A 72,089-nucleotide genomic window follows, 5' to 3' on the forward strand; every position below is an offset into this window, starting at 1 on the left:
CCACAGGCCCGGTGGTGGTGAGAGGGGCCTCGGGTTTCGACCCCTGCCCACTTTGTTCCCTGAACCCCATCGGTCCACTATTCCGTAAAAAAACGGTTAACGCGAATGCTCACGTAAATCAGAAAATTCGGGTTCGACTCCCTCGCTGTTGGTTTCGCTCAATGCCCAAGTGCATCAAATGCTGAATATTTCTTTCGTCACGTATTCCACACAGCTGCTGATCGAATCAGTTGTGTCTGTTCTTTCGGACATGCATCACTCGCATTGATTGTGCTTTAGTTTTCGCACTAATATGCCCTTGCTTCAAGACTGCGTAGATGATATTTTTCAGAAAATCTGGTCATGTGTCTCCAGATTCGTAGATATTACACACCAACTTAAAACAGTCGTTTGCTCCGCAACAATGATTTAAGAAAATTCGAAAGATACTTATCTGGTCCTTCTGCCTTATCATATCGCAAGTTTTCCAAAGCTTAATTAGTTTTACAAAGCTTAATTACATTGTGAGGCTTATAGTGAGTCCCCTCTGTCTTCCATATCGAATCCAATTGTTTCCTTAGTCACTTAATCAGGTGATTCCTCCCCCCACAGAGGCGTTCAGTGTACTCTTATCACTTATCCACATCTATTACTATGTTATTCACAATAAAGTGCCTGGCAGAGGGTTCTCTCCTCTGCACTTAACAGTGGAATTCCCATTGCACACTTAATGCTTGCTTTTAATTTCACCAAAAGTTAATTTGATTTTCCTACATGCTGTATCAGGTCTTTCAGAAGACCAATTCTGTTTCGATTTCTTCACATTTTTCCTGCAGCTATTTCTCCTTGGCTTCACTGAACTTTCCCTTTGTTATATTTCTAAGTGACTCACATTTCCGTATTCCAGCATTTCCCTAAATATTTATGTAATGTTTTTTCGTCGATCAGTTAAAGTACCCAAGGTTTCTCTGCAGTTATCTTCCTTGTACGGAGCTCTGTATGTCCAGCTTCTGTGATCGCTCTTTTTATATATGTCTATTCCTCAATAATTGAACTACCAACGGTAGTATGCGTTATCGCAGTATCTATAGGTTCATCATTCCACAGTACTGCAATGTCCCAAATCTTTCCACAATGGTTCTTCTGCACGAGCCTCTTGAGCTTTAGCCTACATTTTTTCATTCTGGATTGACGTCTGCGTGTATATTTACTCCTGGCAACACATTAAAAACCAATATCTGATTTCAGAATCTCTGTCGTACCATCATAAAACCCAGCTGAAAGTGTCCTGTACCTTCAAATCTTTACCAAGTATACCTCCTACTCATATGACTTTTTAACAATGTATTCGTTATTGTTTGCTGAAATTTATTGCAGAAATAAATTCGCTTTACTCTTCTCTCACTCCTGTTACTGAGTCCAGAATCTTCCATAACTCTTTCTTCTGATCTTTCCCCTACTACCGCGTCCCTATTGCCCACGATTATTAGATTATCATCAGTCTGAGCAAAACTGTTTAATACTCCGATACAAATAAGTAAGCTTGTACACCCATTGTCAAATGGTTCAAATGGCTCTGAGCATTATGGGAACATCTGAGGTCATCAGTCCCCTAGACTTAGAACTACTTAAACCTAACTAACCTAAGGACATCACACACATCCACGCCCGAGGCAGGATTCGAACCTTCGACCGTAGCAGCAGCGCTGTTCTAGACTGAAGCACCTAGAACCGATCGGCCACAGCGGCCGGCACACCCATTGTCAGTACCATGAAAATCCATTTGGGTGCTTTGCTGTATCATTTTAATAAACTGCGCGTAGGAATGTGCCGCACTTTTCGAGTGTTTGTGGTTCGATAACCATGAGAGCATGTCGCATTGTTTAGAAGTGCCTTTGTCTACAAAGAAAGTACAAGATTATCTCCATGGTATGAAGGACAGGAAGAGTTAACTTCAATATGTTGTGTGTGTTGATGCAAGAGTGGCAACTGAATCTGAAATGCCAGCCGGGGTGGCCGAGCGGTTCTAGACGCTACAGTCCGGAACCGCGCGACCACTACGGTCGCAGGTTCAAATCCTGCTTCGGGCATTGACGTGTGTGACGTCCTTAGGTTAGTTAGGTTTAAGTAGTTCTAAGTTCTAGAGGACTGATGACCTCAGCGGTTAAGTCCCACAGTGCTCAGAGCCATTTTCTTGAATCTGAAATAAACAAATAAACCAATATCCATGATGACGTTCAAAATGATTAGTTTCTTTCCAAGGAGGATTATGTGGTGGAATTGCCATTCAGAGCTAACATAGATGTAGAATTCATTGTGTCAGGCAGACCTGTTATGGAGATGACAAAGAGGTTGACACATTAGACAGATCTTTTTCGGTTCCTAATACTTCAGGAGTCACATTCATGTTATCCAGACTAGTCATCACTAGTACTGCTACTAAAATCGGTGGAGACGTAAAGAATAAAAATAAAGTACTTGTGATTTCGGAACTCAGTTTATTGTAAAAGTAATTTGTACAACATCTGGGTTCGACTGATAGACTAAGACAGTCGCAGGATAGGTCCTTCAGCCGAGCAGGGCAGCTTTGTACTGGAGGTGGGCGATGGCGTCAGCGTGGTGAATGGCGGGGATGCCGGCAGCGTAGACGGCGGCCAGGGGCAGCCCAGACACGGGGTCTGCGGGGGTGGCGGCGGCCAGAGCTGCGGACTGAGCGTGGGCCGCAGCGTGGGCAGCCTTGGCGCTGGCCACCTGCAAAGGGAGGAGCGTCTTGTCAGTAACACCGTCTCACTACATGGTATGTGTACTGTTCAGAAGGGGGTAAAGGAAATGGTGTAGAAGAACGTACCTCAGGAGTGTCCAGGGGAACACCGCCAGGTCCGATGACGATGTTGGCGGGTCCAGCGATGACGGGGGCGGCCACGGCGTAGCGAGCGGCGGCGATGACGGGGGCGGCGGTGATGGCGGGCACGCCCAGGGTGTTGCGGGCGGCCTCGGCAGCCTGGATGTTGAGGTGCGCCGCCTTGGCGACGGCCACGTGGGGCTCGTCGGCGGGCACGACGGAGGCCACGGGCACGCCCAGCGTGTTGCGCGCCGCCTCCGCCGCCTGCGTCGCCAGGTGCGCCGCCTTAGCCACGGCCACGTCGGGGGCGTCGGCGGGCACCGGGATGGCGGCGGGAACCCCCAGACCCAGACCCAGGTAGCCGGGCTTGGCCAGGGCCACAGCCAACACGGAGCTCAGGATCACCTGCAGACAGCGTATGCATTAGACGTCATTGAACTCTTTATAAGCTGGGTACTTATTGTACTGCTGTGTTTATCGTTTCAGAATTTCTTCTAGACTTTTCATTAATTAAAACTGCTTGATAAGGAAAACAAACACTCTAAACCCTAGAGTATTTAAGAAAACCGCCCTATTGAGTAATAAAATATTTAAAACATATCATCAGTTTTGTAAAATTTCGTCTACCCAGAGATTTAAAATGTCCTATGTGTCATCTGTTCCTTAGATCTATGGGCAAGTAAACTGCACGGATGTAACCATATAAATTTTTAGTAGCACAATTGCGGATCTGCCTTTTTGCACTTAATAGTGCCTTCCACCTATACTTGTGACCTTTAATGTGACAGAAATAATTATTTATACAACGTGTGACTCGCGTGATACGTTCAGGATAGTATCCTTCGAAACTGATAGTTATACAGTAATAATAATGAGCGTATGGCATTGGTTGCCGGGAGACTCCTCGTGGGGCTCCACAAGTTCTTTATCGTCACTACGGCGACTTGCGAGTGAATGAGGATGAAATGATGATGAAAGACACACAACACCCAGTCATCTCGAGGCAGAGAAAATCCCTGACCCCATCGGGAATCCAACCCAGGACCCCATGCGCGGGAAGCAAGACCACGAGCCGCGGGCAGTTACACAGTGTTAGTATAACTGTGATAAAATTTTGGGAAGATGTGGTTCATCTGTTAATTAGACCGCTTATGAAACACTAATACGACCTATTCTTGAGTACTGCTCGAGCGTTTGGGAGCCCTATCAGGTCGGATTGAGGGACCACATTGAAGAAATTGAGAGGCGGGCTGCTAGATTTGTTACTGGTAGGTTTGATCATCACGCGAGTGTTACGGAAATGGGAAATGCTTCAGGAACTCGGGTGGGAGTCTCTGGAGTAAAGGAGGCGTTCTTTTCATGAATCGCTACTGAGGAAATTTAGAGAACCAGCATTTGAGGCTGACTGCAGTACAATTTTACTGCCGTCAACTTACATTTCGCGGAAAGACCACAAATATAAGATAAGAGACATTAGGGCTCGTACAGAGGCATATAGGTAGTCATTTTTCCCTCGTTCCGTTTGGGAGTGGAACAGGGAGAGAAGATGCTAGTTGTGGTACGAGGTACCCTCCACCATGCAACGTGTGGTGGATTGCGGAGTATGTATGTAGATGTAGTACACCGTTATGATTACTCCTGTATAGTATCACAGTACAATTCTTCGGCAACAACTTGATTTCGTTTTGTGTAACATAAATTCTTCCTCGCTGACTTGGAACACAGGTCATCGTCATAGTGATAGAAACATGGATCTGAAACGTTGGAGTATTTTACGTTGTGCCGTAATTATATTATTGAAACTGTTTGCGTCAATATGAATTCATAAGACTCAAGCGAGACAAAAAATGAAACATTATTTATTTGTAATTTCTGCTACCAGCCAAAACAGTGACTGGAAGCAGAAATTACAAATAAATAGTTATCCCACACAGTCACGGTTCACAAACGTAGCCATTATGGCTGAAAATAAAAATGAAACATTGTTATTATTAATACATTATGTCTTCCTAATGGTAATGGAATGTTCAAGCCTAATAAAACTCCTCATGAGACTAAAATCACGTCTATTACGTACTATTGTCTGTCCACTGTGATACAAAAGAACCTGTTATTCCAGTTAACAATATAGTAGCAGCGCTGTACGCTACGCAGAGCTAATTAGACACTAGTATTTCGGAATGTAATCTGTTTGTCTCATCAGTGGAGAGGGTACTTCCACTGTTCTCTGTATCTACATCCACGTGTCTACTCCGAAACCCACTGAGAAGTGCATGACGAGGAGCACATATTACCTTTATTGCCTCCCTTCCTTGTTCACCTACGTACTGAGCGAGCCAATAACACCGGTTTGTGTGTCTCCCTGCGCACCCTAATATCTCTTATCTTATTCTCATACTTCGGCGGCACCATGATGGTCGTGTAGTCTGTTTCTAAAACGGAATCTATAAATTTACCCAAGATGGTTTCATGTGAGCGACGTCGACTTCCTCCAAGAATTCTTATTCAGGTTCCCCAAGCATTTCTTTTACACTTTCATATGAACTATACCGGCCTTTTACGGCCCTTGCAGAATGTTTCCGAATGAGTGCGGTGTCAAGTCTATTTGGTAAGGGTTTCAGACACTGGAACAGTACTCTAGAACTGGTCACTTTAGCGTCGTATGTATGCTTTCCTTTACAGACGGAGTGATTATTTCCCCGACAAATCTAAGTACGTCATTCATTTTCCGTAACACTGAATGAACATGTTCGTCCCATTTAGTGATACTCTAAAGTGCTCATAAGATCTGACGTGCTCGAGATATTCATCCTGTTATCAGATAATACCTCTTTGTTATAGGTGTTATATTACGTTCAAAGACAGCTACCATTCATTACACATAGTGGAAATTTTTTCCAAATCGTCCTACAATTCTTATGACCGTCCAACTACGATACTTCCCTGTATTCAACCACATCCTTGCCAAATAATCTTATCGTGCTGCTGATCCTATTTGATAAGCTGTTTATAATTTTGGAAACATAGAGGTCCCTGTGCACTGCCTTGGGAACGGGTAGACAGAATGACACGGCGGTCGATCGGTACCGTTGGGTCTTCCGAGGCCTCTTCTGACGGAGGAGGAGGTGTGCACTGCCTTGGGGCATACACGACGTCGACTATTCCTCAAGCCAGTCACGTACTTGCGAAGAGACTTCATATGATCGAATCTCTGACAGGTGTCACGACCACGTGCGTAGCTTGCTGTCGGCTACTCACCAGGACCTTCATGTCTTCTACGGCTGCTGCTTCGGACTGAACTGTTCCTGCCCAGTGTGTGGCTGGCCGCGGGCTTATATAGCGCGGGCCGGCCTCGTCTTCCCCGCCACATCCTGCCGCCTCGGACCGCTACGAGACCGCGTGGTCTTCGGCGATGGGCGGTGCCCTCTACCGCGGCGGTAAACTCCTCGTCCGGCATCCCCTCTTCAGTCTGCCTGATGCAATACTCGGCAGTGCAACAGCTTCCGCTTCTGCCTTGCCACACGGAGCTTCCATGTTACAGGGATCGTCGGCTTACTAACCCAAGTGCCAGCAGATATTTACCTTCACGGCGTCTGCAATGATGTTACCCTCATACAAGGGCATGATTGTAGTTCGATACTACATTCAGCAGTGCTCCAATCTGGAAACATTCTTTATATGGAACCCTATAATAGCTAACAAAGTAAGTAGTTAAACCCCCATCTTCTTAATTTATTTTCGTTAACATCGGAAGAAAACCACGTCATACCACACTTACTGCTGATATAACTACTATGTAATGTTTCTTACTTAATCAAAGTAAACGAGACCTAATGAATAATAGTCAACAGAGACTATGTGACTCACTAACTAACGTCATTATTCTCTAGCGACAGCCATTATTAAGGTATAAAACATTCTCACTTTTGAAACTTCCTGGCAGATTAAGACTGTGTGCCGGACCGAGACTCGAACTCGGAACCTTTGCCTTCCGCGGGCAAGTGCTCTACGAACTGAGCTACCCAAGCACGACTCACGGCCTGTCCTCACAGCTTTACTTCTGCCAGTACCTCGTTTCCCAGCTTCCAAACTTTACAGAAGCTATCCTGCGAACCTTGCAGAACTTGCTGAAGAAAGGGTATTGCGGAGACATGGCTATGTCACAGCCTGGGGGATGTGCTACAGGAGAGCTTCTGTAAAGTTTGGAAGGTAGGAGACGAGATACTGGCAGAAGTAAAGCTGTGAGGACGTGGCGTAAGTCGTGCTTGTGTAGCCCGGATGGTGTCGATCCGGCGGACTTTTGGACACGCCTCCAAGTACATCACCACATCGACTCTATCGGGCCACTTTCGCGAACTATTTACAGAGTATTCTCACCGACCCGCCTGAAAGCTGGAATCTCAATGAACCGTGCCAGCCAAGACTGGACGATCCCACGTTCCCCTTTAATGGTCAATGATAAAATGCATTTTGTTCTGATGGCGCGCCAAAGTGGAGCATGGCGCGAAAAGTATTCCTATTTTATTTCACTTCTCTTTCCTCCTCCTCTTCTAAGTTTCTTTTTCTTTACACATGTTTATCCTTTTCACTAATAGCTCTCTATCTGCAGCCTATTTGTTTTCGTTCTCCTGTGCTCCTCACCAAAAAAGAAAAAAAAGAGTAACACAATAAAAAAAATTGGGTTGCTGCTGATCGTGAGTCTGTATACTCATTTATGTTAACAAAAAAAAATGCTTTTGCGGAAATATAGCTAGCTTTTATGTTTTTACGTTTTCAAAGGATATTGTGTTATTTTATGAAGAACGTCGTCTTTTATTTTCATACAGAAGAGGTTTTTATTTGTTTTCTCCCTACCTGCAACTTTAACTCATGTTATAGGTGTTTTTTCTCTTCGAAGAAAAAAACAAAATATAAAGAAATAGACAAAAAAGAAAAAAAGGTAAAACAAAAAAAACTAAAAAAAGTGCTCAGCGTGACGGATTGCCGTTCTAAGGGCCCGGGTTCGAATCCCGACTGGGTCGGGGGTTTTCTCCGCTCAGGGATTGTTATATTTACAAAAAAAAAAAAAAAAAAAAAAAGAAGGTAGAGCACTTGCCCGCGAAAGGCAAAGGTCACGAGTTCGAGTCTCGGTCTGGCACACAGTTTTAATTTGCCAGGAAGTTTCATATCAGCGCACACTCCGCTGCGGACTGAAATTCTAATTCTGGATTCTCACTTTTCTTGCCACGTCAAATCAGAGTAAAATGATCAGTTTTCGACGAAATACTCCATGCTCTTCGTCAAGAGCAAGTGACTGTCAGTTGTTCCTGACGATGACGAAAGAGAATTTCGTAGAAAGTTAGAGACTTTGCTCAGATTTTGCTACGTCAAGAAAACCGAGAATGTTTTATGCCAGGATGTCATTGGTTCAAATGGCTCGAAGCACTATGGGACTTAACAAAATGGTTCGAATGGCTCTGAGCACTATGGGACTTAACTGCTGTGGTCATCAGTCCCCTAGAACTTAGAACTACTTAAACCTAACTACCCTAAGGACATCACACACATCCATGCCCGAGGCAGGATTCGAACCTGCGACCGTAGCAGTCACGCGGTTCCATACTGTAGCGCCTAGAAACGCACGGCCACTCCGGCCGGCCAGGATGTCAACAGCAGAAACTTGAATCTCACATCACAGAAGTGACTCAATGTTCAGTTACTGGTTTCGACAAGCTAGTTGTCATTATGTTACTTACGTTGACAGCACAACGGGAACGTTACATTCCGCTTGCTGCATGTTTATTTAGATATGTGATGATAGCTTCTGGCGGGTTTCAGACATAAATAGAGTTTTTAAATAGTATATAATAATAACAATACAAGAAAATGAAAGACGACACAGAAAGCTTGCTTATTTCATAACTTACACGATGGTGTTCATGTTTTAGACAAGACTGATCAAAAGATAACGTGTTTCATGACTACTGAGCAAACTTTCGTTTCGTTCCGGTGTACTAAAATCTTGATTTATTTACCTGAGGCCAGATGAGCTACTACAAAGTATTAATATTTATTTATGTTTAATAGTTGGTAGTACGAGACATATTTAGAACGCACGTAAATCCTTCATTAACTATTCATACGAAAAGTTAAGAGTATGTTGAAACAGTAATCGCGAAAACATGGCTGCCGTCGTGCAGCAGTTAGAAGACTATAATTATATCAGCTATTTGTAACAGTGACTATGTGCAGGAGTTGAACATAAATATGGAAACACCACTGGAAATACCTGCTTGAACATGAAGGCTGATGCCAGCTAAGCCTGCAGGTTGCGCTGTTGCGTCTGACCACTAACGGCACGTGTGGAATAGGTTGCAACTGTCAGTTGTGATCAGATCAAAGTCCTATGTAGTTCTGACTGCTTATGTCGGAGCTGAGTGATTCGAACGCTGGCAAATTATTGGTGTTCGTCTGATGGATGCTTCCGTAACGAAGGAGTGTTTGGTGTTTCAAGAGGTACCAGACAGAAGATTTATACCACTTATAGGGAAAGCGGGAAAACGTCATCCATTGGTTTACAACGCTGATGAAAATGTGTATTGAGTGATTCCTTATGGACGGTCATTGAAGAGGAAAGTAACGAAAAATAAAGGTCCAACAGCTGCAAAATTCATTGCAGAGCTGAATGTCGCACGCGCGAACACAGTTACCCCCAAAATAACACGGAGGGAGCTGTATGAGAGGGGAATTGCAGGGTAAGCTGGAATCCCAAAACCACTTATCAGTGATGAAAACAATAGGAGAATGTAGTACCGACACAATCAAGCCGGGACAATGTTTCAACGTCTAGCCTATCGCTTGAGCCTTATCCCACAGTTACGCAAGGTCAGTCATCGTTAATCGGATTTGGCCAGTTAATGGTTACGGAGTGGCTGGATACCCTTCCTGCCGCCACCCTGTACACCCCAGTACAGAATTAGAGTACTCCAACTGTCTGCGTCGAGTGTAATCCATAGAATAGTGCGAATGTGTTCAGATGTCTGCGCGCCGTGTAACTGAGGCGGAACATGGGGACCAGCCCAGTGTTCACCTAGTGGGATGTGGAAAACCGCCTAAAAACCACATCCACTCTGGCCGGCACATCGGCCCTCGTCGTTAATCCGCCAGGTGGATTCTATCCGGGGCCGGCGCGCCTACCCGAGTTCATGAAGCAGCGCGTTAGCGCTCTCGGCTACCCTGGCAGGTGACAATGTTTCAACTTCTGTCCGAGTTTAATTGCGAAGACTGAAACATGATGGGGTTTCGCTGATGATTTGCGATGCCATATCGTGATATTCCATGGGCCCCATGGTTACCCTGGAAGATCGCATTACTGCCAACTACACTCCTGAAAATTGAAATAAGAACACCGTGAATACATTGTCCCAGGAAGGGGAAACTTTATTGACACATTCCTGGGGTCAGATACATCACATGATCACACTGACAGAACCACAGGCACATAGACACAGGCAACAGAGCATGCACAATGTCGGCACTAGTACAGTGTATATCCACCTTTCGCAGCAATGCAGGCTGCTATTCTCCCATGGAGACGATCGTAGAGATGCTGGATGTAGTCCTGTGGAACGGCTTGCCATGCCATTTCCACCTGGCGCCTCAGTTGGACCAGCGTTCGTGCTGGACGTGCAGACCGCGTGAGACGACGCTTCATCCAGTCCCAAACATGCTCAATGGGGGACAGATCCGGAGATCTTGCTGGCCAGGGTAGTTGACTTACACCTTCTAGAGCACGTTGGGTGGCACGGGATACATGCGGACGTGCATTGTCCTGTTGGAACAGCAAGTTCCCTTGCCGGTCTAGGAATGGTAGAACGTTGGGTTCGATGACGGTTTGGATGTACCATGCACTATTCAGTGTCCCCTCGACGATCACCAGTGGTGTACGGCCAGTGTAGGAGATCGCTCCCCACACCATGATGCCGGGTGTTGGCCCTGTGTGCCTCGGTCGTATGCAGTCCTGATTGTGGCGCTCACCTGCACGACGCCAAACACGCATACGACCATCATTGGCACCAAGGCAGAAGCGACTCTCATCGCTGAAGACGACACGTCTCCATTCGTCCCTCCATTCACGCCTGTCGCGACACCACTGGAGGCGGGCTGCACGATGTTGGGGCGTGAGCTGAAGACGGCCTAACGGTGTGCGGGACCGTAGCCCAGCTTCATGGAGACGGTTGCGAATGGTCCTCGCCGATACCCCAGGAGCAACAGTGTCCCTAATTTGCTGGGAAGTGGCGGTGCGGTCCCCTACGGCATTGCGTAGGATCCTACGGTCTTGGCGTGCATCCGTGCGTCGCTGCGGTCCGGTCCCAGGTCGACGGGCACGTGCACCTTCCGCCGACCACTGGTGACAACATCTATGTACTGTGGAGACCTCACGCCCCACGTGTTGAGCAATTCGGCGGTACGTCCACCCGGCCTCCCGCATGCCCACTATACGCCCTCGCTCAAAGTCCGTCAACTGCACATACGGTTCACGTCCACGCTGTCGCGGCATGCTACCAGTGTTAAAGACTGCGATGGAGCTCCGTATGCCACGGCAAACTGGCTGACACTGACGGCGGCGGTGCACAAATGCTGCGCAGCTAGCGCCATTCGACGGCCAACCCCGCGGTTCCTGGTGTGTCCGCTGTGCCGTGCGTGTGATCATTGCTTGTACAGCCCTCTCGCAGTGTCCGGAGCAAGTATGGTGGGTCTGACACACCGGTGTCAATGTGTTCTTTTTTCCATTTCCAGGAGTGTATTATGTGGCCATTTTGGCTGATCAGGTCCACACCATGGTACAGTGATTGTTCCCAAACGGAGATACTGTGTTTCAAGGCGACAGAACTGTTATCCACACAGCTCGCATGGTCCGTAACTCGTTTAGTGAGCACGAGGTTGAATTGTCGCACCTGCTCTGGCCGCCATAATCACCAGTTGGAGATATTATTGAACCGTTGTGGTATACTATAGAGAGAAGGGTTCGTGATCTCTATCCACCTCCATTATAGTTACCGGAACGTGCCACATTTGGTATGATGAATGCTGCAACATTTCCGTAAAAACCATACGGGACAGCCGACTGGGAGCTGTTTTGAATGCCAACGGGTTTCATATACTGTTTTGGGCACGGTAATGTCCAGCCCCTGTAACTGATGTTTTGGACATAGGAGACGAAAAAGACTACGCTCCCTGTGCCGCGACCAATGAATTTAATTTTACTGCTGACATTAACATGTTTACCAAAGGTTTGTATTATAAAAGTATGCACTTGTTATTCACACTGTCAAAGGCACACCAAGTTGCAGGAATTGTTAGACTCGCTTAGCATTTTATAAACGAATATAGTACTGCCGATGTGACTGGTTACTTTATCTCGGAAAACGGACGACTCGGCAGGAAAAAATTAGCTCACATGCTTCGCAGATTTTGTGGTCTGTGTACCCGTCCCTAGGTTAGATACAGAACGTTACACACACAGACTAGAAGGTAAATGGATTATTAGATTTTATACTACAGCAAATTCGTACAAGTTTGTTGCAACTGAAACTCTGGATTCTGTGCCCACAATATCGCTTCAAGTGCCGCTGCTCGTGGCGAAAGGACTTTCACATATCTGCTGTGTTGGAGCTTCCCTGCTGCTGATGAACGGGAGCAACTTCTTTTAAATAAACTATGTGGAATCGTGCAATTATGTCACTACGTCTTGATGACGTTCCCCTATTTACTGATTTAGTAGCTGTTCTACTCTGCGACCACTTCTAACAATGAGTCACTTTTGGGTCCGTTGGATGCCTGAAACGAGGAACTGTGATACAATACTACTCAGTGAAACAATTTCGAAATACCAGCTTCAGTAATTTGCTTTCTTCCCGTCACGTATCGTTTCGGTATCAGTATGATCAATGAACGACTAACGGAAGATTTTGATTCATTTACTGAACTTCGCTTAACACACGTACCTGCGTCTACTTGTTTCGGTTAGCTTCAGATCCAAAGTAATGCGATTCAAATGAAAACACAAAAAACTGTTATACTGTCGCCCTTATGCATCATCTAGCATTAATATCAAATAAAAGCGGCAAATATTAGTTACATTGTGCTGTACCCCAAAGCAGTGGTGTATAGAATTACACTAGTTACTCTTGGTATGAGGAGCTAACTATCTGTCTCTTAATGTAAAGGAATACGGAAAAATTACCGGAAATGACTTGAAATTTAATGTTCCACTCTGACATTTAAACATAAAAGTAATTAGCATGTCATTAAACTATCTGCAAGGTGAAAATTGTAGAATGTAGCATCATTACCATGGACTAACTCAGACTACATGTTGAAATGTATTTTGCATCTTGATTTCCAGTACGTGTTTATGATGACACTCGTCAAGAGGCGACAGATTCTCCACGCCGTTGAAGGTATTGCAGTAGTCGAAATGTTGCAATAGCTTTCAAATAATGAATAATAAATAAATGAGGTGACTGCTTTTTTTTTAAAAAAAGAATAACGCAAACAGTCTCTGCTGTGTTTGGGCGCTTTTTATAGATGACGTCTGTCGATGGACTATTCTTAGCTGGTTCGTTAAAAAGACTAACCGAAGGCGATTATAATAAATCAGCAAGTGACAGAGGAATGAATCATATAAAAACGTGACTGTGAATAATTTAGAACTTTCGTTCTGAGAGATGGAAATGTGTCTATTGCTTTTCACAGAACTTGACAGTAGCTAACCCTCAGCTAGTCTGCAGCACCCCACAATATATATACTATTCTAATGATAAAGGTTAAACAATTCGACATTTGGACCTGTCTCCTCGCCATAGAAAATCATACGCCATATACTACCCAGAAAGAAAAGTAGTGTTCATTATTTCCTGGCGATTAAAGAAATAGCCAGAAAGAGAAGAAATCGAATGAATATTCTGGTACCATATATAATAATGAAGTTTGTCCTCCAGCCACTAATTCTGTTGTCTCAAACGTGATCTTCATGATGATAAATCGGTCATCCCTTTTACAGAAAACATAGTAATTCGCCACTTGGTACTTTATTTCATGGGAGGGTGGAGAAACGCTCCAAATGAGCAGTATTCTCTGCGATATAATTACGTTTTCTCTGAGACGAAGGGAAATTTAAGAATATATCACACAATGATTTGGTCGTGCTCGTAGCTTTTCATATGGTCAGAAGTTTCCGTACGTTTGGATGTTGCCCTTCAGCTTCCATCATTTTGTCTGTACTTCGTCATTTCTGTAGATCTATTACGAGGGCGTGCTAAAAACTAATTGCTCCGAATTTTTAAGTGAAAGCTCTTCAACAATTTTAAAGTAAGCAAACTTTATTAACCTTCTACATCTTCATTCTTCATGTCTAGGTACTTGTAGCCCTTGCCTCTAGAGGGCTCGGAATTGTAGTCCGTAGCATTGCAGTATGAAACGTAACTATGTCGGTACGTAAGAAGCAGCGCGCTGTAATCGATTTTCGAATTCGAACAGCTCGTCCACGCCAGGACCACCCTCTCCTTTAACATGACAATGCCAGATCACACACGAGCGACATCTGGAACAATTTGACGCAATGAGTTCACTGTCATCGATCATCCTCCGTATAGTCTCGACTTGGCCCCATTAAGGATTCATCTGTTTCCAAAACTTAAAGAACAACTTCGAGGTATTGATGAAGCGGTGACAGCAGAGATGAGGTTGTGGCTCCGTCAACAAATTAAAACATTCTACAGTGACAGTATCAACAAAATGGTCTCTCTTTGGGAGAAATGTGTTCGTCCCCAGGGTGGCGACGTTGAGAAAGAAAGACAAATATGTAGACATGAAGAATAAATATGTAGGATGTTAGTAACGTTTGTTTCATCTAAAAGGCTTTAAGATTTTTCACATTAAAAATTCGGAAGCAATACTTTTCAGCACGTACACTTAAAAACCTTCATCATTCCGATTTACGTATTATATTTACCTGCCAAATGTTTCCTTTACTGCTGTTTCCAGTTCGTAGTTCACGGTTTTTGCATATTTAATCATTGTTTCATTTAATGCCCATTCTCCTGACAAGGATTTTATACTTACTCCGTTAATAATTTATTCTTTCTATTTCATCATTTTGTCCTTTATGTGTCTAGATAGTTTCCAATATTCAGTTCAGGTGGTTACACTTAATTCTGCTTCGTCTTTCTATGACCTACGATATACACTCACGCAACGATATTCACCAGATCTGCAGAAATAAGTTAACATCTTCAACTGTGCAGTAATTGTTCATTTCATGTTTTGAAGGAGAAAAGAAAGGGTACAGATATTGACACGAATTTACGATACTAATTTCGGGAGAACAAAAAAGGCGTTTACATCAAGATGCACCGACAAATTAACTGTCTCAATTCTATGTCAAATGGAAAGGAGCTGTCTTTGGTCAAATGATCGTCACACTTTGTGCGGATATGCTACATTATTGTTATAAACCTTTCTCCTGTCTTATATAAATAGTAATGCAACAAAATGACAGTTCATCTGCCGAATTACAACCCGAACCTCTCGTTTCCCACAGCAACTAATTGAGCGGAATACGCTGTGCGGTGCGACCAGGTTTAGTATTCTTCAGTCACTGTCGCTACAATTAACACTACAAAAAAGCCACTAGACTGCTGGTTTACTGGCCAAAGACACCGACACTATACGCTACAGGTCTGATTAATCGGATATGCAACTGCAAATTAAATAATTTGCACCATAAATGCTGAAAGTAAGAATGTAGATTTCATGTCGTTGAAGAATGCAATCTTCAACTGTGGTATCTACTTCGGGTGACCTTCTTACTTGGGTTCAAATGGTTCAAATGGCTCTGAGCACTATGGGACTTAACTGCTGTGGTCATCAGTCCCCTAGAACTTAGAACTACTTAAACCTAACTAACCTAAGGACATCACACACATCCATGCCCGAGACAGGATTCGAATCTGCGACAGTAGGGTCTTACTTGGGCAAGTCATTTTCTAACACGATAGATTTCTGACACTTTTTTCCAGTAATGGTTCTCCATCACTATCATTGCGCATTTTAAGTCCATTGTTACGGTTTTCACCTTCACTTAACGTTTAAAATCCAGTGACGAAATTCCTTGATATATTCACTGTAAATTCTATTTAGGCATAGAGGTATTTGTTTTAAAAAATCTATTAAGTTTACCAAAAACATTTGCGGCCATTGCTTCTCCTCAGTTATTTTTTTCTTTGCTTGTACACTCATTACCTTCAATTGCCCTATATACATAACTCTTCAACATGTGGAATGGCTTCTTTTTTGATTTGTACTGTTTCTGTTTCCATATGTTGGTTATACTATTTTTAGTCTTTCTTTCCTATTTTGCATCTTCATTTATTACGTTTATCTGCACGACAAGCAAACATTACAAAATAGCCATTAAAGCCAAGATGTTTTGGATACGTTCCATTAACACGTATTCATTTTCGTTTGCCCAGTTTAAGAATTTGAAAACTACCTCTAAGACCACTGAAATTAGTATATATATATATATATAATATATATATATATATATATATATATATATATATATATATATATATATGTGTGTGTGTGTGTGTGTGTGTGTGTGTGTGTGTGTGTGTGTGTGTGTGTGTGTGTAGCTCACTCTGCCTTCACCTACACGAGAGAGAAATGAATACGCTAAAGCAAAATCTCTGAGTCAAAAAGGTGAAGCCACTGTAATGTTTCTATAGATACAGTTGTTATGAAGCTTTAATAAAATTTGAGTGCAAAATCTGCAAATGCTGCAAAAGAAAATGCGGGCTTCTAGAAGCAGAGAAATCGCGCAGGCTGATAGTGGAACCAAGGTTTTTACGACTTCAACCTACGCTAACAACGATTAAAAATCCTGTCGAGTTCACAACATAAAAAAAAACAAAAGAATAATTAACGTCGTAAATAGTTTGTACTTCAAATTTGTAAAGAAAAGCTCTTTTTTTAATCTACAGACAGGAAAATATATAAACGTATTATCTGTACTATATTTACAAAATTTATGACTCTTTGTAAGTGAAAGCGAAATGCGTGCGATGTAAAACTTTCTTAAATTACAGCAGCCTTAATAGTTAAGATACAAATAATAATTGATAAATAACGGCTACTGTGGAGGACGGCCATGCAAGTAAACATTATATTTCATACATGCCTGAAAACAATAAATAATTACTTATGCAGCGCTTCATTCTTGTCTATGAACTCCAACAGATATCAGCGCTATTCGACAGACTGATCCCAATAGTTTTATGCTGTCCGCAAGCATTAAGGTTCCTTCTCCGTCGAAAATATATAAATTAAATGTTATTTTTTCGGTTGCAGATCGCTTTAAACGTGTTACTAAATACGTAGGAGCATTGGTGTTACTGGAACCAGTTACCTCAAGGTAATGCTATTTGCTGTTTGGGAACAGAAAATTTATCTGATGAACTGTACTATACTTTAAAGTCACAAAATTCTAGAGCTGTCATTGAAGCCAGATTCATTATCTAACATAAGAGGCTTTGTATAACAAAGTATTAGTTGGAAGAAAGATAAACATCTACATGTTTACCGTATTACTCACTATGAGCTTCGTTGTCGTACGAAAAATTTGATTGGTATCTTGAAGCAGTGGAGCAACAAGGACAGTAAGGTGTTGCCTGACACTCACTATTCATCATAAACAATTGTGAATATCTCAGTGAAACCCTGTGGCAGTCACTGTTGGAAGCTGAGATACGTATCACATGTTGGGAGGGCGTTGCAGAACATGAGAACAGTGTCGGAGACAACTGACAGTCTTATGCCGATTGATAAATGGCTGTATAACGGTATGACTTCCGGAAATATGAGATTCGAAGGCCGATGTTACTTGACACGTTATTGTTTCCCAAATATTGTGGATTCGGCTATAGTTCTGTGGACAGAGAACTTGCGTGTAGTTTGTATGGAACTCACTGTATCTCGTCTAAATTAAAAGCGTACAAACATAGTAAGAATAAATATTCAGTAATGAAATAATTTGACAGACACTGTGGTAGGGTTTTGACAGACGGCTCAGTGCGTCGGCATCCCTTTTCTCTTCTCGAGTAAAAGAGGTTACGGAAAGCTACAGCCTAGTTATACAAACTGCGTCAAAGACGCAAAAAAAGTTTCTTTTCAAACTGTCTCCAGATCTTCTATCTAAGAGCGGGAAGCTTCGTAACGCGCAGAACATTTCAGACTTGCAAATAAATGTCTGTAAATATTCGGAGCAAAATTAAGGAGAGGGAAGGAAAGGACCTTAGATTAAAGCTAACAATCGATATAGAGGTCACATGAGAAGGAGCGGTAGTTCGTTAGTGTGCTCTTGATATATTTTCAAGTTTTATGCTCTTGTTACTATCATTTAGTTCTTGTGAGTGTTGTAGGTTACTCGCCTATCATTGTGAAACGCGAATTTTTTATTTTCAGCGCCTTTATTTACATCAATATTTTGAGATACACTTTTCGATAGAGGTTATTTTTGCGGCTCTGTTCAAACATCTGGGGTAGTTTGGGATTGCATTTGCATTCGTCTACGTCACATTCATAGCCCAACATGCCCACCAAGTTAATTAGGTTCATCTTAGAGAACGGTCCCAAATGTTAAAATTATTTTATTATTCTTACATACAGCGGATAACTTGGGTGAAAGTGACTTGTTCTGCGATAGGGGTGTGGAGGGGAGGAGGAAGAAAATGACGTTACGGAGGATACGTGACTTTCAAATTCAGTGAATCTGTGTTAGATGTCGCGCACATTAGAATTTTGGGGGAACAGAGTAGAAAATGAGATCGCGCAACGTAGCTTACATTTCGAATAGACCGAGGTTCGATAATCACAATATTAATTTATTAAACATGTTAACATAAAAAGCACTTCTCTCCATATCAGCATCATGTATTTGCAGGGTCAAGAGGTACGGTTGTTGATACACATCTAGACTCTATAATCAATCTTTTCATAAATGGTCCCTTATTAAACACTAGGGTAAGATAAATTGGTGAAAATATCAGTCTGACTTTAGGAAACGGGGAGCTACGTAATGGAGAGAATGGAGAGCACTCGTATCACTTATATATGAATATATGCAGAAGCCTAGTAAAATTTCCACGGTTTACTATTGTTCGAATGACCAGAGAACAATCAAGTACGTCAAGGATGTGCATCTAGCCTAGGAGGTGTCTCCACAGTCAACAGACCCAAAGGATAACGTTAATTAAATCAGCAACCGCAGGCATTTTTGCGCACAAATAGGCAATCATTTTACTCAAGATGATGAGCCTCGTAAAATGATGGGGTCTAGATTTACAAAACAGTAGTTTCAGAATCTGTGGAAGTAGAGGATATTCAATGCACTTCATTGCATTCTATGTTTTATGAACTGGAATTTGAGAAACACAATTCAACCATAGTTGACACACGTGAGTGCCAACAGACGGCACAACAATGAGGCAAACCAGAATATTTGTAAACAATAACGCATTTGGAAGCAGCTGCGTCCCTGATATCACTTGAAGGCCTGTCAAGGCTATAGTCTGTAGTTAACACTTGTCAACATGCCAAAGGGGAAAGGGGGTGGGGGGGGGGAGGCAGGACAAGGCCAAGCGCATGATACGAGTAATACACCTCCGAATGCTGGCCAGTGGATGGAAAGTGATGACCTACATGGTGATACGGAATGTTCCAGAAAGATAATGAAGCCGATCGAGTGCCACCAGATCCTAGTGGGAAAAAAGGCTCTTGAGAAGAGTGTAAAGGGACAGCCATGGGTAATATGAAATCAGTAATGGACTTAGGGAGTAATGAAGTAAGGTAGTAGCAAAGTAGAAGATTACAACAGAGGTCTACGCAACTTGGATGACACTACCTTCTGGTGGAACGGTAGTACTTCATCGACGAGAAGATAGTACTGACCTTGGCATTAAAGCAGCAACTAATAGATGAGTAGTAAACTTAGGAATGTCTGAAGCACGTTTCAATGAATACTGCTGAACAAAGACAATCTCTTTCTCCATTTCAATTAGTAAATAGCAAATTTCATTTGCTAGTAGGAACAAGTAGCTACACAGGGCTTGACTGCCATGAACAACCAGGGGCCAGCAACATAATAATGAGGTCAAGTGGACATTTAGTTAATAGCTAGACGAAGTGGCCATTGATGGATGTCGGGACAAGTAACAACAATTCTCAGAACTCCAGATTGATTGGTTAGAACAAGAAGCCAGGTGGCTCTTGTCTGTAGATAGTGGGAAGCCCAGAAATTACGTGAAAATATGCAAATAACCCAATCTCAAAACACTTACTTGACACTACGACTGAAATAAATGAAATTAACCATAACCTAAAGTTAACTTAAACTAACACCAATATCTTGGTCCATCTACCATTGGATCACTAATATGAGAGTCTGATATTAACAGTGCCCAGCAGAAGAAAGAGAGTGCTCTCTTTTGGACCACCCACCTTGCATTCAGTGAGGACGGATATTACTTGTAGAAGCAACCGAATACTAATTGCATTTCTGTGGTTTACTAGCCTGACAATCATCCTGTAACCGACGAAAAAACTCTCTGGTGGGTCGACAGTTCGAGGACTAGTGGTTGACGTTGCAGCCTCTATATGGAGGGGTCCTGCGCTCTATTCCAGACTGGGTCGGAGATTTTGTTCGCTTGGAGATTGGGTGTTTGTGTTGTCCTCATTACTTCATCTCATTCTTCATCGACACGCAAATCGCCGAAGAGGAGTCATATAGACTAGCACCAGGTGGCTGATGAACCCCCGATCGGGTCTGCCGGTCGGAGTGGCCGAGCGGTTCTAGGCGCTGCAGTCTGGAACCACGCGACCTCTACGGTCGCAGTTTCGAATCCTGCCTCGGGCATGGATGTGTGTGATGTCCTTAGGTTAGTTAGCTTTAAGTAGTTCTAAGTTCTAGGGCATTGATGACCTCAGAAGTTAGGTCCCATAGTGCTCAGAGCCATTTGAACCATTTGGATCACGATCGGGTCTTCTGGTCAACAATGTCCTACGACCTTTTTATTTCAACTCTCTGATTTCTATCTGCTCCATGTACAGAGTTAGGTTGGTAATACAACCCCCATCTCCGTGAGCTATGGCTTTCTTCTTCTTTCTTATTCTTGTGTTTTTATTAAGCGTCGGCACAATTCTATCATGATTATTAATGGATTTGGCATGGTTAACTTACAGGGTGGCTGGATGCCCTCGCTCTCGCCATCGCTTCCCCTCCTTTCCCCTCCCCCCCGCCCCCTCCCGGCATTGAATATGTGCACCCCAACTTTCTCGGAGTAGTGTTGTTCATGTAAAAATGAAAAAACGATACGTAAATGTCTGAAAATCGTGTAACAGAGGATGGACTTGAATACCGACCTGGTGTTCACCTAAAAGGTCGTGGGAAACCTCCTACAAACCACATGCCCGGTGGTTGGCATTTGACCCTCGTCAGTCCGCCGGGCGGATTCGATACAATGCCAGCGTACCTCCACGATAGAGAAACGGAGACATTACACGCGCGGCTATCTGAACAATCATTGTTGGTTTCGCTCTTACTGAAGGGATTATCAAAATACTCCAACACTCCCATTCACTCACATACACATTGACACGGAAGAGTGAGAATAAAGCTGGCCATGTAGATATGAATAAACGAAACAAAGCCGCTCCCCCCTTTCCCAGCGACTATTTTTAGCTGCTTCAAGGTGGAATCATAAATGGACTAAGCACTCCCTGCATGTCAAGTTGCCAGACGACTATTAATTCATGAACCGGATTGAAGTGACACGTTTCTTTTAAAATTTATAATGTATCTGCATATTTCTCTGGATTCCGGAAATCGTTTCCACCTTAGAGACTTTTAGTCTAGTTTCCTTCAGTGAGTTCTTGGTTTGTTTGTTTACTTTTCATGAATCCAAACTGAATTCCGCCCAGTAGCTCTGAAATTTTTCTTTAGTTTGTTCTTACATCACATGTCCGGTTACCTTGTGGTTCTCACACTTGGAAAGAAACGGTTTTCTGAATTTCTACATCTACGTGATTACTCTGCTATTCACAATAAAGGGCCTGGAAGAGGGTTCAATGAACCACCTCCAAGGCGTCTCTCTACCGTTCCACTCTCGAACGGCGCGCGGTAAAAACCAGCACTTAAATTTTTCTGTGTGAGCCCTGATTTTTCTTATTTTATCGTGATAATGATGTCTCCCTATGTAGGTGGGTGCCAACAGAATGTTTTCGCAATCGGGGCAGAAAACTGGTGATTGAAATTTCATGAGAAGATCCTATCGCAACGAAAAAGTCTTTGTTTTAATGATTGCCACTCCAATTCACGTATTATGTCTGTGACACTATCTGCCCTATTTCGCGATAGTACAAAAGGAGCTGCCCTTCTTTGTACTTTTTCCATGTCATCCGTCAGTCCCATCTGATGCGGATCCCGCACCGCACAGCAATACCCCAGAATAGGGCGGACAAGCGTGGTGTAAGCAATCTCTTTAGTAGACGTGTTGCACCTTCTGCGTGTTTTGCCGATGAATCGCAGTCTCTGGTTTGCTCTACCCACAATATTATCTATGTGATCGTTCCAATTTAAGTTATTTGTAATTTTTAGCCCCTAAGTATTTAGTTGAATTTACAGCCTTCAGATTTGTGTGACTTATGACATAATCGAAATTTAACCAATTTCTTTTAGTAGCCATGTGAATAATGTCACACTTTTCTTTATTCAGTGTCAATTTCCACTTTCAGCACCACACAGGTATTTAAATCATTTTGCAATTCGTTTTGGTCATCTGATGACTTTACAAGACGGTAAATATCAGCACATGTGCAAAAAAATCTCAGACGGCTGCTGAGATTGTCTCCTATGTCGTTAATATAGGTCATGAACAATAAAGGGCCTATAACACTTCCTTGGGGAACGCCGGATATTTATTCTGTTTTACTCGATGACTTTCCGTCTATTACTATGAGCTGTGACCTTTCTGACAGGAAATCACGAATTCAGTCGCACAACCGAGGCGATATTCCATAGGCACCCAGTTTGGTTAGAAGACGCTTGTGTGGAACAGTGTCGAAAACCTTCTGGAAATCTAAACATATGGAATCAGTTTGAGATCCCCTTTCGATAGCCCGAGTTTTGCTTCACAGTAACGATGTTTCCCGGACCCGTGCTGACTGTGTGTCAATAAATCGTTTTCTTCGAGGTAAATCACAATGTTCGAACACCGTGTATGTTGCAAAACCCTACTGCAAATCGACATTAGTGATATAGGCCTGTAATTCAGCGGATTACTTCTACTTCCCTTTTTGGGTATTGGTGTGACTTGAACAATTTTCCAGTCTTTAGGTACGGAAATTTCTGTGAGCGAGCAGTTGCATATAATTGCTAAACATGCAGCTATTGTGTCAGCAATTTCTGATGGTAATATTGCAAGTCATACGATGTTTGAACTAAATAAATCTACAACTCTCGAAGATTTAAAGAAGGTTTTCTAAGTAAACCTCAACTGATAGCTGATAAAAATTTGAAGGTGTAATCCAAAGAGATATTTCATAGCCAATATTAAATAGTTATTACTATTAAAGGAACCCATCAATTGATACTGCAATTGGTGATGGATACGTCACGGTAGTTCACAGCCGTTCCAAGACTCGGATCATTATGTGGTTTACGGAAGTTGATTGGTGTCATACTATTTATTTTGTCATCAGTCTTCTGATGGATTTTATGAGGACAGAAATTCCTCTCCTGTTTCAATGTCTTCATCTCAGAGTAGCACTTGAACCCAGTGTCCTCTGTTACACTATTGTTTTGGATATACGTCACTCTACGTCTTCCATTAAAATTTTTAATCTCTGGAGCTCCTTCAACTACCACGAAAGCTGTTACTGTTTCCCATACAGTCTTCTTCTAGTCGGTTCTACAGAGAACATTTCTTATTAGTCAATCCAATTTTCAACGTAGTTCCACAGCACTGCATCCTTTCTTTTCCTAGTGTTCCACTGTTCACTATTCACTTTAATGTAAAGCTGTGCTCAGACCGTACGATCTCAGAAATTTATTCTCCACGGTAACGCCGAATTTTAAAGCTAGTAGCCTTCTTTTGACCTCTTTGCTCGTGCTACTCTGGTTTACAGTGGTCCTCCTTGCGTCATTCTTCGTGTGTCATTTTTACAATTTTGCTTCCAAGGCAGCAGGATTGCTTCACGTCGTCTACTTTGCAGTCACCAATTTCGATGGGAAGTTTATCGCTGATCTCATTTCTACTTCTCCCCATTACCTTCGACTTATTCTGAATCCACAGTGTACGCTCATTAACTGTTCGTCCCTTCTTTTCCCCACTTTCAATGATGGTGCCATTGTCTTCATCGCATCTTAACACGGATATCTTTTAGCATTGAACTTTAATCCTTCTTCAGCTCTTTGTTTCCACCTTTGCTTGTTCGATGTGAGGATTGAAACCGCTGAACTGCTGCCTGAACGTCCTCATCGCTAGAATAGCTGTTCATCGGAGGTGAGTGTATCATCTGGATTGCCCCAGGGAAGTGTGGTAGGTCCGCTGTTGTTTTCTATCTACATAAATGATCTTTTGGATAGGGTGGATAGCAATGTGCGGCTGTTTGCTAATGATGCTGTGGTGTACGGGAAGATATCGTCGTTGAGTGACTGTAAGAGGATACAAGATGACTTGGACAGGATTTGTGATTGGTGTATGGAATGGCAGCTAACTCTAAATATAGATAAATGTAAATTAATGCAGTTGAATAGGAAAAATAATATTGTAATGTTTGAATACTCCTTTAGTAGTGTAGCGCTTGACACAGTCACGTCGATTAAATATTTGGGCGCAACATTGCAGAACGATATGAAGTGGGACAAGCATGTAATGGCAGTTGTGGGGAAGGCGGATAGTCGTCTTCGGTTCATTGGTAGAATTTTGGGAAGATGTGGTTCATCTGTAAAGGAGACCGCTTATAAAACACTAATAGGACCTATTCTTTAGTACGGCTCGAGCGTTTGGGATCCCTATCAGGTCGGATTGAGGGAGGACATAGAAGTAATTCAGAGGCGGGCTGCTAGATTTGTTACTGGTAGGTTTGACCATCACGCGAGTGTTACGGAAATGCTTCAGGAACTCGGGTGGACGTCTCTAGAGGAAAGGAGGCGTTCTTTCCGTGAATCGCTACTGTGGATATTTAGAGAACCAGCATTTGAGGCTGACTGCAGTACAATTTTACTGCCACCAACTAACATTTCTGCGGAAAGACCACAAAGATAAGATAAGAGGGATTAGGGCTCGTACAGAGGCATATAGGCAGTCATTTTTCCCTCGTTCTGTTTGGGAGTGGAAAGGGGAGATAAGATGCTAGTTGTGGTACGAGGTACCCTCCGCCATGCACCGTATGGTGGATTGCGGAGTATGTATGTAGATGTAGATGTATCCCAAGGTCTTCATTCAACTTGTCGAAAAGATGAAAGTAGCATAGTGCTATATCGGCATCACCAGCGTTTTTATGAGTGCTTGGCAGAATCCGCAGCTGTGACACATTATTATGTAAACTGAAGATGGAAGGGAAGAAACGAAAGGAAAGGGAAGGGATGAGTGATGTCAGCTGCATCGGGACATGATGCGGAATCAGCGGCGACGAGTGAAAATTCCGGTCCGGCACACATTTTCACTTGCCGCCTACGATTCTGCGTCGTGTTCCGATGCAGCTGACATCACTCGTCCCTTCCCTCTCGCTTCCTTTGTCCCCCTCCACCTTCAGGTTATATGTGACCTATGTTTTGTAAAGGCTACTGCTGCGGAGGCCGAGTTGCCATTGTTGTTACTGTAGGCCGAGTTTGCGAGTTCGTGAAACGGCTTCTGGTGTGGTACACCGCTAACACAATTTCTCCCTGCCGCTGTTACACACCTGTGCCCCCGGGGCCAGATAACAGGATAGGAGAGTGAAGGTTCTTCAACACTCCAACAAATTAGTAGCAAAGTCACACAAATGAGTTAAAAAGTTTTACTTATCTTTGTGATTTATTGAATGATTAAGGCTGCAACACAGCTTGCAATATAACACAAAAAATGCCCTCATTGGCTACGTGCAAATAATCGTAGGTAAGCTTCACAGTACACAGCAAATACAATTTACAACAACTGTCTGTTCACTTCTAAGAATTCACTAAACGACATTCCCTGTCCAAGTCAGCCCTGGACGATGATCTACAACCAAGTGGGCGAGAGCTGCTCTTCTGTCTACCGGCTAGACTTCTGTCCGTTGTCGTCCGGTCTTTGGCGGATTGTACTCGGCCGGCAATTGGCCGGGACGAAGTCGATATCTTCATTCTCAGCGCCGCCCGTGGCGTTGGTGGAGCTCGAGCAAGTGGCGAGTCTCTATGGCACTGTCACCAGCTCGCATCTTTGCGCCTGTGGTGCCTTTGACCTGATGGTGTCTTGTTCAGATGGCACAGCACTATGTTTTTGCGTCCTTGGTCAAATTGTTAGCACCGTTTCACTACGATCGGACTCGACATTCCATTTGGTCCACATACCGCAAGATTTCGAGTGGATCTGTGTGCAGTTTAGACGTTTTGCCGACAATAATCGTTCTGCACCCATGGTCTTCAACTTTGGACCATGACTGACAGCAGTTGCTGCGCCATTTCACTCGCACCCTCTTATACAATGAACTTGGTCTGCAGGAAACGCGGAACGTGAACTATCTTCTGACTATTCGACAGCCGGCCGGTGCGGCCGAGCGGTTCTAGGTGCTTTAGTCTGGAACAGCGCTGCTGCTACGGTCGCAGGATCGAATCCTGCCTCGGGCATGGATGTATGTGAAGTCCTTAGGTTCGTTAGGTTCAAGTAGTTCTAAGTTCTAGGGGACTGATGACCTCAGCTGTTAAGTCCCATAGTGCTCAGAGCCATTTGAATCATTTGATTATTCGACACTCCTGTTGAACAGTCGTCTTAGCGTGGAACGACTGGTTGTTTACTGGGAAATACAAGATTTGTGTGTCCGTTACAGTGTAACTGCACAGTTCATGAATCAGTGTACGTATATTCACAGTTTTCTTTCGTTCTGCTGTTAACAATGAACGACAAGAGCTTGTCGTAAGTCTTCGTGCCTTCTTCCATCCTCTGATCCTCTGTAACCCTGTATACTAGTTTTCGCGTTTCTACATCTACATCTATACTTCGCAAGCCACTTGACGGTGTATGGATGAGGGTACCTTGAGTACCTCTATCGGTTCTCCCTTCTATTCCAGTCTCGTATTGTTCGTGGAAAGGAAGATTGTCGGCCTGTGTGGGCTCTAATCTCTCTGAATTTATCCTCATGGTCTCTTCGCGAGATATAAGTAATAGGGAGCAATAAACTGTTTGACTCCTGGGTGAAGGTATGTTCTCGAAACTTCACCAAAAGCTCGTACAGAGCTACTGATCGTCTCTCTTGCAGAGTCTTCCACTGGAGTTTATCTATCATCTCCGTAGCGCTTTCGTGATTACTAATGATCCTGTAACGAAGCGCACTGCTCTCCGTTGTATCTTCTTCCATCTCTTCTATCAACACTATCTGGTACGGATCCCACACCGGTGAGCGGTATTCAAGCAGTGGGCGAACAAGTATACTGTAACCTACTTCCTTTGTTCTCGGACTGCACTTCCTTGAGGTTCTTCCAATGAATCTCAGTCTGGCATCTGCTTTACCGACGATTAATTTTATATGGTCATTCCATTTTAAATCACTCGTAATGCCTACTCCCAGATAATTTATGGAATTAACTGCTTCCAGTTGCTGACCTGCTATATTGTAGCTAAATGATAAATGATTTTTCTCTCCATGTATTCTCAGCACATTACACTTGTCTACATTGAGATTCAATTAACGTTCCCTGCACCATGCGTCAATTCGTTGCATATCCTCCTGCATTTGAGTACAATTTTCCATTGTTACAACCTCTCGATATACTACAGTATCATCCGCGAAAAGTCTCAGTAAACTTCCGATGTTATCCTCAAGGTCATTTATGTATATTGTGAATAGCAACGGTCCTACGACACTCCCCTGCGGTACACCTGAAATCACTCTTACTTCGGAAGACTTCTCTCCATTGAGAATGACATACTGCATTCTGTTACCTAGCAACTCTTCAATCCAATCACACAATTGGTCTGATAGTCCATATGCTCTTACTTTGTTCATTAAACGACTGTGGGGAACTGTATGAAATGCCATGCGGAAGTCAAGAAACACAGCATCTACCTGGGAACCCGTGTCTATGGCCCTCTGAGTCTCGTAGACGAATAGCGCGAGCTGGGTATCACACGATCGTCTATTTCGAAACCCATGCTGATTCCTACAGAGTAGATTTCTAGTCTCCAGAAAAGTCACTATACTTGAACATAATACGTGTTCCAAAATTCTACAACTGATCGACGTCCTATAGTTCTACACATCTGTTCGACGTCCTTTCATGAAAACGGGGTTGACCTGTGCCATTTTCCAATCCTTTGCAACGCTACGCTCTTCTAGAGGCGTTATGGATTTTCCATTCCTAAAATGGAAGGAATAAAATTCAAATACTGGCAAATACTGAAACGATATCACAGTAATGTTCTTCGGTGTCATTCCGTTATGTGTAACGAAGACTGACGCCGACCGTGTAAATTAATTATTGGCTGGCAAAGGCGAAAAGCTAGGCTGATCCGCAACTGGGGGGGACAACTTTCACCAGAGAGGCTGCCGTCCTCTTGTCGGTGGCCTCTGGAAAGTTGGCAGGACGTCCGAAATGCGGAGCCCGCAACGTTGGCCTCGGCCGCTGCTACCGCTGTCTTCGCTTTCATGGCTATCCACTGCCTAATCAAGTCCGCCCCAAAATCAACCACGTTAGTGGGTTGCATTTTAATGTACCTCGCTGGCCGCGTTCTTTAAGGCTTCGGGAGCTATAATTCATTCTGCCACTTTAGGAAGGATTTAAAATGTCCTTCCTGCTACGCAACATCGATAAGCGTTGCGTATCCACGGCATTTTTATTTCTCTTTACGCCTTGTGCTGGAGAAAACCGTTACTAGCAGATCGTTATTGGCTGGATCAAACAATCATATCCGTGTCACAGACGCCAAGGACAATCGCGGATAGTTTCTCACAGAAGGCTGCATAAAAGTAAAGATATTTTGCATAAATAAATATAGCAGAAGCATTGACGTCCGTGCAACACGTTTAATTTATGGAGTATCGTGTCTCGTTTGTACTCTCCTTTGCTGCTCTGTCAGTTTGTGGTGCTAGTGGGACACTGTCAACTGACTAACCGAGGGATGGTTGCATTGGGACTTCCGCACAGCAACAGATAGTGAGCGGCTGTTAGTGCGCCCTGAATGAAGAAAGTCCAACAAAACGGAGGAGGTCCAACAATACGAGATCCTCACATTTCACCCCTATATCTACATCTACATCCATACTCCGCAAGCCACCTGACGGTGTGTGGCGGAGGGTACTTTGAGTACCTCTACCGGTTCTCCCTTCTATTCCGGTCTCTTATTGTTCGTCGAAAGAAAGAGTGTCGGTATGCCTCTGTGTGGGCTCTAATCTCTCTGATTTTATCCTCATGGTCTCTTCGCGAGATATACGTAGGAGGGAGCAATATACTGCTTGACTCCTCGGTGAGGGTAAGTGCTAGAAACTTCGACAAAAGCTCGTACCGAGCTACTGAGCGTCTCTCCTGCAGAGTCTTCCACTGGAGTTTATCTATCATCTCCGTAACGCTTTCGCGATTACTAAATGATCCTGTAACGAAGCGCGCTGCTCTCCGTTGGGTCTTCTCTATCTCCTCTATCAACCCTAACTGGTGCGGATCCTACACTGGTGAGCAGTATTCAAGTAGTGGGTCAACAAGTGTACTGTAACCTACTTCCTTTGTTTTTGGACTGCATTTCCTTAGGATTCTTCCAATGAATCTCAGTCTGGCATCTGCTTTAACGACGATTAATTTTATATGATCATTCCATTTTAAATCACTCCTAATGCCTACTCCAAGATAATTTATGGAATTAACTACTTCCATTTGCTAACCTGCTATATCGTAGCTAAATGATAAAGGATCTTTCCTTCTATGTATTCGCAGCACATTACACTTACTACATTGAGATTCAATTGCCATTACCTATACCAAGCGTCAGTTCATTGTAGATCCTCCTGAATTTCAGTACAGTTTTCCATTATTTCAACCTCTCGATATAATACAGCATCATCCGCAAAAAGCCTCAGTGAACTTTCACTGAAGTCACTACCTTCGGTGGATCCATCCACTGAGGGTAACGTTTTCTGCTTTTTAACCCGTCACTTCACTTAGAAATTAGCTTCATCCGTAAACAGAACACTACAAGGGTAACAAAGGTTTTCGTACAGTTTACTTGTGATCTATTCTGCTAACTTAACTGGAAGATCTGGATCGTCGTCGGTCAGATGTAACATTACAGTTTGTTCCAATGGTTGAAGTGGCTCTGAGCACTATGGGACTTAACATCTGAGGTCATCTGTCCCCTAGACTTAGAACTATGGAAACCCAACTTACCTAAGGACAACACACACATCCATGCCCGAGGCATGATTCTAACCTGCGACCGTAGCAGCCACGTGGTTCCCGACTGAAGCGCCTAGAACCGCTCGTCCACAGCGGCCGGCTTTGCAGTTTGTAATGATGGGATTTATGTGTGGTGAATATGCTCATTGTGGATGTATGTTCGACCCCAGTTTACTGCGAGATGTTGAGGGTAGTGCACAGTGGTGTCTTACTGAACGATGCCCTAACATTGGTCGGTGTTGCTTGGTGTTGTTTTTTTCGTAGCGTTTTCAGTCTCCAGCTTTCGGTTTATCAGAAATAAAGCAAGTTTCACCGGACTTCGGTGGATGTTTCACCAACACTCACTTGGTGGTTTGTGGTCTGTCTGTGTGGCGTTGTTCGAAATTCTTTGCGGTAATATACGTTTCCTCTCTCCCGATATCAGAATGATCTTAGGGCCTTAGGTTTGTGCTAACGCCACTGCTCCGTTTCGAAGTAGTAACCGTCGTCTGGGCGCCGGTGTGAGTGGATGTTGGTAAGATGGCGACTTCCGATACGGCCCCTGTGTTGGTAACATAGCCACATTGATTTTCCCTCTCTGCCACCTCACACTACTTGCCTTTACACTCCTGTTCATCCATCTCTCTTTTTTTGCTTCAGCAGGGAAGTCTCCAGTGAATTCGAAAGTAAAATTCTATATACCGACTTGAAAGATAATTCTGAGAACATCTGATGATACGTTAAATCAGTAAACGGGTCGAAGCCATTTATCTGGACACTCTACGACCATACTGGCCTAGAAACAGAGGGTGACATAGAAAAGATCGAAATATCAAACGTCTGTTTCCAGCATAGTTTCACAAAGGAAGATCGCACTGTAGTTCCTTCTATAAATCGTCGCACGAACGACAAAATGACAGATATCGAAGCAAGTTACTAAGGAATAGAAAAGCAACTGAAATCACTCGACAGAGAAAATTCAACGGGATCCGAAGGGATACCAACTCGATTATACAAGGAATGCGTGAAAGAAGTTGACGCTTTTCTAGCAGTCGTGTAACGCAGGTCTGTAGAGGACCAAAGCACAAATAATTCCCGTTTTTTAAAAGGCTCAGCGAATAGACGCATAAAACTATAGGCTTATATACCTGACGTCGGTCTGTTGCAGAATTTTGGAACATAATTTATGCTCAGGTATTATGATATTTATGGTAGATACCCCTGTGAGAATCAAAGTGAGTTCCGAAGTAACGATCGTTGAAACTGAGCGCGCTCTGTTCGTCCACTAGACCTAGACAGCAGTAGATACAGGCGCCCAGGTAGATACCGTGTTCCTTGACTTCCGGAAGACGTTCGATACAGTTCCACATTGCAAGTTTGATGAAGAAAATACGAACGTACGGAATATCAGATCAGCTTTGGACTGAAGTGTTTCTAGCAAAGAGAACACTGTATGTCATTTTGAACCGAAAGGAGTGCTCGGTAGTGCCCCAAGGAAGTCTTCTAGGGCCATTGTTTTTCACTGCTGTGTACAGATAGGTCGCAACGCTGGAAAATTCTAGTGAAATGCAGGAAGACATGCAGAAGATCGACGCGTCTTGCAGGGAGTGGCAAATGACCCTCAACATAATGTAACATTAACTACAGAAAAATCACTGGCAGTAGTAGTATGCGTACGTAGTGATTTAAAATGGAACGACACATAAAATTCATCGCGGTTAAGACAGCTGCCAGACTGAGTTTCATTTGGAGAATGTACTACTTCACCAAAAGAATACTCTTACAAAACATCCGTTATACTGACACTTGAATAGCTCGCCAATGTGCAATCCGCACCAGGTAAGAATGATAAATAGAAAAGATCCAGAGGAGAGCAGCACCTTTCGTTACAGGTTCATTTAGTAAGGGCAAAAGCGTCACGGAGATGGTCAGTCAACTGCTGTGGAAGACGCTGCAAGGGAGGCATTCTGCATTACGGTATAGTCTACTGTTACATGTCGAGTGTGTACGTTTCTAAGAGAGTCAATCAATAAATTGTTTCCTCCTAAGCGTAGCTCATGAAAAGATCATGAAAGTAAAATTAGGGAGTGTCGACACCACATGGAGGCTTATCAGCAATTGTTCTTCCCGCGAACCGAGAGTGTGGCAGCGGTGTACAATATACCATTCCGCCACACACCATAAGGTGCCTTGGAGAGTATAAAGGTAGATGTAGATTCCACAGCCTTCTTTGTGTCTTGGAGTTAGTTAATCGTCGTACTGCCAGATGTACTGCTTGTTAAGAGTTCCGTATCATCAGCTTGAAAATGGCCGGGTGATAAGGGAATATTTCAGTTATATTACATCATTGTCAGACAGAGATTCCGAAACCAGATACTGGATTGTAAGGCGTATCCAGGAGCAGATATAGACTCAAATCATTACATAGTAATGATGAAGAGTAGGCTGAAGTTTATAACAGTAATCAGGAAGAATCAATACGCAAAGAAGTGGGATGCGGAAGCACTAAGAAAAGACGAGATACGCTTGAAGTTCTAAAAGCCATAGATACAGCAATAAGGAATAGCTCAATAGGCAGTACAGTTGAAGAGGAATGGACATTTCTAAAAAGGGCCATCACAGAAGATGGAAAGAAAAACACAGGTACAAAGAAGTAAATGCGAAGAAACCATGGTTAACAGAAGAAAAACTTCCGTTGATCAATGAAAGCAGGAAGGACAAAAATGTTCCAGGAAACTCAGGAATATAGAAATACAAGTTGCTGAGAAATGAAATAAATAGGAAGTGAAGGGAAGCTAAGACGAAATGGCTGCATGAAAAATGTGAAGAAATCGTAAAGGAATTGATTGTCGGAAGGGTAGACTCAGCATACAGGAAAGTCAAAACAACCTTGGGTGACATTAAAAGCTAGGGCTGTGGTAAAATAAATAGTACAACGGCAATTCCACTGTTAAATACAGAGGAGAGAGCGGATAGATGGAAAGAATATGTTGGAAACCTCTATCAGGGGGAATATTTTCCTGATGTGATAGAAGAAGAAACAGGAGTCTATTTAGAAGAGGTAGGAGATCCAGTATTAGAATCAGCATTTAAAAGACGTTTGGAGGACTTAAGATCAAATAAGGCAGAAGGGATAGATATCATTCCGTCAGAATTTCTAAAATAATTGGGGAAAGTGGCAACGAAACGAGTATTCAAGATGGTGGGTAAAAGGTATGAGTCCGGCGACTTACTATCTGACAATGAGCAAAATATCAGCCACATATTTCCGAAGACTGCGAGAGCTGACAAGTGAGACAATTATCGCACAACCAGCTTAACAGCTCATGCATCCAACTTGTTGACAACGATAATATACGGAAGAACGGAAAAGAAAATTGACGATGTGCGGTATGACGAGCAGATTGGCTTTAGAAAAGGTAAAGACACGAGAGTGGCAGTTCTGACGTTGCTATTGACAAAAGAACCAAGGCTAAAGAAAAATCAAGACACGTTCGTAGCATCTGTCGACCTGAAGAAATCTTTCGACAATGTAAAATGTAAAGAAAATGGAAAAGAAAAGCTTACACTTGACAGTCCTTGTGTCTACAAAGTCTTCGTGTCTCGGCGTTAGTTAATCGTTGTACTGCCACATTTACTGCTTGTTATTAGTTCTGTATGGTCAGCTGATTGAGCTAAAGTAACGTCAGATAGAACAGGTGGCTTGTTTACGAAAATGTTGAATAATGTCGAACAACGGCATGTTCACCCTATAGTGAGCTTCGCTATTGTGAAGAAATGGTTCAAATGGCTCTGAGCACTATGGGACTTCACATCTGAGGTCATCAGTCCCCTAGAACTTAGAACTACTTAAACCTAACTAACATACGGACATCACACACATCCATGCCCGAGGCAGGATTCGAACCTGCGACCGTAGCAGTTGCACGGTTCCGGACTGAACCGCCTAGAACCGCTCGGCCACACCGGCCGGCTATTATGAAGATATTGCTAATTATTAGAGATAATTTTGTTCTTTTTCTTGTTTCTTTTCTTCTGCTTTATTTACTCTGTAAACGCGGCTTTAAGGGTATAGAATATTTTTTGTTTTGTTCTATAGTATGAACTGAATTTTTTTGCTTTATTAAGGGTATACGGAATGAGTTTTTCGATGAAAAAATCGATTTTTGGGTAAATGCATTTTTGAAAAATTTAGACTCTCCCGTTTAATACTATGTATAAAAAATTTGGATGACGTGAATAGAACTATTTTAAATAATTTTTTAAAATAATTTCGACAAACGATGTTCCGCACCTTGTATATGAGACGCGAAATATACCTGATATAGGCAGCCTTGCGAGAGATATAATTGAGCACAAGAGAGTTAGCTATTCTGTTGGCTACACTGCTAGACAGTTGACAATAGATTCTGCACCATTTGTATTGTTTCCTTTGTGAGTACATCCGTGCCATTGTTGTGAAAGTCGTGTGTGGAGAAGTCATTGAGTTTTCTTTCCTTCAACATGCCAAGACCTAGTCTGAAGGTATTTAGAAAGCGTGTACATTGGCGCAAGAAAGTAAAGTGTACTAAAAATTCGTCTGATTCATCTTCACCAGTATCTGATGTCCCAATAGCGACTAACCTCAACACTGGTAGTGATACATTGAGTGATGCTGCTGCCACTACACCGGAAAGTGCTTCAAGAAGAAAACTAATTGAAGAATAATACAAGAAACTAAATGCTGGGACTACAAAATATGAGGTAATTAACGTCTCTTTATTATCAGACATTTTGGAGAACAATGTGTGCTGCAAACAATGTGGAAAATTTGGTGTTTCATTGAAAACAAACTTACATGTAGGACTTGCTTGTGAATTAGAGTTGATGTGCAGTTATTGGAAACACAGTGTTACTTTCTTCAATTCCTCACATTTTACTGCAGATACAGGTAAACTATACGATATAAACATTAGACTGGTTTATGGATTACGGTGTATAGGAAAGGGCAGGGCTGCAGGTGCCATGTTGTGTGGTGTGGTGAACCTCCCTCCTCCACCTTCAAAATTTAACAAACACATAATTGCAATAGGCTCTGCTGTTGAAGATGTGGCTCAGGAAAACATGAAAGATGCTGTTGAGGATGCAGTTGTTTAAAATAATAATAGCAGAGACTTGTCCATAGCTTTTGATGGAAGCTGGCAGAAGAGAGGGCACACATCTCTGAATGGTGTAGTAACAGCTACAAGTGTGGACACTGGTAAGGTAGTTGATGTGGCAATACTTTCCAAGCATTGCAGATGCAAGGAGAAAATGAAAAATAAACATGAAGAGGAGTGCATGGCAAATTACTACAGGTCAAGTGGTGGTATGGAAGTTGCTGGTGTAACAAGTATTTATCAACGCTCAGTAAAATGGTACAACGTTAGATACATAAATTATCATGGAGATGGTGACTCAAAGGCTTTCAAAGAAATTGAGGAACTGAGACCCTATGGTAACGATGTGAAAATTTCCAAACTGGAGTGTGTTGGCCATGTTCAGAAAAGGATGGGATCAAGACTTCGACGGCTCAAGGCTAGCATGAAAGGCAAGAAATTGAGCGATGGAAAAACTTTAGATGGAAAAAATAGACTGACAGATGCTACAATAGATCATATTCAGAAGTGCTATGGTCTAGCAATAAGACAGAATACAGCAGATGCAGAATTAATGAGAAGAGCAGTTTGGGCTCTGTTTTTTTCATACAGCTTCAAACAATGAGAATCCCCAACATGGGCTATGTCCAAAAGGAGACGATTGTTGGTGCAAGTACAACAGAGGCAAGGTGACTAAGAAACAATACAATCACCCTCGTCACCTGCCACCTGCCATAATGGATGAAATAAAACCAATATTCCGAGACCTCGCAGATATTAGTCTACTAAAGAAATGTCATCATGGGCGGACTCAAAATCCAAATGAGTGTGTGAACCATGTGATATGGAATAGACTACCTAAAACTGTGTTTGTGGGTATAAACACACTTCACTTTGGCGTTTATGATGCTGTTTCATCATTCAATCAGGGCAATATAACAAAGTGCAAAGTTCTGCAGAAGTTGGGGCTCTGTGTAGGACTACGAACTGCCGCAGCTATGCTTTGTATGGAAGAGCAACGGTTCAGGTCTTCAGATAATGCCATAAAAGTATATTCAAAGATGGCTAGGCAGCATAGCAGAGCCATCAAGAGGAAGCTGTTGGACGATTCTGATGATACAAGCTATGGAGCAGGCTTGTACTGCAGTAAAAACTTTGAAGCTAATTTCCCGTAACTTTAGTTTTTTTGTGTATAATGTACATTTTCTCAGGGCCTATTTATAATAGAAAGATGAAATTTTCTGTAGTTGTTCCTTAAGACCTTCTAATATATCTGAATTAAAAGATATGTGGAATTATTTTGTATTAATGGATGTAAATTTTAAAATACTTGTTAAAATGTATAACCTTTTTAACATTTACAAAAAATAAAATATCTGAAAAACTTTAGATTATTTTTTCAAAATTAATAATTCAGCATAAAAGCAGAACATATCTCTGCGTTCTGTGAAAAAATCAAGAGTATCGTCCAAATAACAAATGAGAAAATGTTCCTAACTTTTAGCTCAATTTAACATTGTAAGCATAGGGCGTTCCGTATACCCTTAATATTGTTACATGAATCTCTTTTAATTGAGTATTCAGAAGTGTCAATGTATGTGTGATCTTCTTGGTAATGCTTTTGTGAAATGCGTTTTGGGGACCCACATGCAATATGTAGCGCTGTTGTATGAACTGGCATCCGACAGCGACAGCGATAGTGGGCAGTCGAACGGCAACGTAGAGTGGATGTGCAGCGTTGTGACGTAAGCGCGTGTGTTGTGTAATCGGAAAGACAGGAACACACGAAAATTTATGACCACCTTCTTATCTTTCGGTCACGGTAAAGACTAAGTTTCAACGTGGACGTCATGAAGCAAAATCTTAGACTGTGGGTAATGTGAACTTCATTGAGGACTATAAATTCTACAAACAGCAGCGCCGATGCCTAGGCTAATGCGTAATTAAAACCTAACTGATTTACAAGTAACTGAGTTGCACGAACGAATGTACTTTTTACTTATTATTCTATGTGTAACTTAACGAACTGCCGAGGGCACTAAAACGTTAACTGTCGCTGTGGAGAGCTTCAAACTATTTGTTACGCGTGGTACTGTTCTTCGCCAGAACGGTGAATTTGTGATTATGGCACTCATGCAAAAAGTTGCCAAACAGTGATTTCGTGAGGGGTGAGTCAGAGTGAATTTTGTACGGTTTTGAAACTGTGTACGGGATTTTGATAACGGAGGCGTTAGTGTAAGAAATGTTAGTGACGAAGCACATCTGAACTTGAATGTACACAACAACTACTACGACTTCCATCTTTCTCCTTTAATTTAACTGTATCTGTTATTGCGTGTGTTTTAATGCAGCTTTTGGAAGGATGTACTTTTATGAATCTGTACAATGTTTTATCAGACCCATTTGCGTATTTTGTTGTGGTCTGTGGCGTTCCGCGTTAAGTGCGGTGTTCGCCGATCAATGATAGTCCGCCGTCAGTGCGAGGTACGCTATAGGTGGGGACAACAGCTACGTGTTTGTATTCAATAACACGTCCTATTACGACATGTGCATGACTAGTTGCGTGTTTGTACGGCTCCTAAAGTTATGACTTAACAAACTTATAGCCATGCGGTTAGTTTCGTTAAATTGGGAGCAAAGCGGGTTCTTTTGAACTTAAAAAATCGAAATTGACGGCCAAAATTACGCAAAGTAGATCTCTGAGAACCGTTTTCTTGACATATGGCTCAGTCTGTGACACGACTAGGTAACACAGCAAAAATGGCTCTGAGCACTATGCGACTTAACTTCTGAGGTCATCAGTCGCCTAGAACCTAGAACTAATTAAACCTAACTAACCTAACGACATCACACACATCCATGCCCGAGGCAGGATTCGAACCTGCGACCGTAGCGATCGCTCGGCTTCAGACTGTAGCGCCTAGAACCGCACGGCCACTCCGGCCGGTGGTAACACAGCATGTTATAACTTAATTTCGATTGGCTGCTGTGTCATTTTCTTCCTCTTTGAGCTTAACTTATACTGAAGAGCCAAAGCAACTGGTACACGTATCTAATATCGTGTGGGGCACCCGCGAGCACGCAGAAGCGCTGCAACACGACGTGGCATGGTCTCGACTAATGTCTGCCGTAGTCTTGGAAGGTACTGACACCACGAATCCTGCAGGGCTGTCCACAAATCCGTAAGAGTACGAGGGGGTAGTGATCTCTTCTGAACAGCAAGTTGCAAAGCGTCCAAGATATGTTCAATAATGTTCATGTATGGAAAGTTTGGTGGCCATCGGAAGTGTTTAAAGTCACAGGAGTATTCTTGGAGCCATTCTGCAGCAATTCGGGCCGTTTGGGTATCACATTGTCCTGCTGGAATTGCGCAAGTCCGTCGGAATGCACAATGGACATGAATGGATGCAGGTGATCATACATGATGCTTACGAACGTGCCACCTGTCAGAGTCATATATAGACACATCAGGGGTCCCATATCATTCCAACTGCACACGCCCCACACCATTACAGAACCTCCACCAGCTTGAACAGTCCCATTCTCTTTATGAGGCAATACAACCTGACATCGATCCACGATGTCCTTGGTCCGCGGGGTTGGTGTGGCGTTGATCTCACGGACCGCGGTGGCGGGTGTTTCGTGAAGACGTAGGCAGCTGCTACGTTCCGCGTCGGCAGTGGTATAATAAGAGATGGGGCCCCTCCACGCCCGCACCAACGTGGTGACCAAACCAGAAGTTCTACTGTCACCTTCGTAAACATGTTAGTTATCTAGTAAGTGGATCACAGGATGCTGGGCAGCGATGTTGTCCGTGCGTCTGGGTAAGACTACGCATTAACATGGTCCATCAGGTGATAGATAGTGGACGAAACGCGAGTGAGGGTAGCGATTTGAAGAGCAGAGGGAAAAAAGTGCCATGGCTCGCGCCATGGGAAAAAATAACCTCTGCGACAGTGCGATGGGTAGTAAGAGCAGTAGTGGCTTACTAGCTGCGATAGTTCATGCAAGGTTGGATTTGTTGGTATAGGTATTATGCATCATTACCGTGACAAGCGATGGCGATGTGTCCCAGTTGCTGCAGCTGATACATTCCTGGAACTATCAAGATCGTTGTACAGTAGTGGGAGATCAGCCATAGATCATCTCACTGTGTGGGGGATGTGTGGAGCTTGTTTGCATGCAGTGTACGATACGGCTTCCCTGTGTGGTGCCAGTTATTCGGCAGTGTATTTCAGCTGGATATCCAGTAATGGCGTCTGATTAACAGGGGCTCGCCTGTGCCGTTATGTTTGCGTATGCTTGGCCATAGATGTTATGTCCTTACAAGTATGTCTTTTGGTCTTTTATGTTTCCATCTATAGTTGTGGTCGTAGTTCCCCAGATTCAGAATAAACGGGTTCTGCGAATGTCTGGAGTTTCTGTACAGACTTGTGGTGAGTTTGTGGATTACCTCCGTGAGAGTCTCAAGTCGGTATTCCCGGTGAAGGTCCGCGATGCGTCTGTATCGTGGAGCATCGCTTATGATTTTGAGTACTTTGTTTTGTATGAGCTGCAGACGGCGCAGGCGTGTAGGCGCAGCGTATCCCCAGACAGGAGCTGCGTACGTCATCAGGGGTCGGATAAGTGTCATGTACATAAACCTCGACACCCTTCTGTTCAGTGTGCTACGCCTGTTGAGCATAGGATAGAGCTGTTTGAGCCTCGCGCTAGCTCGGTTGGTCATGTATGTGATCCCCCCAGAGTAATTTCCAGTCCAGCCAGACACCGAGGTATTTGACTTTCTAGCGGAAACGTATTGGACGTGCATGTAGAGTTATTGGTCTGCAGTAGCGGTGTTTGCGCAGTTGCTTCGGTCTTCTAACGGCTTCGCACTTGTCGACGTTTACTCTAACATGCCATTTCTCCAACCAAGGCTCGGCCACTCTGAGTGCAGTCTGTAGGCGTGACGTAATTTGATGGTTTCCAATCTTGCGCAAGGATGGCTGTGTCATCCGCGTAGATTGCCATCGTTGTGTTGCGTGTGGTTGGGAGATCGTTTATGTAGAGGTTAAACAGTAGAGGCCCTAGGATGCTTCCCTGAGGTACTCCCACGTGTATACCGTGTCGTGTTGATTGTTTTCCCTGCACGTCAGTGTTGAACCTCCTGTCTGTGAGGTATGAGTGTATTAGACGCAGCAGCCCGTCGGGGAGTCCCGCGTCGCTGAGTTTGCAGATTAGGCCGTTGTGCCATAGACGGTCGAAAGCCTTTTCGATGTCCAGGAACACCGCCCCCGTAGATTTGTTTTCATTGAAGCCATATGTTATATGTTCAATGACCCGTAGGAGTTGTTGTGTTGTGGAGTGGTGATTCCTGAAGCCGAATTGCTCCGGTCTCAGGATGTCATTCGTTATGCAGTGCCTAGTGATGCGTTTGAGAATCACCTTCTCAACAATCTTACAGAGCGAGCTCAGAAGGCTGATGGGTCGGTAATTTTGTGGGATGCTGTGGTCTTTCCCCGGCTTCCTGAACATCAGGACCTTGGCCGTCTTCCAAAAGGCGGGGAAGTGTTGGTGTTTTAGTATGGCATTCGTTATGTGTGTTAGGTACTCAGCTGCTTTATCCGTGAACCCCTGGAGGACACGGTTTTGAATGCCATCATGACCAGGGCTTTCCTAGCTGCGGAATGCATTATAGCCCAGGAGACTTCGGCTGTGCTAGCATGTCGAATGTCGTCACGCAATGGTTGGGCTAGAATGCGTGTAACCTCTTGGTCAGTAGCAAGTGTGAACACTGGATCTGATGGTACCAGGTTCGGTGTGAATGACGCTGCGAGTGTTCGGGCCAATAGTTCTGCTTTCTCTTCCGCTGAGTATGCAGGTCCGTCAGGCCCTTGAAGCGTTGGGGTGTGTATTTTCTCCCTGATGAAGTGTCGGGCTAGTTGCCACACGCCAGGTCGCGCGGTGTCCAGCCCTTCGAGTTTTTGGTTCCACTGTTGTGTTCTATGTGTTTGTTTTTTATCGTGGATGATGCCCTGTAGCCTGTTAATGTGCCGTTCGAAGTACGGACGCCTGGTGCGCTGCCATTGTCTCCTGAGGCGATTCCTCATTGAGATTAGGCCCAGGATTTCCTGGGGCAGGGCCGCACTGTGTTGTTGTGAGGTGCGATCAAGTATGGTGCCTGCCATTGCGTCCTGGACGGCGTTAGTGAGGGTTTCTACTGCCTCGTCAATTTGTGCTGTTTCATTAATTTCGTCTATAGGTGGGATGTGGCTATCGAGTGTTTGCTTGAACAATGTCCAATTCGCACATCCATAGTCCAACATCTTGCGTTGTTCCATGTGATGCAGTGTTTCCTCAATGTATAATATTACAGGTTGCTGGTTTGAGGGCAGATCGTTTTCAACGGCAACGTTGAGTGTCGATGTAATGCCCTTGATGAGGGCATGTCTATCACGTCTGGCCTGTGTCCCCTCTGATAGTGAATGTGCGTCGGTTCAGTCGGCGCTAGTATAATGTAGTTTCTGCCTAGTGAATGTTCGTACAGTTTTTTGCCGTTGGGATTTCGTATGCGTGAATTCCATTCTGGGTGTTTTGCGTTCAGATCTCCAGCGACTATTATTCGCGGTGAAATGTTGAGTAATGAGCTGATATCGCGTGTCGAAATGCCTACAGGGCTGTTGTATACCGATATCAGTGTGGTGTAGGCTCCGTTGAACTTGACTCTGACGGCCGTAGCCTCGATTTTTTCCAGTTCAGGGAGCTCTATGTTTGTGTGCTCAATGTCTTTGTGTATGACGATTGCAGTTCCACCTGCCACGGCGTCGCCCGGTCGGTCGGTACGATAGACGCAGTAGCCAGGAAAATTTAATTGTTTGTGCGGTTTAAGCTTAGTCTCGCTCAGTAGCGCGACAAGGATTCCCTTGCGCTCCACGAACGCGGCAAATTCTGCCCTTTTGTTGTGGATCGAGTCTGCATTCCAGAACAGGATCTGTGATAGTGTGTGCGGGTCTGCGTTATGGGCCGGGTGCGGTATTTTATTCATGTAAGAGTGTGAAAGAGTGTTGTGATGGCAGTGTGTATGACAGCCCAGTATTGCCTTGGTTCGGCGCTCAGGAGCTGGGTGATGAGTGTAGTGACGGCCGTCAGCACCTTGGTAAGGATTTGAACGGTCGTGTGTCGAGGGAATAGTGTTTCCAGTATTCCCCCAGGTGGTGTGTCGGTGTTGGGTGTGGCAGCCTGAGGTGCTGTTGTGGATTTAGCGGCCGCTTGTGCGGGTATTGGTGTGTTGTTAGGAGCGGCATTTGTGTTTTGTGACAGGCTGGGGCGCCTGTGTTACTTCTGTGGTAAGGGGGATGGTAGTGTGAGTTACAGTCTCGGTTTCTTGTTGACTGTTTTCCTGTGTGTTGCTGATCTGTTGTTGCTGCGTGGCCTGTTGTGGTGATTTCGTATTCCCCGCCCTGTGTTTACGTGTACGTCTATTCCTCCTCTGAGCTTGGGGTTCGGGGGGTTCTTGTGTGGGTGTGTTTTCCTGTATATGGTGCGTTCTTTCCGGGAGTGGGATCGTGTTGTTTGGGGGCATAGGTGTTGGTACCGATGCTTGCTGGGTTTCAAATGTTGCCTGTGGTTGTTGTGTGGCTGTTGCAGCGGTTGTTTCACGTGTGTGTGTAGGGCGCTGAGGTTCCGCAGCCTGTGCCGTTCCGCCAGGGCGTGCAACCGTGGCAAACGTTACGCCGTTCCTTACTGGGTTCGGCGCTGGCCTTCGGCGTGGTATGTCGTACAGTACCCTGCTCTTGTCTTGTTTACGCTTCAGCGCCTGTTTGTATGAGCTGCACTGTCTGAAGTTTGCCGCATGGGGCCCACCGCAGTTGGCACATCGTCGCTGGTTTGGCTGTGTTTGTGTGCAGGTGTTGGATCTGTGATTGCCAGCGCATCCGCGGCAGCGAGTTGCCAGGCCGCAGCGGAGGGCCGAGTGATGCGGTGCGCTTTCGTTACCGGCGTGCTACGGCGGTGCTCCCCAAGGAAGTTACGCGGTGGCCTGGTGTTTCTATATTGCGAAAGAGGCGGCCGAAACCCGCTCACACAAGGCGTGTGGCAGCCTGAGGGCCAGCAGGGCTTGAGTTCGGCCCTCGGCCCATCCAGTGGCTTCTGGACCAGTTCAGTCACGATGGCGGTAGAATCGTGACAGTTTCACGCATGGAGTTGACATTATGAGGGTTGACTACTCAATGATTCGATGGTTCGAAACACGCCCAGCCGGGCGGAACGTATAGTATTTATTTGTTAGTTACTCAGTTTCATGTTCCATAGATCATCCGAACGATTCTCTTGTCGAAATGATGTGGAAATGAGTTTACAGGATATTTATACGTGATTGGTGTTAACATCAACGAACACATTATTATTCTTAGTCCTACTCAGGCAATTACACTAATTTTTTTGTGCTGGTTGCCAGTTCTTAAGTAGAAATTGGTCAGTGGAGTAGAAGGAGTAGTCCAGGACAACCTGTCAGACATTTTATGTTATTGGGCAAATGATCAAAAATTTTCGTTGCTGCATAATGGTCTCCTGTCTAAGCCACTAACACTTTTAACAATGAGCAATAGAGGTTTTCTTTCCATCTAGTGTTGTAGACATGTGCATCACTGTTCTTCTCAAATTGTGATGGATTATTAATGACCACCATTAGTAGGGAATAAATGTTATTAAAACTAAACTAAACTCCTCCCGCACAGGCCAATAAGGCCCAAAGGTACCGACTGGCCGCCGTGTCATCCTCAGCCCACAAGCATCACTGGATGCAGATATGGAGGGGCATGTGGTCAACACACCGCACTCCGGCCGTATGTCAGTTTCCGACACCGGAGCCGATACTACTCAATCAAGTAGCTCCTCAGTTTGCCTCACAAGGGCTGAGTGCACCCCGCTTGCCAACACCGCTCGACAGACCGGATGGTCACCCATCCAAGTGCTAGCCCAGCCCGACAGCGCTTAACTTCGGTGATCTGACGGGAACCGGTGTTACCACTACAGCAAGGCCGTTGTCAATGTATTGTTCTGGCGCAGTTAATGTGCCTAACTCCCTGAATAGTTACCTACATGACGTCTGTGAAGGAACACTAAATGATTATTCTTACTGCTTGCTTTTGTACAATTAATACTTTCTTTCTGAGTGATGAGTTTCACCAGAAAACTGTTTCGTACGACACTATTGAGCGGAAATGTTCAGAAGTAGCTAAAGCTAATTGAATGAGATTTTCACCCTGCAGCGGAGTGTGCGCTGATGTGAAACTTCCTGGCAGATTAAAACTGTGTGCCGGATCGAGACGCGAACTCGGGACCTTTGCCTTTCACGGGCAAGTGCTCTACCAACTGAGCTACCCAAGCACGACTCACGCCCCCTCTTCACATGTATCCGCAATACTCCCAATTGTATTTCTGGACCGGAGATGTTTATGTCAAAATGTTTACATTTACGAATGTGCGACAGTATGGTAGAATCCTCAAATGAAATCTTAATATTTTCTGTTTGCGACTACTGTCTTCAGTTTCAGTACAAGACTGATTCACCAGAGGTACGATGGATGCTTTGGTTCCGTTCATTGACTTCAGATATGATCAGAATTTCCAAGGATTTTTTGTTTCATCTTTCCCTGCGATATGACCCTGGCGGTTATTATACAGGGCATGTATAGTTGATGTGTGAGCCGCCATCACGTCTCATGTCAGAATCCAACATTATCATTTCAGCGAAAACTGGATGATCCTAGCATTCTTTTTATTTTACTTCATTTGTGATGTGCATTACTAAGCCGTGTCGGCTCATTCTATGTTTTACACCCTACTGGTGATATCAGTCTGTCTATTCGCCGTGTGGCACTTCGGTCGCCTCTGAGTTGAGTCTTGGGTTGTAGTTTTTTGCAGCTGCTTGTTGACCACAATGATAGGCGGCCGGTCGCAGTCAGGGAGAGAGACACTACAGGCACATGTGACGTACGGTGAGCTGTTGATGGAGCTTACGGGCGCACGATTGTCTAAGCGGCCGGTGGTCGGTAGAGTTGTGGTGGTCGGCAAAACTTGGGCCCAATGTCGACGCAGCTGGTATACCCTGGATTAAAAAGGCATAGTTCCAGATGTGGGTGTTGGACTGCTGTTCATTCATGGCACCGTCTATTCTGTCTTTTGGGGGGTAAGGCAACCGTTATTTGATTGACGTATGTGCTCCCGTGTTGAAGTTACTCCCGCTTCGCTGGATTTCCTATGGTTCTTCATCACCCTGTCTTAGGTGTTAAATTTACCTTGTGCTGCCTCTGTTTCAAATTACCTGATGTCCATATCTGATGTGTTTTAAAATTTCCTTTAATTGTAGCTTGTTCAGTATCTGATTATCATCTCATTCGGGCATGAAAGTAATTAAGTGTCATATGTTCTGGGCCACCAAGTGTATTAGTGATAACTGAGGGCGAGATTGAGTCTTATATGTGTTGGAAGTTGTTGCTTCCCTGACTGACGTAGCGACTATACAGGGTGGTCCATTTGCGAGCGGTGAAGGATTCTGTCCGACCGTGGCTCACCTCCTTCCGACAACGACGCGCTGAGGAAGTCGCCCTTACACGGCTTAGAATAGGACATTGTCCTTTGACTCATGGTTTTCTGTTACGTCGTGAGGAGCCACCAACGTGTCAGACATGTGGGGCACAGCTGTCGATACGGCATATTTTAACTGAGTGTGTTTTATATGCAGGTTTGAGGGAAGATTTCAGTTTCCCACCGGACCTACCCTCTCTTTTAACTAATAATGAGGCGAGGGTCGCTAGAGTTTTACGTTTTTGTGTTTTGTCTGGCCTTCTTCCCAAAATATTGGGATTGAAGTCTTAATGTGCTGTCCAGTGGTTTGGTCACCCATTATTTGTAAGTGGTCACTCAGCCACCGTTACTTATTTTTCCCTGTTTGTACTGCTATTTTATTTTTAGTTTTATCTCCCTGTTTTGATGTGCTGTGTCCAATCTTGCAATTTGAACAATACCACTTCTCTCACGATTCGGCTCTGAATTGAACTTTTGGGAACGGGCGCTGATAACCTCGCTGTTGTGCGCCCTAAAACACTAATCATCATCATCATCATCATCACCATTCATAGCGACCAGGCCAAATATCTCACGAAATAAGCATCAAACGAAAAAACTACAAAAAACGAAACTCGTCTAGCTTGAAGGTGGAAACCAGATGGCGCTATGGTTGTCCCGCTAGATGGCGCTGCTATAGGTCAAACGGATATCAACTTCGTTTTTTTTAAATAGGAACCCCCGTTTGTATTACATATTCGTGTAGTACGTAAAGAAATATGACTGCTTTAGTTGGACCACTTATTTCGCCTTGTGATGGATGGCGTTGTAGTAGTCACAAACATATGGCTCAAAATTTTAGACGGACAGTTGGTAACAGGTAGGTTATTTTAAATTAAAATACAGAACGTAGGTACGATTGAACATTTTATTTCGGTTGTTCCAATGTGATACATGTACCTTTGTGAACTTATCATTTCTGAGAACGCATGATGTTGCAGCATGATTACATTAAATACCACATTAATGCAATAAATGCTCAAAATGATGTCCGTCAACCTCAATGCATTTGCCAATACGTGTAAAGACATTCCTCTCAACAGCTAGTAGTTGGCCTTCAGTAATGTTCGCACATGCATTTCGTTTGACGCTTATTTCGTGAGATATTTGGCCCGGTCACGATCAATGAACCGCCCTGTACAATTGCCTACCCCACGGTAGGTAAACACTAGCGGCCCAACGAATCTTGGCTCATTTGGGTGGGAGTTGGCCCTTTTGCAGAAAATTAATATTTATTGTTTTAAATATAATTACTATTACAGTTGTCTGAGTGTTGGCCCTCGAGATTTCCCTGTTACCTTTTAAGTCACTTAAGTTACTGTGTTTGAGTTCTCTGTGATTTCTTGTTTATTACATTAACTTGTTGTTGCATTTTTATAGTGAGATTAACCGGTTAATCCTCTTAGTAATTCTTATTGCAATATTCTTGTTGTAATACGTAAGGTTTGGTTGCGGCTTGGGGCCACGCTCACATTGTGCTTCTTGTCTTGGTCTGATGTTTTTAATATGTTCTAGGATTATTGCGCATGATTTATATGTTTGCTCTCGGTTTTCCGAGTTGGTCGCAGCGTTTGGAGGCGCTTCTCCGGGATGTTATCTGTTACCCGCCGCTTCATCGGTCGTAGCCTGACCGCGCGGGCTGTGTATGTATGCTCGGACGGTGCACCGCTTCCCGTCTTACCGTAGCGAATGTGTGTGAATTCCTAAGGAACCAAACTGCTGAGGTCATCGGTCCCTAGACTGACACACTGCTTAAACTAACCTCACACACACCCGTGCCCGGGGGAGGACTCGAACCTCTGGCGGGAGGGGCCCTCGCAATCCGTGACATGGCGCCTCAAACCGCACGGCCACTCCGCGCTGCTCAACGTAGCCTCTGAGACGTTGCAGCCTCCTGGTTTGTATCTCTCATAAGTTGAGTTTCTGTCTCGTAGCAATCAGGCTTTAATTTAACCAGTAAGGCCCGCTATTCTAAACCATCTTACTCAGACCTGGCTGCCTGTACCTGCCCCTTCCATGTTTTCCCTGTTTGAAGTTGCTTTTAACTAACAGTTTTAATATTGGCCTGTAACGTAATAGTTTTAATATTGGTATGTGCTCAATTTGTTAAAAGGTATATCATTATTTTTCCACGTCAGTATCTTGATTATGCCCAAGAGGCTTCTCTGATGAATCAAATATTGGATATTTGTGTTTATACCAGGCTTGTGTCGTTTTATATTACTACACTTTTTGTAAGCTATGTTCATTAATGTTATTTCTAAGCATCCCCTTTGACCGGCCAAATGTTGGAATTGTAATCTATAGCATCATTGCTGTCATTGTTTGCCCAGCGCTAAGCTCTTGTTTGAGTTAAATTTCATTGTACTACTTGCTTGTTAGTCTACATCTACATCTACATCCACACTCCGCAAGCCACATGACGGTGTGTGGCGGAGGGTACCTTGAGTACATCTATCGGTTCTCCCTTCTATTCCAGTCTCGTATTGTTCGTGGAAAGAAGGATTGTCGGTATGCTTCTGTGTGGGCACTAATCTCTCTGATTTTATCCTCATGGTCTCTTCGCGAGATATATCTAGAAGGCAGCAATATACTGCTTGACTCCTCGGTGAAGGTATGTTCCCGTAACTTCAACAAAAGCCCGTACCGAGCTACTGAGCGTCTCTCCTGCATAGTCTTCCACTGGAGTTTATCTATCATTTCCGTAGCGCTTTCGCGATTACTAAATGATCCTGTAACGAAGCGCGCTGCTCTCCGTTGGATCTTCTCTATCTCTTCTATCAACCCTATCTGATACGTATCCCACACTGCTGAGCAGTATTCAAGCAGTGGGCGAACAAGCGTACTGTAACCTAATTACTTTGTTTTCGGATTGTATTTCCTTAGGATTCTTCCAATGAATCTCAGTCTCGCATCTGCTTCATCGACGACGAACTTTATACGATCATTCCATTTTAAATCACTCCTAATGCGTACTCCCAGATAATTTATGGTAACTGCTTCCAGCTGCTCACCTGCTCTATTGTAGCTAAATGATGAAGGATCTTTCTTTCTGTGTATTCGCAGCACGTTACACTTGCCTACATTGAGATTCAATTGCCATTCCCTGCACCATGCGTCAATTCGTTGCAGATCCTCCTACATTTCAGTACAATTTTCCATTGTTACAACCTTTCGATATACCACAGCATCATCTACAAAAAGCCTCAGTGAACTTCCGATGTCATCCACAAGGTCATTTATGTATATTGTGAATAGCAACGGTCCTACGACACTAACCTGCGGCGCACCTGAAATCACTCTTACTTCGGAAGACTTCTCTCCATTGAGAATGACATGCTGTGCTCTGTTATCTAGGATCTCTTCCATCTAATCCCACAATTTGTCTCATAGTCCATATGCTCTTACTTTGTTTATTAAACGACTGTGGGGAACTGTATCGAACGCCTTGCGGAAGTCAAGAAACACGGCATCTACCTGGCAGCCCGTGTCTATGGCCCTCTGAGTCTCGTGGATGAATAGCGCGAGCTGGGTTTCACACGATCGTCTTTTTCGAAACCCATACTCATTCCTACAGAGTAGATTTCTAGTCTCCAGAAAAGTCATTATACTCGAACACAATACGTGTTCCTTCCACAATTGGTGCATTTTATTCTTTTAAATTAACTAATTAATCATCATCTCGTTGAGTTGAAGAAATTTTGCAGTATCTGCATGAATCATCTGTAGCCAATCAACGTTTTTGGTATCTGTGCAATAAAAGTTTGTTGGACTTTGGGAAGAAACAAATTACTTGTGATAAATGGCCTTCACTTTCCCATGCATGTTTCTTGCATCCTTATACAGGGCGTCCAAAGACATTTCAGTGAGCTTTAACCAGGGTAGTTCTGCATTTGTCAGATGTGAACTAAATATTATATTTCTCGTTTAAGTATAGTGTCGATGACATTCTATTATCAAACTTTCTGGTAGATTAAAACTGTGTGCCGGACCGAGACTCAAACTCGGGACCCTTGCCTTTCGCGGTCCTGTGCACAGTTTTAATCGGTCAAGAAGTTTCATATCAGCACACACTCCGCTACAGAGTGAAAATCTCATTCTGGAAACATCCCCCAGGCTGTGGCTAAGCCATGTCTCCGCAATATCCTTTCTTCCAGGAGTGCTAGTTCTGCAAGGTTCGCAGGAGAGCTTCTGTGAAGTATGGAAGTCAGGAGACGAGATACTGGCAGAATTGAAGCTGTGGGGTTGGGTCACCAGTTGTGCTTGAGTAGCTCAGATGGTAGAGCACTTGCCGCGAAAGGCAGAGGTCCCTGGTTCGAGTCTCAGTCAGGTACTGAGATTAACCTCCCAGGAAGTTTCATTTCAGCAAACACTCCGCTGAAAAGTGAAAACCTCATTCTGGAAACATTCTGTTATGTCCCACTGTGGGCAAACTCGTAGCTTTCTTGGTATTCATCTCGCTTTCATTCTAAGGTCAGTTTAGTTTTGGAATCAAAAGATGTGAAACAATGAGACTGGTCTCTGTTTTTCATATTTTTCCTATGAGCTATTGTTGTAGTTACTCTTCTGTAGCTGAGTGCTCAGTGACTCTGACTACCACATGGAAAACCCAGTTCAGATATACCAGGGATTTTTCCTTAGTGGGAGGACTGGAGTGGGATCCACTCAGGCTCACAATGTCATCTGAGTAATTACTTGAACGAGATGTAATAGTTTCGAAGTCTGGAACCCCAACTACGGCTTGGAGACGATGCATCCAAATGGCTCTATATGGCAGAAGAAGATGCGGCAGCCAGCGACATTGTGTGGCCCCTTGGGCTTCGTCGTTGAGTTTATTGTTTTAGCTGTTCCTAATGGAAAGGGCAAATGAATAGGAAATGCTTTTCATAAAATTACAGTTTATTTACAGGAGTGAAAGGTACATGACTGTCATTTGTAGCAGTGCTCCTCTAACCGAGGAGGGCGGCCTTGTACTGCAGGTGGGCGATGGCGTCAGCGTGGTGGATGGCGGGAATGCCGGCAGCGTAGACGGCGGCCAGGGGCAGCCCAGACACGGGGTCTGCGGGGGTGGCGGCGGCCAGGGCTGCGGACTGAGCGTGGGCGGCGGCGTGGGCAGCCTTGGCGCTAGCCACCTGTAAAGGGTGAACGCCTTGTCAGCAACGTCATCTCACTACATGGTGTGTATACTGTTCAGAAGGGGGTAAAGGAAATGGTGTAGAAGTACATACCTCAGGAGTGTCCAGGGGAACACCGCCAGGTCCGATGACGATGTTGGCGGGTCCAGCGATGACGGGGGCGGCCACGGCGTAGCGAGCGGCGGCGATGACGGGGGCGCCGGCGATGATGGGAGCTGCGGCGATGGCGGGCACGCCCAGGGTGTTGCGGGCGGCCTCGGCAGCCTGGATGTTGAGGTGCGCCACCTTGGCGACGGCCACGTGGGGCTCGTCGGCGGGCACGATGGAGGCCACGGGCACGCCCAGGGTGTTGCGCGCCGCCTCCGCCGCCTGCGTCGCCAGGTGTGCCGCCTTAGCCACGGCCACGTCGGGGGCGTCGGCGGGCACCGGGATGGCGGCGGGAACCCCCAGACCCAGGTAGCCGGGCTTGGCCAGCGCCACAGCCAACACGGAGCTAAGGATCACCTGCAGGCAACGTATGCATTAGAGAATATGCTGGATGTTAAGAGTAGATAGACCTGGATATTGAAAAATGAACTCTGAAGGGCTGCTACTTTCTGAGGAATAATACTGTGAAAAAGTGTTGCTGTACACGATGACGAAGATTTTTTGTTGGAGAACTCTCAACAAAATCGGTCTCTATTTATTTTGTCACGTTTTGTTCAAAATTTTTTTCCAGGACAGTTCCAGGTATTAGCACTTACCGTTCTATCACTTGCACTTTGTCCCGCAGTTACGCAGGGTCAGCCATTGTTAATCGGATTTCGCACGTTAATGTTTAAGGGGTGGCCGGACGCCCTTCCTCCCGCCACCCTGTACCTGCTGGGATGGAATTAGTGTACCCCAACTGTCTGTGTCGAGTGTAAGCCAGGGAATAGTGAGAAGGTGTTCAGATGTCTGTGAGCCGTGTAACGGAGGCGTAACAGGGGGACCAGCCCGGTATTCACCTAGCGGGACGTGGAAAACTGCCTAAAAACCACATCCTGGATGGCCGACACATCAGCCCTCGTCGTTAATCCGTCGGGCGGATTCGATCTGGGGCCAGTGCGCCTACCCGAGTCCAGGAGGCAGCGCGTTAACGCTCTTAGCTACCCTGGAGGGTGCATTACCACTTAACATCTGAGGCCTATAGTCAACGGATATTAAAATGCATAATCTATTAATCTTCTACTGTAACCTATATGTACGTCTTCTGATCTATTGGTTTCATGTGTGGAACAAACTGCTATGAAGTGATTTGTATACACATACAAATCACTTCATAGCTATGTTATAGCTGGGAGATAGCCATAATGACATGCTATGATATATACATGGAAGTCAATAACGTGCATAGTCATGACACTTTGCAGCATGTTGTTTTCTGCAACAACATACAGTGTGTTTGAAGCAGAACTCCCCAGTTTTAATGCGTCCTAGAATCTGTACAAAGTGATATAAACTATTCTAGTATGTGACGTTTGAGTCATCAACTCTCCAAGTTTTTCTCCCCTGCAGTTAGCAGGTCTGCTTGACCCTCAGACGAAACCAGTGGTGTTTTTTTTCCCTCTGTTCCCTCAGTTCAGTCCAGTCGTGCTTGCAGTTCAGTGCAGAGCAACTTAGCAACAATGTGTACTCCGCAACAGAAAGTGCAGTGTGTTATTTGGCTTGTGAAAACTGAGTCAGCTATAACATTGCAACGTAATTTCGAACGTTTGTATGGTGGTGAACCACCTACAGCAAAAACTATCAGTCATTGGCTAAATTCTTTCAAGGAAACCGGTAGTGTTTTAGAAGCAAACCACCGGGTCGACCGAGAACTTCTGAAGAGTCCGAAGAAGTAATTGGCCAGACTTAGTCTGCAATTAGGAGTGCCTAAAGGTGTATGATGTGTGTAAAAGACTTACGTTGCATGCCTACAAATTGCAACTGTTACATAGGCAGTGCTAGCCCAATACCTTGGCCACCACGAAACCCAGAGTTAAACCCCCTGGGGATTTTCTTTTGGGGCCACATAAAAAATTTTGTGTACAGTGAAAAGATCAGAGACATCAGTCATTTACAGGAAACAATCGTCGCGGCGGATGGGACAGTTACGCCTTAAATGGCGGTGAATACGTGGCAAGAAGTGGAATATCGTCTCGAAGTGTGCAGGGCAACAAATGGATCCCACGTTGAAGTCTACTAACATTAAACGAAACTTGAAGAAATTCTCTTTTATTATATGTACTCATTGATGTAATTTTTAATTAATTTCCCCATTAAATTTATACCTCAAACTAGTGAGTTCTTTTTTATACACTCTGTACATGAAACTGTACATAAGAGCTTATACCTGTAATAAGATATGATGTATACTCATCGACTATATATGCTCTAGCAATAGATGAATGGTGGCTAATACCTAAATCCTGTGAAGCAAACATGATTGAATAAATACAATACAAGCAGCTTTAGTTGATACATGTCAAAAAATTACTTTCATCACATATGTCACAGAAGAACAGCACCCAAACTTCGAAGTATTATTCTATATTTCTGTACCATAAAGCACAACAAATGACTGTAAATTTGGTTTATAGTTTTCGAATTTGAATAATGATATACCCGCTTATTGGCTGTGTGGCTAAAATTTAGCGTTAGAATCAACATCGACTGAAGTGCAGCGACTCTAGGCTATGAACGCTGCCAGAGACGAAGCAGCAGTTGCAGACACTGAAAGAAGAATGCCAAGAAAGAGCTGGCTGACTGTGTGGGAACGAGTTTTCTGAGTAGTAGGTGACATTAGAATAAGCATTAATAAAGAAAACAAATTCCTGGAATAAGGCTGCAGGCATAATGAACTTTTGCGACTAACACTCCAGAATAACGTAGTATACTTTTATTTACTACAACATGTTTTGAGTAGTGTTACCATTAGATCCAAAGCTTTGAACTCTTGAAAAAAAGTTCATTGGCAACTTTCGCAACTGACACTCAACCTTGTTTCGTGAGTTCTGAGTTTCAGATCTGATGATACCACTAGTAATAATATATCCCGATAAATAAAAGTACGTTAAACGGTGTAGATAGTGTAATTCACAAAAAATAGAAAATTAAGGGGCGCACACAAGAGTGATATCAAAGGACAACAGCAGTCGAAGAACTGACAGGATGCGACCTACAGATTCATTATGCAATCATTAGCTCATTGAATCGTAAAAGTACGTTACTCAGGTAAAAGCTGAATGACCAATGCAAAGAATATTGACTCTCAAGTAAGATAAGTTATGAATAAAAGCAAACGCTATTGGAAGATGTAGTGGGGGAGGAATGGATACATTTTTAACGAGGCTTTAAACTGGAGAACGTATTATGAAACTTACATAAGTAAACATGAAGATCTGAACTACAGGACATAACTTTCTGAAGTCTGTGAATTATACCCGTCTCGTCCACATTGAAAAGGGACGTGCACACAGCGCATCAGCAGAGGAACAGCCGAGGGTCGCTGGTAAAGTGTTGTTGTACTGTACTGTATAACGTGCATCATTTACATTCTTACAATGCTTCACTCGAGCCAGAGAACTTCAGAAAAGACTTCCTAAAACATTATATTGGATCTCAACAGCACCATTATTCTCCATTGGCCTTCCTTTACTTGAACTTTTTGATCACTATATTTTATCTCGGATTACACCAAAATACTAAAGGGTTGTCGAAAATTTTCTCCTAATCTATAAATACTACGAACGAAGATTTTTTTTTCAATCAGTTTTGTTATATAATGGTTAATGTGAATATTGCCCGATGTGATCCAACAGTTCAACAAGATCTAAAATTTGTTTCTTCTGCGAATCATTCCTTTATTTAGTAGACAATTAGCATTTTATAACAACGACCGAATAGACTTGGTACTACTCGTATCTGTCTGCGAATGTTTTCTGTGGTGATGAAAATATTCTATTGTTCTTGAAGTATGAGTGTGCTAACTGAATTCCACCAGTGCATTTGCGATTAATTTTTTATATCCCTAAGTTGCGGTATGATTATTGACATAGTTATAAGCTTAAAAGGTATAATTCTTTCTAAAGCGTTAAAAAAAGACGTGTTATTTTTCGTGATATATTTTGCCGTCCTGATACAGTATTCGTAACAAAGAGGACACTTTTCATTCATTGGACAATGAAAGAATACCTTACTAACACGCAGGGGAAATTTTTTTTTAGTATCTTGTCTGTCAATGGCAAGTTCAAACGTTGTTACAGAATGTCACTTTTAGGCAGCAACTTACTTGAGAACCGTTCATCAATTAAACTCGCGGAGGAAGGCAGCATTATTCTGCGAATTCTTTATTGCAAGTGCAACTGAGTATGCAACTATGAAGGGCGTTTGATTGGATGTAAAATATAGAAATATTCGCGTAGAAACGTATGAAAAAGTGATTCACCAGACCCATTCTCCGAACTGGAAGCAGATGTGTGGTTCGTGGCTGATTCAATAAACATTGTAGGTGAAATTTTCTGTGAATATGGTTCTTTTCCATGATAGAACTACAAATGTACTGTCGTGTGAATAGACTTGATGACAGACTGTGTATTGTAACGCCGGTAGACGAGGCAGGCGTGCCGTGCTCTCTGTCGCGTGACCCCTGGCCCCTGAGCTTCAGCGCCTCCGCCCCTGTGCGCTGGCGGCTACTCACCAGGACCTTCATGTCTTCTGCGGCTGCTGCTTCGGACTGAACTGTTCCTGCCCAGTGTGTGGCTGGCCACGGGCTTATATAGCATGGGCCGGCCTCGTCTTCCCCGCCACATCCGACCACACGGCGCGCTCCAAGAACGCCTTGTCTTCTGCGATGGGCGGTGCCCGCCAAACCCGCTACACACTGCCCCTCCTTCCACCTCCTTATCGTGCACCACTTTTCTGTTTCGTCTTGCTTAATTTTCGTCGAGTGTTGTACTTTATCAAAAATGGATTGCTATCCATCGTGAAGCTTTATGTAGTTGTCATCGATGTCGCTCGATACACAATGTAATACAATAATTTGAAATTAATGGGTCCTGTACATATACGTGTAGACTCCACGAATAAACGTTTGCGAAAATAAGGGTATGACATTCGCACCCACATCGCATATGCAAATGCATATGCATAAGCAAACCTGCATCTGTAATTTGTACCTGAAACATCTTGTAAATCACTAATGAAGAATTAGAGGAAGTGTTGAGTGGAATGAACAGAGTAAGGAGTACAGATATTACTAGTTTGGCAGTGAACTGAAGAAAGATGACAGTAATGAGGAGTAGCAACCATGAGGTTAGCAGTTAACATACAAAAATTGGGGACTTTAAGCTAAACGAAGTTAAGGAAGTCTGTTGAATTTTCTCACATTGAGAAATGAGGAGTGATCTATTTTAACGGGCCGCTATGGACGAGTGGTTCTAGACGCATAAGTCCGGAACCGCGCTGCTGCTACGGTCGGCCGGCCGGGGTGGCCGAGCGGTTCTAGGCGCTACAGTCTGGAACCGCGCGACCGCTACGGTCGCAGGTTCGAATCCTGCCTCGGGCGTGGATGTGTATGATGTCCTTAGGTTAGTTAGGTTTAAGTAGTTCTAATTCTAGGTGATTGATGACCTCAGATGTTAAGTCCCATAGTGCTTAGAGCCATTTGAACCATTTGATCTCTCTTACATGATAAGAAACTTTCTATATTGATGATCCACCTTAGACGGCGTATATGGTACAAGTCACCTTATACGCCCTCTAAGGTAGATCATCAATATTATTGGAACATCATCAATATTATTGGAACAACTCACCATATACGCCGTACAAGATAGATCATCAGTATTAATGGAAGATGTCAAGCTAACGTAATCAGACGTGATAATGTACATTTTACTATATATAGTGATTTTGAAAGGCTCTAAAAATCATATCTGAGTGCTACATAACCGGACGTGATCATGTGCATAACGTGACTTTTGATTGTAAATGTTTTACTTCTGACAAAACTTTCGCAATGTGCTAAATTTTATCCATTAATATGATAACGTGGCATGAGGTTCCAGCTCACAGTCGCAATGTGCTAAATTTTATCCATTAATATGATAACTTGACATGAGGTTCCAGCTGACAGTGAACACGTTTTCTAACAAACATTTTTGAAGTCCATAGGATGACAACCAAGTTTGTCGAAACGGGTTGTCGTAAAAAAGAAGTACTTTGGCTACAGAACGTTTTTATTAGGGAATTCTGTTACATAGCCTCCAAAATAACGCATGAAAGACGGATTAAGAACATAAAACCCAGCTTAGCACAGGGAAAGAGGGCATTCCTTGGCAACAGAAGTCTGCTAATATCAAATATCGGCCTTGATCCAAGGAAGAAGTTTCGGAGAATGTCCGTATGGTGCACAACATCGTAAGTTGTAAATTATGGATTGTGGGGAAACCAGAAAGGAAGAGAATCGTAGAGTCTGGGAGTGGGGCTTTAGACGGACGTTGGACTATTAGTGAAGGAATCAAGACGTTCTCCACACAATCGTCGAAGAAAGGCACGTAGGAGAAAGACTGACAAGAAGAAGGGACGGAATATATGAGGATTATTAAGTCTTCAAAGAAAGGCTTCCCTACAAGTAGTAGCTGTAGATGTTAAAAACTGCAGAGGAAGACAGAGAGTGGAATATATCCAACTAATTCGAGAGGACTTCAAAAAGCAAGTCACACATGCCATCCCATGCTACGATAATTGCGCAACAGAAGTGGTGCCTTTTCAGAAGAGAGGACATGTTCTGGTTTCCTTGGAGGCACATCTCTGTTACGGTATGGATAATAGGTACATCAGACTGTGGGAGAGAAATGGCGTGGCAATTGCAAACGAACTCCAAAGCTGAAGTACGCGGGACATTACGATTCTTGTGGCAAAAACGTCTAAACTGCACACAGATTCATCGTAAAATTCTGGCGACGAGTGTACTATATGCAGTGTCGTGTCTAGCCGTCAGGAAATGGTGGCAAAAATTTGACAAAGGCTCGCAGATGTGGGATGACACTAATCGGGAAGGAAGGCCATTGACGCTGACTGCACCCAGTCGAGGGGACTTATTCGCAGCAATCGCCGATTTTACAACGTCCGGACCGTTGTTTAGAGACTTGGTTACCATGTTGAAAAATAACGTCTTGTACCTTAGTCACTTTGACACATAGTGCAGCATTCAGTAATATTTCCTTGACCTGTCGCGATAATGTATCATTTTTTTAGGTATCCTCGTTATTGAAAGTGTAGGGTATAAATCCTACTCTTAGATGAAGAGGTTTCCACAAGAGAAAAATTCGTGCCGGGCAGCATCGAACCAGTAAGAAGAATGGTGCATAAACAAATACCACTTTAAGCCAGTTCGATAATATGAACCTCTAATGGAAGCTGTCAGGACAGCAAAGGACTTGGAAGTACAGTTGAACGGAATGGACAGTGTCTTGAAAGGAGGGTATAAGATGAACATAAACAAAAGCAAAACGAGGATACTGGAATGTAGACGAATTAAGTCGGGTGATGCTGAGGAAATTAGATTTTGCTATTTAGGGAGCAAAATAACTGATGATGGTCGAAGTAGAGAGGATATAAAATGTAGACTGGCAATGGCAAGGAAAGCGTTTCTGAAGAAAAAAATTGTTTCACATTGAGTATAGATTTAAATGTCAGGAAGTCGTTTCTTAAAGTATTTGTATGGAGTGTAGCCATGTATGGAAGTGAAACCTGGACGATAAATAGTTTAGACAAGAAGAGAATAGAAGCTTTTGAAATGTGGTGCCACAGAAGAATGCTGAAGATTAGATGGGTAGATCACATAACTAATGAGGAGGTATTGAATAGAATTGGGGAGAAGAGCTTGTGGCACAACTTCACTAGAAGAAGGGATCGGTTGGTAGGACATGTTCTGAGACATCGAAGGATCACCAATTTAGTATGGGAGGGCAGCGTGGAGGGTAAAAATCGTAGAGGGAGACCAAGAGGTGAATACACTAAGAAGGATGTAGGCTGCAGTAGGTACTGGGAGATGAAGAAGGACAGAGGAGCGTGGAGAGCTGCAGCAAACCAGTCTCAGGACTGAAGACCACAACAACAACAATAACAACAATGGAAGCACAGCACCCGGCTTCAATCTATGTCTGCTGGAATCTGATTTCGTAATTTACTTTCTATAAAACAGACGATTGTCGATAAAGTAGACAACTGCCGACCGCGAACAGATTTTAATAGAACACACCCTTTCATAATATTGATACTTTTCGTGTGCTGAGTTTTCTGAAGTAATTGCTGAACTTTCCTTAACGTTCCTGATAAACATTTCCACAACATTGAGAAGTTAATGAAAGCATGTTACAAGTTGTGACATCTTCCATATTCTTAAACATATATCACATTTTTCGTTTATAAAATGTTCGTTAATTCCCCATAATACTAAGTCACGGTAACAGGCCACACTGCTCAGTGTATTAAACTGTTCATTCTGAACTTAAACTGTTATGATGTGGTACGCAGGGACATTCAGTGATTTTATATTAAATATATCTTGTATTGTATGTAATACACAAACAGCAGACGGTCCGCGAAGGGAAGATTTCAGTGGATGGAGTATCCTAGAACTGCCTCCGTGTCACTTTGTGGCAGCTTTCGATAATTTCGTAATGGTTGTCGACATATGGAAGTTTGGGTCCAACCGTGAAGCGTGCCCGGATAGCGTAATGGTAGGGCGACCGCTCGTGATAGGAGGTCCCGATCTGGCACAAAATTTTGTTGTCGTCGTTCCATTATACAGCTGATGATTGTCGATATCTGCATTCATCTCTTGTATTGCATAACTGCTGTAGTCGTGGCAGTGCATTTCCAAATGAACATTGGATCGTACTTCTAAACAAGGCAGACTCTGTAATAGCGAATAATAATTATTGTCTCAGACCGCATGCAAGAGAAATAGACGAAAAACGTAATAGTGATACCGTGAGTTAAATTTTAAGCACAACGTAATTACTGTTGCAGACAACGACTGATATCGGAAGCTTTTACTTCGGTCATCGGAATCCTTTAAGACCTCTACCCATATCCTACCAAGCGTTCCTGTCAGAGTATACATGATTTCCCCCCTTCTTTTCGTTTCATGGTCAGTGCACCAGGAAAATGTCAGTACGTAATCATACAAATACGATTTTCTTTACTCACACTGTCGTCGTGTTTTCCAGTAAATTTGTTGGAAGATATAACGCAGTGGTTTACCTGAGCCATCTAAAGTTATTTGAATAGCATAAATTCAAAAAATGCTCTATGTGGTAGAGACATCACAAAAGTGCAAAACAGCATAGCGAAAATAAAATGTTTAAACACAGTTACGAAAAGAGAACTTATTTTCCAACTTAAATTTATTGGAAATAAGTAAATCATCGGTCTGTTTGGAAAATTGCAGACAATTTCCATAAGGAGACTCCAAATATCAACTATCCGCAGACGGAAATAGAGTATGTTAAACCATGTAGAGGGTGTTACACCATGTAGTGTGTCACACTGTGTAATGTGTAACGCCTTGACGGAATGGTACAGAACTAATATTCCAGTATTTCCGTCCTGTGGTGTATGTCGGTTCAAATTTTTCTCGTTAAGCGACGTTATTTTCAGTAGAGAAAAAGCGGTTCTTACACATGAAGAACTGTAGGTAGTGGATGTGTCTAACTCCTTTGATACATGGACTATATGGATGCTATATATGTTTTAGACTACGCGTGATTTTTTACGTCGCTATACAAGGTGTATGATCGTAACTGTTGAGTGGTACTTAAGTAAACAAATTAGTGAAATCAAAGTGAACTAGAAATTAGAATATAAATGGAAAACTTGGTTTAGTTTAGAGAGTTACATACTGGCATTCAGCGGGCAGAACAGAAGAGACAATGACCATATGAAGTCAGCAAGTTCCACATAAGCGGGCGCTGTCGATTCAGCCGTCAGGGCATCGCCCGACCGGCTCACGTGTTTCTCAGTTGTCGCATGTGAGCAAAGGCCCTCGCCTACATTCCAAGAGCCAATGACCGACGTTAAGAAGATTCTTCGAGAAGCTTTTCAACGTGACGGAAGAGGCAATGACCGGCTCACGTGTTTCTCAGTCGTCACCTGCGATCAGAGGCCCCCGCCTACATTCCAAGAGCCAATGACCGAGGTCAAGAAGATTCTTCGAGAAGCTTTTCAACGTGACAGAAGAGGCAATGGCCGTGAAGTCGTTCACCTCCAGTAAACTGAAGTGAATAAATACGCGAGACGCGGTGGGCCCGACAGTTGAAGACGGATGAAGACAGAGGAAGACAGATGAAGACGGGGACGAAGACGAAGACGGAGACGGGAACGGAGACGAAGACGAGAGACGAAGGAAGAAAAGAAGAGTAGCAGTAGTGTTCAGTCAGTTTCGCTGCTGAAGACCGTCATGCAAGAAGAGACTGCATCATGCACAGAAGCACCAAGTCCGCCGCTGTAATGGAATAGCAAGCAGCAGCCGCGGCGCCAGAAGACAGAAGTTAAAAGGTATTTGAAGTCTGGTTTTTACGTACCCGGGTGACTCGTGAGGACGGGAAGGAGACGGCCTCACCTCAGCAGTCACCTTTGAGCTGGGATAAAGACCTGACAGCCGAAGACTGGCAAGCGGGAGTCCGTGGTTCGAGTTCGGGACACTGGCCTTGCCCCGCCGCGCCGCTCCGCTGGTCGACGCACAACACACGCGGCCGCTTAGAGAAGAGAAACACTGGAACGCCACACCCAAGGTATCATCCGATGCACGACTTCGCTCGCAATAGTTAAAACCGGCCACCTCGCGCTGCGCGTCTCCGGTCAGCTGGGCGAGACGGCGACACGAGATACACACCGCTACGCGTAATCAGACGCCGCCGCCGCCGCCGCCGCCGCTGTCGCAGCAGAAGGCTACGCAAACGACACAGCTGCCGCTCTCCGAACCAGAACATCCCGTAAGATACAGTTGTACAAATCTTCAATAAAAGTTATCTTATGTAAAAATGATGTTTCATTCGACCTCATACCCGAGCCAAGGAAGAACCCACCCTGCCCACATGTTGTAAGAGAGAAAAGGTAATTTATTTCATATTTTCACCCTGACAGAATGCTTAGAATGCTCATCCTGACAATTGACAGCATCAAAAGAGAAAACCCAGTTACATTGAGTGACAGAACTGTCACATTTAGTAACACAACTGTTACATTTGATTTCAGAAGCTGTTATAGTTGTTACATTTGTGTCAGAAGCCGGTTCAGTTGTTACATAACAGATAATAAATTTCTTTTATATCCGTCAATTATAATAAAAATTTTGGTCCTTACACTATCGGCTTCGGTCAGCAAAGACCATCTTTAGATCTGCAGTAACATAGGAAATGAAATACAACTAGAGGTCAGACTGCATCTTAAAACAATAAAGTGTGTCATAAAGAAAAAGTATTACTCTTATGGATGTGGAACGTGCGCTTAAAATATGACGCGACGTGTCTGTTTCATAATATGTCCTAGTATAACAAAGCCACAGTGGCACTGTCACAAAATATTTACAAAATCACATCTATTTAAAATATGGTGGAGGCTAGGCTAAATTGCCGACTGAGTCATACTGTCGATAGCGCTACTGTTCGTAACAAACAGCAGAACAAGAGCCACAACACACGTTTGTGTCGCAAGTACATTAGATTTCGCTACCCTAAGTGTACACATATTTGTCGTTATAAGATTACACAGAATGCAATACACGAAGAGTATAGCAGGTAAAGTCTATACTGGGCTTACAAATGTGTAAGTTATTGCAGTGATAAAATATAATAATTGAATACACGAACAAAGTAAAATTTAAAATCATTAAAAAGAAAATTGTTAGGTAATAATATATGATTTTGAGGCGCTCTTGTAATCATTTTAGATAAAACTCATAACATACGCACGGCGCTAATAAAGTAATATAAAGTTGGTAGTGTTACTAGGGAAAAAACGAAATGATGAAAACCAAACGCCGGCCGGGGTGGCCGTGCGGTTCTAGGCACTTCAGTCCGGAACCGCGTGACTGCTACGGTCGCAGGTTCGAATCCTGCCCCGGGCATGGATATGTGTGATGTCCTTAGGTTAGTTAGGTTTAAGTAGTTCTAAGTTCTAAGTGACTGATGACCTCAGATGTTGAGTCCCATAGTGCTCAGAGCCATCTGAAAACCAAACGTTAAAGTAAATAATCAGCGACATGCGTTTGGCGTAGCCGCCAGGACACAGATAGGCGAGAACGTAACCGTCAGCGGGCTCGCATATCTTACGAAGCGCTGTTCCAAGAGAAGTATAATAAAATAACAAGATTGTATTTAATTTCTTATGTTTTGCTCCAGATCTTAAGATGGTCATTGCAAATGGTTCAAATGGCTCTGAGCACTATGGGACTTAACATCTGAGGTCATCAATCCCCTAGAACTTAGAACTACTTAAACCTAACTAACCTACGGACATCACACACATCCATGCCCGAGGCTGGATTCGAACCTGTGACCGTAGTGGACGCGCGGTTCCAGACTGAAGCGCATAGAACCGCTTGGTCACAACGGCCGGCTGGCCATTGCAGACAGAAACCGGTAGTCTAAGGACTAAAAGTTTTGTGATCATTGACCGGAATGAAGGAAATTTATTCTACACTTCTTAGATCACTGCTTCAATCCCTGACTACGCCATATCTTGGGATAACAGACGAAGTTTCAAACATATGCTTAAAAAATAGTTCTGGACGGTTGCAGAAGACCTTCTAATCACTACTGTAGCCGAAAGGAACATGTTTTGTCAACTATTGAAGCGTTCCTCGCATAAATTGTTGAGCAAAGTATGCTTAATTTTTCAGAGAAACACTATACCGTCGGCGTCGGAATGTTACATGGCATACATTGACGTATTTTTCATATATATATATATATATATATATATATATATATATATATATTATTAATAAAGATCTCAATTTCACGCTACTTAGCTGATCTCCAAGACAGACAACAGGAGCCTCACATCGAACTAGTACACTACGGTAACCAGCGTGATGTCCACAACTAATCATAAGCGTTGATGTTCTGGACAGCTACTTTTATCACTGAATATCTGCTCACGAACAGATGCCACCTTTGGTCTAGCATTGTTTCATTACTGTTCCTACATTGCACAAGTAATGGTTAAGTACGAATCGTTTAATATTATTAAATTCAGATATCGACTGAATTATTCTTATTCCTCGCTTTGTGGCAGGCACTGGGTTCAAATTAGTTTGTTTTAACTTTTTGTCAATTATTAATTTTAACTTTGCGACTGGATGCCCTTCGTACCGCCTCAACCGTCGACTATTTTAAGCCGTCGGTCTGTGAGTCGAGCAAATTTCTATCAAATGAAACTTTACGGCTCCAGAGACCTTTTCATGCCTCAAACATCTATGCTGTATGTATGTAGACTGAAGCAGCGAGCCGGCCGTTGTGACCGAGCGGTTCTAGGCGCTACAGTCTGGAACCGCGCTACCGCTACGGTCGCAGGTTCGAATCCTGCGTCGGGCATGGATGTGTGTGATGTCCTTAGGTTAGTTAGGTTTAATTAGTTCTAAGTTCTAGGCGATTGATGACTTCAGAATTTAAGTCTCATAGTGCTCAGAGCCATTTGATTTTGAAGCGGCGAATGAAAATTTTTTACCAAAACTTGGTACAAATCTTGGAATCAAACCTGGGTCTCCGGTATTCCAGTACAGTTGGATAGTCAGTGCAATGCTGTTCGAGTTGTTAGGGTCGACCGAGGAGTTACGGAAAGCCACTGTGCCAGGGTGGGAATTTAGATTGTGGAGGTTCAAAAATGGTTTAAATGGCTCTGAGCACTATGTGACTTAACATCAGAGGTCATCAACCTCCCAGAACTTAGAACTACATAAACGTAACTAACCTAGGGACATTACACACATCCATGCCCGAGGCAGGATTCGAACCTGCGACCGTAGCATTTGCACGGTTCCGGACTGAAGCGCCTAGAGTCACTCGGCCACCGCGGGCGGCTGTTTGTGGAAGGAGGCGAGCTAGGTTAGTACATACGGTTGTTCGAAGCCACAGTTCCAGCATACCACAGTGTTTAAGTGCATCTGCGTAGTCAGCAGGAGACCCGCTTTTGAATCTTGGCGTTGCTACGAATTTTCACTCATCTCTTTAGTCTGCATATTCGAGTATACATCGCATAAATTTTGTTGTCTCTGGTGTGTGCCATGCCTCCGCAGGACGCAGCATTTTCCGTCACGCTGAAGTGAGACCAGGGCTTCAGGGTTTTCGCCTTGGTGGGAGGGCGGAGCGGGGGAGCCTAAATACCACCATCATCAATGAGCCAGAGGCCACGGTGACCGAAGAGAGTCCGTCTGGGAGCAGTGCAACAGCTTGGACGTGGAGAGAGCGCATGGATGGAAGTTGGGGGTTGAAAACACGAGATAGCGGTTCCCAATGCGAGGAGTACGAGCCGGCCGGTGTTATCTTGGCATCATAGATATCTTTTCCTAGAGAGCACTGGCATTTACTCGTCTTGAGCTGTGTGCCTTGCTTACAGGGTTCCCCGAAGCAAATGGGAATTTGGTTTAAGTCCGTGGCTGACTGTGTTCTTACGGTACATACACTCCTGGAAATTGAAATAAGAACACCGTGAATTCATTGTCCCAGGAAGGGGAAACTTTATTGACACATTCCTGGGGTCAGATACATCACATGATCACACTGACAGAACCACAGGCACATAGACACAGGCAACAGAGCATGCACAATGTCGGCACTAGTACAGTGTATATCCACCTTTCGCAGCAATGCAGGCTGCTATTCTCCCATGGAGACGATCGTAGAGATGCTGGATGTAGTCCTGTGGAACAGCTTGCCATGCCATTTCCACCTGGCGCCTCAGTTGGACCAGCGTTCGTGCTGGACGTGCAGACCGCGTGAGACGACGCTTCATCCAGTCCCAAACATGCTCAATGGGGGACAGATCCGGAGATCTTGCTGGCCAGAGTAGTTGACTTACACCTTCTAGAGCACGTTGGGTGGCACGGGATACATGCGGACGTGCATTGTCCTGTTGGAACAGCAAGTTCCCTTGCCGGTCTAGGAATGGTAGAACGATGGGTTCGATGACGGTTTGGATGTACCGTGCACTATTCAGTGTCCCCTCGACGATCACCAGTGGTGTACGGCCAGTGTAGGAGATCGCTCCCCACACCATGATGCCGGGTGTTGGCCCTGTGTGCCTCGGTCGTATGCAGCCCTGATTGTGGCGCTCACCTGCACGGCGCCAAACACGCATACGACCATCATTGGCACCAAGGCAGAAGCGATTCTCATCGCTGAAGACGACACGTCTCCATTCGTCCCTCCATTTACGCCTGTCGCGACACCGCTGAAGGCGGGCTGCACGATGTTGGGGCGTGAGCGGAAGACGGCCTAACGGTGTGCGGGACCGTAGCAGAGCTTCATGGAGACGGTTGCGAATGGTCCTCGCCGATATCCCAGGAGCAACAGTGTCCCTAATTTGCTGGGAAGTGGCGGTGCGGTCCCCTACGGCACTGCGTAAGATCCTACGGTCTTGGCGTGCATCCGTGCGTCGCTGCGGTCCGGTGCCAGGTCGACGGGCACGTGCACCTTCCGCCGACCACTGGCGACAACATCGATGTACTGTGGAGACCTCACGCCCCACGTGTTGAGCAATTCGGCGGTACGTCCACCCGGCCTCCCGCATGCCCACTATACGCCCTCGCTCAAAGTCCGTCAACTGCACATACGGTTCACGTCCACGCTGTCGCGACATGCTACCAGTGTTAAAGACTGCGATGGAGCTCCGTATGCCACGGCAAACTGGCTGACACTGACGGCGGCGGTGCACAAATGCTGCGCAGCTAGCGCCATTCGACGGCCAACACCGCGGTTCCTGGTGTGTCCGCTGTGCCGTGCGTGTGATCATTGCTTGTACAGCCCTCTCGCAGTGTCCGGAGCAAGTATGGTGGGTCTGACACACCGGTGTCAATGTCTTCTTTTTTCCATTTCCAGGAGTGTAGAACAGGCACTTGAGCTACGTAGCGTGCGTGGGTAAGTGTTCTGTACGACGTTGACTCCATTCTCGGTCTGACTTTTGACACGTTGGACATGCGGTTGGTCACGCTTGATTATGAGACTCCTAGCTAGCACTATTTTATGAAGTTCTTGCAATAATATTTGGTGCAGCAAATCTTGTATCTATGATTTAATCACACACTTGCATCTGGAACATAAATTTGTTCTTGATATATGGATGTAATAGCTATGGCTACGTTTATGGCCGTCCGCAGAATTTTTTTCCTGAAAGGTGGTGGGGCGGTTGTGTTGGGGGGTTGAGAGGGGGCGAGGGAGAAGACAGTAAAATCGCCAGTTTTACGTAAAAGAGTTTGTTGGTTTGAGAGTTACATTCCACAATAAATAATTTTTAGATATGACACAGAAAAACGTGGTATGTCTCAGAGACCTGATGGTTGTCCATGGCGTACGACAATTATGTAATTAATAAAAATTCTGTACTTCACATTCCAGGGGAAGCTGGTGAATGGCAAGCGCGCCCTACTGCACCTCTTGCGGACGCCTGTGGTTAGGTTATTCATTCAAGTTATAATTTCATTGTTGAATTTTTTCTCAGTGGTGCTTTTGACCATAACAGACTACAACTCAGTTATTTTTGTGGCTGATATGCTTTCAGCTGAAAGTGTAATAATATTTTCACTTAAACGCTTTGTTGTGTTCATCGCCGATTCATTGAGATAGCTTTTAATTACTGTTATGAGAATCGCAGGTGTTTACTTTGCAGTTACAAGTCTTCCTACTAATTACTGTGTGTTACGCATGCTTTTAATTGCTGTTTTTTTAAATCTTAAGTGTAGACTTTTCTTTCACTAAAGGTTTTTTTCTTTTCATGTTGAAGTTATTTAATTGATGTTCTATGATTACCGAATACATTTGTTAAGAGTTTGTTGCCTATTTGGAATGTTTTTGGTGTTTATAATTTGCATATTTTCATGAGAAACGCATAGGCCAGCACAAACCCCTTGTAACAACAAGACCGATTATAAATAATTTACACTGTGTAATTTCATGTATGTAACCATGAAATGTTTGGTCTTCACTGACTAATGTCTTTGAATTGCCGGAGGGAAGTGGAAGTTTGTGATGTATACATAAAAAAAACTTAACAGTATATTTAAATATTGAAAATTTATAAATTATGCCTGTTTATAAAAGATAAATTGTATGTACAAAACTGGTTGATACTTAGGGAAGTTGTATTATAAGCGAAAAAAGGTACAGAGAACCCCCTCCGCTACGGAAGTGGTGTGGCGCGAGGGAAAATGTGGTATTGGCGGTCAATCTGGGCGGCAAGAGAGAGAGAGAGAGAGAGAGCACATTACGCAGTCAGTGGCCAGCAGCTGTACAGTCAACACCGCGGGTGCCAAGTGAGGCATTCAGAAACCGATTTATGATGGAATGGCCTCGGATGTGGTTTTGGCTGTAGAATGGTGCTGTCGCATTTTGGAATAGCTCTAAAATGATTAATACGTCGTCAAGAAGATTTGAATAGAGCATTAAACCGCCAAAGGTGGGACCAGATAGCCGCCACGTGCTTGTCACCATTATTGCACCACGGCTTCACCAACTTTGGAAATCAGATATGTATACTAGTACGAACCAGTATGCTTGTGTGTGAGTGTTTTTCAATAATAATTTCAATGATAAAAATTCGTGTTTGAACTTTGAAACTGTCCTGTTCATGAAACCAAGCAGGGCCCTATCCTAAAGGTGCTAAACATCGAGTATCCTGTTCATGAAGAACCTCTAACTTGTTTCTGTTTGAATGTGCCTAAATTTCAGTGTTAAAGAATATAATTGTGGCTAGTTAAATTACTTATTTCACAGGTAAAGAGAGAGCATATAATTTGGAACTTATAAAAAAAAACTTTATTTAGCTTTGAATTGTTTCTGCTTTGAATGTGTTAAAGTCTTAGTGCTAAAGGACATAAATGTTGTTAATTAAAATCACTTGCTTCACAAGTAATGAAAGAGGCGCACAATTTTGAACCTATCTGAAACTTAACGTTACCTTGAACTTATTTCTGAAGATAATTAATAATATTGTTAGTGTAAACTGCTATAAAGAATTGAAAGATAAATAATCTCAAGTGGGGGTTGGAAATCAGTATAGGTGTGATGCAAATTGCTTGTATGAGAGTTTAATCTAAACAGTAGTTTTGCTAATGAAATATGAAACATTTCCACAGTAGAGTGAATATAAAATGTGTATGTATAGTGTCATTTAATTGCATTTGTGATGTTTGGGTGTTAGTTAAATCTGTTCATGCTCAAATTTGGTCTTGTGATGCCTTTGATAACATTTGGTACTGAATCGGTTAATGGTTGAGATGACAATTATTAACAGATGTATAGGGCCATTCGTTTTTGCATGACTGCCAATAGACGAATGATAACTACTGCTATCTACTGTTCAGTTCGTCTGGTAGTTGTGCGTGTTCATTGCACTTTACAAAGAAATGTTCAAATGTGTGTGAAATCTTATAGGACTTAACTGCTAAGGTCAGCAGTCCCTAAGCTTACACACTACTTAACCTAAGTTATCCTAAGGACAAACGCACACACCCATGCCCGAGGGAGGACTCGAACCTCCGCCGGAACCAGCCCCGCACTCCATGACTGCCGCGCCTGAGACCGCTCGGCTAATCCCGCGCGGCTTTACAAAGAAAGAAGTAACGAAAATTCCTTTCGTAAACTTACAGTTAAACTCTTTGAACCTAATATTCTAAATTATTATGCCTAATTAGGTCGGCGATCGTATATTCATTCTTTTACATGTATTTAATTACTTTCTTAACTTCCAAAAATAAAGTCTTTTAGTTTTTCTGCTAATTGCAATTTGTACGAAATCATAGTTCGATACCCTCTGTCCACTAGGTCAACAAGGCCAAACGATGCAAAATTCCTCCCAGATGGTAGCGTTAGTTGCAGTGAAATGTTATACTTAAGGTTATACACGGCTTGCATTTGCGTTATACCCTGTCACCTCGACTCTTCAGTCTGTGCTGCTTGTGATTCAATCGATCTAGTACCATTGTTATTGTCTGTGAATCATGTTTCATTAGTGGAGATTGCAGACGTGCTCAGCATTTGCCTAAACCAACATTGGAAACCCTTTAAATTCCACATCTGTGGTCGTGAATATGTTGCGTGCACTTGATCTCGGTAAGTGTCACGTTCATGTCTCGTTATTTCTTTGGTGTAACTTCTTTGGTGTTTATTATTAGATTTCAAAACCCCTCCCTCTTCTGCGCAGGTTTTCCTTTCAACTTTCGTGCGGAAGCGATCCAACGTGTAAATGTGGAATGCCTACGCCAGATACCTATGCACAGGTATACAGTTCCCTTAAATTACGAGATCGTACCTTGTGGGCACGAAACTGACGCCTGATACTGTCCCACATGCATCCATTTAGTTCAGGTCGGGCGAATTTGATGGGCAAGACACCAACGTGATTTAACCACCATGCTCCTTAAACCACTGTAACACGTTCAGGCCATTTGGCACTGGCAGATATTCCGCTGGAAGACGCCAACATCGTCAGGGATCATGCATGGAGGGATGCAGGTGACCCGCAATAATTCTCACGTAGTCCACAGCTGTCATGTTGCCTTCGATTATTGCTGCAGGTCCCACGGAAGCCCCGGTTAGTGCCCCCATAGAATAACACCGAAGCCGTCACCAGGACGAGGGCGCTTCTGGATCGGAGTCTGACAAGAAACTTGTTTCATCCTCCCAAGCGACAAGTGGCACATTGACCCACGATGCAATATCGTTAGTCCCATGCTTGCTGAGATCGTAATTAGCGATGTCTTTGGATCAACGTGGGACACACTGGAGTCGTTTCCTATGAGCATTTGCCGAATAATATGCTCCGAAACACCTGTGCCAGCACCAGAATTGTACTCTGTCGTCAGATCTCCCACATATCGCCGCCTGTTCTACTTTACAGAGCACGCAAGCTTCCGACCACGTTATGTGATGAGGCGTGGACGTACATACCATGTCGCCCTCTCGTGGTTTCACAGTCCTCCAACACCATAGCAGCACGCGTAGGCAAGACCAGCTTCACCGTTACCGAGATGCTGGTTCCCTGGCGCCAGACCATAAGAACCTCCCCATTGTCAAAGTCGCTTCTGTCAGTGGATTTCGTCATTTGTGGCCGACGTCATCGCTAAACTGGTTCCCCATTTGCCTTTGCTACTTTTATACACACATAAAAAAGTTTTGCATCACCTCTGTTCTGAGAGTTCCAGAACACGCACAGAACATTGTAATAGAGATCAATATAAACATCATTTCCGCCCTTTTTATTGCTTATGAGAACCACACACAGGATGTTGATCTGCTATACAGCGAGACCTTCAGAGGTGGTGGTCCAGGTTGCTGTACACACCGGTACCTCTAATTTCCAGTAGCACGTCCTCTTGTATTGATGCATGCCTGTTTTATTCGTGGCTTACTACGCATACTACCCGCAAGTTCATCAACGCACTGTGGATCCAGATTGTCCCACTCCTCAACGTCGATTCGGCGTAGATCCCTGAGAGTGGTGGGTGGGTTACGTCGTCCATAAACAGCGCTTTTCAATCTATCCCA

General features: G+C 43.8%; 1 protein-coding gene across 1 annotated transcript; it reads right to left on the reverse strand.

The window, feature by feature from the left end:
- Positions 1-2,457: 2,457 nt before the first annotated feature.
- On the reverse strand, positions 2,458-56,119 carry LOC124607140 (cuticle protein 18.7-like). The gene is made up of 3 exons (XM_047139348.1): positions 56,018-56,119; positions 2,828-3,226; positions 2,458-2,730 (listed from the first exon to the last, which is right to left on the reverse strand). The coding sequence occupies exons 1-3, from the start codon at positions 56,027-56,029 to the stop codon at positions 2,548-2,550; spliced, it is 594 nt and encodes a 197-aa protein (XP_046995304.1). The 5' UTR covers positions 56,030-56,119; the 3' UTR covers positions 2,458-2,547.
- Positions 56,120-72,089: the final 15,970 nt, after the last annotated feature.

The sequence above is a fragment of the Schistocerca americana genome, chromosome 3 (genome assembly GCF_021461395.2).
Source record: "Schistocerca americana isolate TAMUIC-IGC-003095 chromosome 3, iqSchAmer2.1, whole genome shotgun sequence".
Taxonomy (NCBI): domain Eukaryota; kingdom Metazoa; phylum Arthropoda; class Insecta; order Orthoptera; family Acrididae; genus Schistocerca; species Schistocerca americana.

Bases quoted from the DNA above. Each gene is read 5' to 3' on its own strand.
- LOC124607140 (XM_047139348.1), bottom strand. The intron at 2,731-2,827 runs GTACGTTCTTCT...CTCCCTTTGCAG, and splicing joins TTCCCCTGGACACTCCTGAG to GTGGCCAGCGCCAAGGCTGC.